Source organism: Anomaloglossus baeobatrachus, chromosome 6 (genome assembly GCF_048569485.1).
Source record: "Anomaloglossus baeobatrachus isolate aAnoBae1 chromosome 6, aAnoBae1.hap1, whole genome shotgun sequence".
NCBI lineage: Eukaryota > Metazoa > Chordata > Amphibia > Anura > Aromobatidae > Anomaloglossus > Anomaloglossus baeobatrachus.
In genome coordinates, this window is record NC_134358.1 from 302,160,319 (window position 1) to 302,232,407 (window position 72,089).

The 72,089-nt window shown below is 47.7% G+C and overlaps 1 protein-coding gene and 1 long non-coding RNA gene across 2 annotated transcripts; one reads left to right on the forward strand and one right to left on the reverse strand.

The window, feature by feature from the left end:
• Positions 1-9,200: 9,200 nt before the first annotated feature.
• On the reverse strand, positions 9,201-35,476 carry LOC142244307 (inactive hydroxysteroid dehydrogenase-like protein 1). The gene is made up of 5 exons (XM_075316512.1): positions 35,375-35,476; positions 32,433-32,657; positions 16,079-16,515; positions 14,938-15,156; positions 9,201-11,428 (listed from the first exon to the last, which is right to left on the reverse strand). Exons 2-5 carry the CDS (start codon positions 32,650-32,652, stop codon positions 11,369-11,371), a joined length of 936 nt encoding a protein of 311 aa, XP_075172627.1. The 5' UTR covers positions 32,653-32,657; positions 35,375-35,476; the 3' UTR covers positions 9,201-11,368.
• Positions 35,477-43,479: 8,003 nt separating this feature from the next.
• On the forward strand, positions 43,480-44,443 carry LOC142244308 (uncharacterized). Its single transcript, XR_012724502.1, has 3 exons — positions 43,480-43,918; positions 43,995-44,258; positions 44,361-44,443. It is a non-coding gene; the product is annotated as an uncharacterized LOC142244308 (long non-coding RNA).
• Positions 44,444-72,089: the final 27,646 nt, after the last annotated feature.

Below are 72,089 nucleotides of genomic sequence, written 5' to 3' on the forward strand. Positions count from 1 at the left end.
AATGCACTCCGTGTACGTTTGGGAAACCGAAACTGGTGTTTCTCCTGCTGAGAGGCCGACTCCTCTATAGGTGGAGGCGGCGGAGATAGATACAACACCTGATTGATGGACGAGATAAGATCATTTACTAAGGCGTCCCCTTCAGGTGTATCAAGATTGAGAGCAACATCAGGGTCCAAGCCCTGAGCTGTGACCTCCGCCTTGTCCTCCAGAGAGTCCTCAAGCTGGGAACCCGAGCAGCGTGAGGAAGTCGGGGAAGATTCCAGGCGAGCCCGCTTAGCTGGTCTGGGACTGTGGTCCGTGGAGGAGTCCTCCACGTGAGACCTAGGGCCCACCCCGGCCGGGGTGTACCCAGAGGGACCTGGAGGTGCCGATCTAACCGGGTCCGGGGCCTGTGTAAGGACCGGTGTGGACTGCAGGGCTTCCAGCAACTTGGCAGACCATTTGTCCATAGACTGAGCCATGGATTGTGAGAGTGACTCTGAGAGCTTGTCAGCAAAAACTGCAAACTCTGTCGCTGCCACCTGGACAGTAGAAACAGGGGGGTCTGCCTGAGCCGAGGGGCCCACTAGTGACCGAGGCTCCGGCTGAGCAAGCGTAACAGGGGTCGAGCATTGCTCACAGTGAGGGTAGGTGGAACCCTCAGGTAACATGGCCCTACAAGAGGTACATGTCGCAAAAAAACCCTGTGCTTTAGTGCCCTTGCTCCTTGTGACCGACATGCTGTTGTGTCCTAGGAGCGTGATCACTGAGGGTATACAGTAAAAAGGGTATACAGCCCGGCCGAACAGAAAGGTATATATATACGTATCTATACCGGCACCCAAGGGGACCAACACTGAGTGACCGGTGCGGCTTACCGACCGCTAAAAAGCGGGGTGTGTGCGCTCCAGATTCCCTGCCTGGTCTCCCAGAGCTGCAGAGCTGTTCTGTGTGATTCTCCACCGGCAGAATGTCCTAAAGATGGCTGCCGGAGCTCTCAGGGGAGGGGTGGGCGGCGTTAGGAAAAGTGCGGGAATCTGGGGTCCCCGCAGTGATCAGTGAGGGGGGAGGAAGCACACAGGATGCCCCGGCCCTCACATCCGACGTCAGGTCGGCTGTCCCGCCCCTATCTCTGATAGACAGGCCCGGGGCCGGGAGTTTGCCACTAGGCCGCGATGAAGCCGGGGACTAAATTTAATACCGCGGCCGACAAGCAGGCGCGGTCGGCGCGGTAGTCCCCGGTCTTCACAATTCAGCAGTCAGTTGCGGCGTCCGGAAACCAGGCGCTCCATACCCAGTCCCCATGGGGACACAGAGTACCTCGTGGATGCAGGGCCCTGTCCCTGAAGATAGATAAGCTCCTGTCCAGCAGATTCCCTCAGGGGCTGCGGAGGGAGCACGGTCCCAGAACCTGGATGACCGCTTTGGATCCCACTTCTACCAGAGCCCTCAGGGATGGAGAAGGAAACACGGCATGAGGCTCCGGCCGTCGTACCCGCAATGGGTACCTCAACCTTAACAACACCGCCGACTTAGTGGGGTGAGAAGGGAGCATGCCGGGGGCCCCGTGGGGGCCCTCTTTTCTTCCAACCGATACAATCAGCAGCTGCTGCTGACTAAAATGGAGATGTGTGAGTGGATGTGTGCCTCCTTCTACACAAAGCATAAAACTGAGGAGCCCGTGAGGCACGGGAGGGTGTATAGGCAGAGGGGAGGGGTTACACTTTTGAGTGTAATACTTTGTGTGGCCTCCGGAGGCAGAAGCTATACACCCAATTGTCTGGGTCTCCCAATGGAGCGACAAAGAAATACCCAAAAGTGACACCATTCTAAAATCTGCACCCATCAAGGTACTCAAAGTCACATCAAAGAAGTTTATTAACCCTTCAGGTTAAAAAAAAAATAAATTAACATTTTACCTAAAAATGTTGCTTTAGCACTAATTTTCTTACTTTTTCAAGAGGTAACACCAAATACTGGACCTTACACTTTGTTAACCACTTTCTTATGAGCACGACAATACCCCACAGGTGGCGAGAAACCTCTGTACGGGGAAATGGGAGGGCTTGGAACGAAAGGAGCAATATTTGAATTTTGGAAAGCAAATTTGGCTGAAACAGATTGCGAGCACCATGTTGGATTTACAGGTCCCCTAAGATACCTAAACAGCAGAAACCCCCCTCAAGTGACCCCATTTTGGAAACTAGACCCCTTAAAGGCTTCTATCTAGGGGTAAAGTGAGCATTTTGGACTAACAGATACTTCACAGAATTTGATAACAGATTGTCATATTGAAAATGTTCATTTTATTAACAGAAATGTTGCTATAGCATCAATTTTCTCATTTTTTCAAGAGGTAGCTCCAAAAATTGTCCCTCACACTTTGTTACCCACTTTCCTATGAGCACGGTGATACCTCACATGTGGCGAGAAACCTCTGTACGGGCAAATGGGAGAGCTTGGAACGAAAGGAGCAATATTTGAATTTTGCAAAGCAAATTTGGCTGAATTTGGAATATATTCTCATATTTGCAGAGCTTTTGGGTTTCAAGAACAACAGAAATACCCCATAAATGTCTTTAAGTTATACCCTGTAATGTATTTGTTTACGGAGGTAGGGAGTAGTTTGACACTATTTTTTTATGCAGTTGATGCAACACACACGTGCCTATTATAGATGGTGCACCATTTGGTCTTCAGGGTAAAACTGATGGAATTCCAGAACCTATTCAAAGCTTACAGAGACATTGTGCTCCCAAACCAGAAAATCCTTCCAGGAATTATTACTCACAAAGGGCGGCATGCCCCTAAAAACACATTTACTGATTATTAAAACTTGGTCTTGCTCACAGTTGTAGCAGGAAGAATAAACTTTACTGGACGGAAGGGCAAAATGTTCAAATGTGGAGGAGTAAGCAGCCTCTATGCGGCAAACCTGAGTGTGTGCCAAAGACGAAAGAACACCAGCAGGGCTAGAATGACAGTTTTATCTTCCAAATAACTGGTCGTACAATGTCTTCTTAGGTCCATCAATCCCAATATGAGGGACAAATGTGCCAAGCGACATGGCAAACCATAACCGGCTCCTGCCCGCCAATGTAGGAACCGCTATGTGCACAAAACGACCAATCCATTAGAGAATTCTGAAAGGAATTGTTCGATGCAGGTGGTTCGGCATGAACCCTGCAGTAAAGCCCATAGTGTATGAATACGGAACAGCCTCATTGTTAGAATATCCTCCAATAAAATTGTTCATTCCCAGAATACCAAGATAAATACAAAGAAAAGTTTTGTGTAGCAAGACCTAGTGGTAATATGAGTCAAACTAAAATAATTGGTAAAAAAAAATGTTTGCGTAATGAAGTCCTGGAAAGTTGTCAAATGATCAGGTTTTTCAAGAACATTATTGGGGTCCACACTCTGGAGTCTAAAGACGTGGGCATGTGGACTGGGATTTGTCTGAATAATTGTTTGGTATGTGATGATAAAGTCCTGGAATTGTGAAATGGGGTAAAATGTGTTTTACTGCTGAAAATTTTTGTACCAGTTCCTGGTTTTCCGCTTCACTAGATCAGGCTGAAGCACCTTGTCAGACAGATCTACATCTCCCACGAACTTATTGTAGTCTGCGACTCAGAGCGGCTTCTGTTTGTCCCTGGTGGCACCCCTGTTTCTGACCATTACAGTGTTGTCCGCAAGTCATGTGGTGAGCAGGATTACGTCCTTGCGGTCTTTCCATTTTATGGCAAGAAGATGGTCACTTGCCAGTGAGAAGGACGCACCCTTCTCCAGACGTCTGGACATCAACTGTGGCGGTAGACCAACTCTGTTTTTTCTGTTTGTTCTACAGGCCCCTGTGTTTGCAGTGTGGAGGGATTTATAAAGGGGGACACTGGTGTAATAATTATCGGTATACATGTGATAGCCTTTCTCAAGGAAGGGGGTCATTAACTCCCAGACAAATTTGCCTGGGATGCCAATTGTCTGGGGGGCAGTTTGGGGGGTTGATTTGGCAGTCCCTCCCCTCATAAATGAGAAAAGGTACGCGTGTACCCAGTTGTACTTTCGCACATTTTATATAGTTTTATACCATATTTGGCACGCTTGGAGGGAATAAATTGGCGGAAAGACAGACAGCCCTTGTAGCTCATTAGGGACTCGTCTATGGAAACATTTTTATCAGGGGTAATAAGAATTTAGGAAGGTTGCTGCGGTGGAGCGGGTCATCGGGAGCATGAGCAGGCTGCAGCAGCGCCTGCCGTGACCACGTGGACCCGCTCATTACATATGCACGCCCATCCTCCCGCCCATCATCTCTCAGCACTGAAGCCGGCGCTGACAGGTGGGCGGCATGATGAGCGGTGGATCCGCGCTTACTAAACAGCTGGCCGCATGATCACCCCTGGCAACTACAGCCTGGAGTGATCATGTGCGGCTGTATTCACTGCCCCCCGTGCATCATCATCAGCACGGGGTGCAGTGAATCAGTACACTCACCGGCCACAATCCCTGCAGTACCGCGATGTCCTCCTGTCTGCCGGCCGTGCTGTATGTGGAGACTAGCGGTGCTCACAGCGATGACGTCATCGCTGTGCGCACGTGTCCACTCCACACAGCCGCGCCGGCACAGACTGGAGAAGATCGCGGTGCTGCAGGGATCGTGGCCGGCTCCACACAGCGCTGCCGGCACAGACGGGAGGAGGAGCAATTCTGCGTGGAGCGAGGAAAGGCGAGTATAAAACGTTTATTTATTTTTTTTTTTTTGTGTGTGCCACAGGATGCAGGACATATAGCCCTACAACCTACAATAGCCCTCAGTCCAGTAGACCACTGTGCAACCAGCTCTGTCCTCACCTATTGTACCATCACCCATTCCCTGTAGACTGTGAGCCCTCGCGGGCAGGGTCCTCTCTCCTCCTATACCAGTCTGTCTTGTACTGTTAATGATTGTTGTACATATACCCTCTCTCACTTGTAAAGCGCCATGGAATAAATGGCGCTATAATAATAAATAATAATAATAATAATAATAATAATATAGCAGGATGGGGGTATATGAGCAGGATGATGGCACAGAGCAGCATGATGGCACAGAGCAGCAGGATGGGGGTATATAGCAGGATGGGGGTATATAGCAGGATGCGGCCATATGCCAGGATGGGTTATATAGCAGACAGGATGCGGCCATATGCCAGGATGGGGTATATAGCAGGATGGCAGTATATAGCAAGATGGGGCTATACCAGGATGAGGGACATATGTATACAAGGCAGGAGGATCATTACCAGGATGGGGTACCTTAGTAGAGAATTTGGGGACATTACCCCCATAATAGTGTCAGCAGCAGATCCCCGCCCCATAACAGTGTGTCATGACCACATTTTTTGCTTAAAATTTTATTTTTCTATTTTCTTTCTCTAAAACCAGGGTGCGTCTTACAGCCCGGTGCGTCTTATAGTCCGAAAAATACGGTACATTTATACCGGGTGTTGCTAAAAAATGGAGGCATTTGAGGGGAAAAGGACGGGTCAGGATACCATAGTGGGCGGGGAAGGGCACTACTTGGGCCTGCCTCTGACCTTTCAGCAGTGACGACCGACTCCTCTACCATGGGCTGTGGGATCCCAAGGAGGAAGCAGAGTCATCACTCTCTGAAAATCGCTCGATTTCAGAGGCAAACTCTGTATCAGAGCTTGAACTGCCAGAGGCAAGAAGCATGTATGCCTGCTCGGCGGTGAATGTTCTCTGCTCCTTTATTTTTCACTGCATAACAAAAAAAAATACTACTAATTTTTTTTTTTTTTTTTTTTTTTTTTTTTTTAAGCCTAACCCTGATCCTACCACAGTGATCAAATGTCAGGACCAATGAAATTGGTTCCTGACGTTGCTAGGTGGAGAAGCAGACGTCGGTGGTTGAGCTGCGCATGCGCCCGCCATTTTACTAGGTGACGAGAAGGAGGGGGGCAGAGGAATGCCGGGGAGACCTAGGTACTGGTGGGGGACAGAGAGGGATCGGGACAAGGACAGTTCTCTCATATTTGACTGTTCAATCACGTGAAATGTGAGAGAAACTATTAAAAAATGGCATTTCATTTTGACGGTACATGATCACCATTATTCGGTGAATAACGATGATTGCTGTACCTGTAACTGAAAAAACCGAACCGGTACCCCCAGTAGCTGAGACCCCGAAAATTTTCCGACTCTGGGGGCTGTTATACCCTTCTTTCCGATCGCTGTTAAAAAGCGGCAGATCGGAAGAAGTAATCTTAATTACCGCGGTTAAAAGGCGTATAGGCGGTCGTTAAGGGGTTAAAGACAGAATTCCAATTTCAACTTTTTGCTGTTCTGACCGCAAAATCAAAGTTTTTGCAGTCTATTTTTTCCATGCTTTTATGATATAACCAATTAAGAAATTATATTTATTCCCTGGGAACAAAAATCATGTTACATAGTGCTATTGGTGGAGTGCACGTGGTACGCATATACGCTTAATATGTAGATTGTGGCGCCTTTGTGACATGAGGAACAGCAACTGTATTGGCGCACTTCCTCACACCGCAATCTGAGTTCGCATGTGCTGAAATTAGCCAGTATTACCCTGTTTCGTTGGAAATTAATCCTACCCAAAAAATAAGCCCTAGTAGAATTTTGGGGGATTTTTGGTGTATGCTTAAAATATAAGCCCTACTCCAAAAATAAGTCCTAGTTACGGTTCCATAAGGAAGTGTCCAAGTACCTAAAAAATAGAGTGGGACGCTTCATCAAAGAAAGTAGACATCCCCAAATGAAAGCAGACGCCCCCTTCCCCCCAAAAGAATAATTGCACTCACCAGACCCCAAACAATTATAACTGGCAAGAGTGGATAGTTGATGGGCTCTCACACAGAGATCTGCATCACTGTCAGGTCCCTTGCTTTTTCAGCTGCATTGCACTGTAGCCCTCACAAACAAATCAGGTACCAGTATCACTCCATGCGAGTGATACTGCTTCTAGTCACCAGGGAGAGCGATTCAGATTTGTATGCGAGAGTCTATTGATTTGCAAACTCTAATTGTTTGGGGTCTGGAAAAGTGCGATTATTTTAGAAGAGAAACTTAGCTGTATATAGAGAATAATAAATTTATCAGGGTAATGTACACATGACTATAGGACTGGTTCTGTACCACCAGAATAGCAGATCAGATAAGAAAATCTGCATCTGACCCAGTAATAGCATGATCACAAAATATTGATGTTCTAGAATGTGATGACATGTTAAATTTGAATAAATGTAGATTATTTATTTTTGTTCAAGAATAAATGTGGAATGTTGTTCATGGAAAAATATAAGACATCCCTTGAAAATAAGCCCTAGTGCATCTTTCAGAGCAAAAAAAAATAATATTAGACCCTGTCTTATTTTCAGGGTAGCACGGTACCTCTTTATCCAATCAGGTATGGGCTGCCTCTGATTAATTTTTCAGTCATACATGTTAGCCTATTAGGGGTTCCTCCATTTATCAATTTATACCTGGCCAGTTAACTTCTCAACCCCTGGAGAAAGCTGACTGTGAAACGCAGACCGATCTGTAACCGTCTTTCTTCCATATCCATTAATGACTTATGTATCGATGCACTTGCACTTTACTTCCCTGTGCTAATACATATTTTTCTATGATAATACTGCCTCTTGCTCCCTGTAATTATATTGCATTGTTACCTTTTTTAAATTCAAATCATATATTTTTGCCGAGACCACCATTCCTTTTTGTTTTCAATAGATTTTAATCATGTCCAATTGTTTTTTTTATTGTTATTGTAAGATAAGAAATATAATATTTTTTTGTTCATATTTAATTTTTGGGGTGCTCTTCTGTCTAGGTAGGTTCAGAAGTTTTATTCTTCCGGTCAGCGATGTAATAGCGAGAACAGATTTATATATCTTAATTATGCTTTGATACATTTGCACACCAAGTACAGCTTTTATTAAAATACTAGAAGGTGACCCGATTCTACGCATCGGGTATTCTAGAATTTACGTATTGTGTAGTTAATGTATGATTTTTGTTATATTATAATATATATATATATATATATATATATATATATATATATATATATATATATTATATATATATATGTTGTTGTGTGTAGTTACCAAGTGTTTGTGTAGGGCGCTGTACATGTTCTGGGTGTGGCGGGGGGTGAGAGCGGTGTTGTTTGTGTGTTGCGTTGTCTGTGTTGCGTTGTTTGTGGAGCGCTGTGTGTCTGTAGCGTTGTGTGTGTGTGTTGCGTGGTTTGTGTGGGTGTGGGGTGTGTGTGTGTGTTTTGGGGAGAGGTATGTCTTGTGCAATGTGTGTGTTGTGCGGTATGTGCGTATATTTGTGTGTGCCGCGGTGTTTGTGTGTTGGGTGTTGTGTGTGTGCGGCGTTGTCTGTGTGTGTGGGTGTCTGTGTAGGGCGGAGTTTGTGGTTCCCAGTGTGTGTGTGGTGTGTTGTGCAGTGCGTGTGTGGCGGTGTGTGTGTGTGTGTGTGTTTTGGGGGGAGGTGTGCACCCCCCCATTATGCTCCATCCCCCATGCTGCGCACCCCCCATCGTGCTCCATCCCCCATGCTGCGCACCCCCCATCGTGCTCCATCCCCCATGCTGCGCACCCCCCATCGCGCTCCATCCCCCATGCTGCGCACCCCCCATCGCGCTCCATCCCCCATGCTGCGCACCTCCTATCGCGCTCCATCCCCCATGCTGCGCACCCCCCATCGTGCTCCATCCCCCATGCTGCGCACCCCCCATCGTGCTCCATCCCCCATGCTGCGCACCCCCCATCGTGCTCCATCCCCCATGCTGCGCACCCCCCATCGTGCTCCATCCCCCATGCTGCGCACCCCCCATCGTGCTCCATCCCCCATGCTGCGCATTCCCCATCGTGCTCCATCCCCCATGCTGCGCATTCCCCATCGTGCTCCATCCCCCATGCTGCGCACCCCCCATCGTGCTACATCCCCCATGCTGCGCACTCCCAAACGTGCCCTATCCCCCCATGCTGCGCACTCCCAAACGTGCTCCATCCCCCATGCTGCGCACTCCCCATCGTGCTCCATCCCCCATGCTGCGCACCCCCCATCGTGCTCCATCCCCCATGCTGCGCACCCCCCATCGTGCTCCATCCCCCATGCTGCGCACTCCCCTTTGTGCTCCATCCCCCATGCTGTGCATCCCCCCCATCATGCTCCACAGTCACACATCAGACAGTATACACGCACACATCTGATCGCATACACTCACACCCCACTTCTGCCTGTGCCCTCCGGTGTGCGGTCCCAGCAGCTGTGCTGCACGCAGTGCTCCTCTGCTTTCTGCCGACACGCACACACCCGATCGCATAAACGCACACACCCGATCGCATACATGCACACACACATTGACGATATTGCACATACACGCTCACACTCACAATATCCGGAGATACCACATGCTTCTGGCCATGTGATCCTCCGGCAGGTCCTGGAAGGTCACTGCACGCACAGTATCGCCGCCGGGAAGCAAGCGATATCACTGGATGTTGTGAGTGTGTGGATGCGATCTGATGTGTGTGTTTGGTGTGTGTGAGAGTGAGTGTGATCTGATGTGTGTGTGTGTGTGTGTCTGTTCATATGTGTGTGCGTGTGTGTGTGTGTGTGTGTGTGTGTGTGTTCCGCCGCTGCAGGACCTTGATGCGCTCACCTGGGAGCCGGTGTACGCTGGTAGCCATGCTACACAATATTACTCGATGTGTACCATGGTTACCAGCGTACCCCGCCACCCGCTCGCACGGGAGCCCACACCAGGGTACGCCGGCAACCCCAGCAATGCGAGGGTATGTGTCGGCTGGGTTGCCGACGTATGCTGATGTGGGCTCCCGGGGGTACAGCACTCACCTGGGAGTCAGGGCTCCGTGTCGGTTCAGTTAGCGTGCGGGGCCAGAGAGAGCGTGCAATGCGTGAGGGGGCCGGGGGCGTGGCCGAGTTGCCAATGCATGCAGGGGGCCGGGGCGAGAGGCCAATCCGTGTGGGGGGCAGAGCCTGGGTGAGCGGCCAATCTGTGCGGGGGGGGCGGAGCCGAGGCGAGCGGCCAATGAGACGCTTGTCGCGGTAACGACAGAATTTTGGCGCCAGACAGACAGAGGCAAATATATATATAGATATGTCATTTCTCAATCATCATTTGCTGAGATCTATAATGATTTTATTTTTCCACTTAAAGCTCTGTAGGGCATTTTTTTTGGAATGAGATGATGTTTTAGTGATACAATTCATACTTTCATACATATTTTTAATAGCCGATTATTCCACTGTTTGTGTGGCAGCGTAATTAAAAAACATCTTTTTTACAGTGTTCACCAGACAGGCTAAACAATGTGACCGTTTTATAGCTCAGGTTGTTTTTTATTCCAGAATACCAATCAAGGATCTTTTTTAATTTTTCTGACATAAAAAGGTCCTTTATAATGGAGAAAAATTAGTCTGTCATTTTTTCTGTGCTTTATTACTTACAAAATGTATTGAGTTTTTATTTTTTACTTAGACCTAATACAGTACTTAAACACTAAACAGAGGGATTGCTTTTCTAGTAGACTGCGAAACTTATTTAATACAGGTTATTAGACCTGTTAGTTTTACATTGACTCACATGGCCTGTCAGACCCTGGTTTTGGTGGCAGGTGGGGTAGGAACAATGGATGAAGAGGGAGGCACAACTGATATAGTATCTGATCATTTCCATTACAGGTGACACCTGCAGCTGGTGGCACCAGCTCAGCTCAAGAGGTGACACACCACTGCACCGTAAATGTATGTCCGCTTTGTCGGAACTCATTGCACCGTACATAAAAGGTGGAGGTGGATATCAGGAAGCGTTTACAGAGTATTCTCATTTCATACCTTTAGGGTATATCCACAGAATATGCTATACCTGTATAGTAAATCCTATAAATGGAACTTGCAACTTTCTGAAAAACAGGGCCCTGACACGCTCCACTATCTTTAACACTAGAAATACTGAGGTAGTCATTTTGACTACTCTGCACCATGTATTTCTATATAGGTGTCACGAGTCCAGTAGTTCTAGTGTTAAAGAGGTGGTTTCCGATCATCCGTATGTGAATTCCGACCATCTCGCCACTGAAAGCAGCACGTGAAAAACAAAATTTCTAGATATAACTGCAGTTCCCAATGGTGGGACCGGCTTCTATACCACAAATGTACGAGATGGGAATATATCCCTTTGAGTCTTAATTTTAGATGTTTACTTAGAAATCCAAAGAATGAGAAGAAAGAAAATAACTTAAGAACTAGCACCATAGTAGAAACAACACAAGGGTGAAATGCATAATCTTGGTCACCACGTCATATCCATTCATTACTGTTAGGCAAATCTTCCTATTGATCTACACATCCAGCCCGGAAACCATCGGCTTGCAAAGAGCTGTATGAAATAGAGAAAAACTGCATTAGCTCAAATAATGTTACTTCGGTGTCATACAGCAGAGTACAGCACAAAGTAGACATCTGAGATAGGACATTTTCTCACAGACACGTCACATGATAACTGGTGGAGACCCATGAGCTGGGAACTCCCAGCATGAAGAGTTCATTAAAAGGTCTCCTGTCCCTGATTTTAGTTTAATTGAGGAGTTGTCAGTCTGAGGAAGTAGACAATGTGGATAGCATTAAACCTATTATAATGGTTATGGTGGTTGTTATTTGATTTTGCACCTTAGTCTGCTCATTTATTTGCACTTAGTTCTCTCTTTGTGAGACTCCCATACTTTCACACCTTGGAGCAATTATACACACACACACGGTTTACTTTCTTTTCTTTTATATATACATGTTTACCTCTTGACCCTGTACACACCACCATGCATTATTTAAATGCTATTTATACAACCAATGTGATGGCTTGAATCAGACAATGTCCTGGGTCTTTTTTTTTTTCTCTCAGATCTATAGAGATAAATAATAGCTAGAAATAGACAGAGCGACAGACATAATACAATTGCACCCTGTGGAGCTTATTGGACAATAAATAAATGGAAAAAAACTACGATTACATAGATCAAAGGCTATGGAGCCTCAGAACGAGGTTCAGAACAAGGCTCCATAGCCTAGGAATGGAACCCATTTTTTTCACCACTTAGATAAAGCAAAAATTATACATGTTTGGTATCTACGAACTTGTACTGACCTGGACAATTAAAAAGCTAGGTTAGTTTTACCATGTAGTGAACATGGTAACTAAAAACATCCAAAAACCAATCATAAAATTGCACTTTTTTTTGCAATTTCACAGCACATGTTTTTTGTTTCCTGGTTTACAGTACATTTCGGGCAGAATGAATGATGTCATTCAAAAGTACAACTCGTCCCGCAAAAAACAAGCTCTCATATGGCAATACTGACAAAAAATTAAAGTTATGTCTCTTGGAATAAGGGGTCTAAAAAAAAAAAATAAAAAAAAATTAAACATTACCAGGTGTTGAAGGTGTTAAACAGGAGGCTTACAGCGAAGGAAAACAGTCACCTCTCTGATCAGTGACTGTGGATGGTGAGGTTGATTGTCTATAGATTATTAAGCTTAAAGACTTCATGAATGGAGCTTATTCAGATATTGAAAAGACGTACGGCTATATTGGTCACTGATATTTTTTTTTTTTTATGACAAATGTAGTTTTGCATATTTTGCAAATATTTGTCATTTGTGCGTCACTGGCAAATCTCTGCCTGTGTCGCACAAAGTCGTTTAACCCCCGTCACACGCACTTACGTGCTGGGCGACGTCGCTGTGGGCGGCGAACATCCACTTCCTAAAGGGGGTGGAACGTTCGGCATCACAGCGACGTCACACAGCGGTCGGCCAATAGAAGCGGAGGGGCAGAGATGAGCGGGACGTAAACATCCCGCCCACTTCCTTCCTTCCGCATAGCCGGCGGGTGCCGCGGGACGCAGGTAAGCGGTGTTCATCGTTCCCGGGGTATCACACAGTGCGATGTGTGTTACCCCAGGTACGATGAACAACCTGCGCAAAGTAAAATAAATGATTTTTTAAAAATAAACGACGAGTACATGATTTCTCACCTATTTGCGATCACTCGTAGGTGTCTCACGGGACGATGTCGCCAACGAAGCCAGATGTGCGTCACGAAAACCGTGACCCCGACGATCTATCGCACGATAGATCGCCTCGTGTGACGCCCACAATAGGGCGGCGTCACACGCTACGATATTTCGGGCGATATGTCGTCTGGGTCACGGATTCCGTGACGCACATCCGACATAGTTTGAGATATCGTAGCGAGCGACAGCTCCGAACGACTGTTAACAAGTAAAAATACTCACCTTATCGTTGGTCGTTGACATGTCGTTCATTTCCATAATGTCGTTCCTCCTTCTGCGCGCTGGTTGTTTGTCGTTCCCGAGGCACGTGTGACACCCTGGGAACGACAAACATAGCTTACCTGCGTCCTGCTGGCAATGCGGAAGGAAGGAGGTGGGCGGAATGTTACGTTCCACTCATCTCCGCTTCTATTGGGCGGCCGCTGTGTGACGCCAAACATCCCTCCCCCTTCAGGAAGAGGATGTTCGCCGCCCACAGCGAGGTCGTTCGGGAAGTAAGTATATGTGACAAGGGTAAACGACATTGTGCGCCACGGGCAACAAATTGCCCGTGACGCACAAATGACGGGGGCGGCTGCGATCGCTCATGCAATCGCACAATAAATCATCGCGTGTAACGCCGCCCTTAGGCCTCAGCTCCCCTTGTGTATGGCTTCCTATGCGAGAGCATCAGATGTGATAGGCCAATGACCCTCGGCTCAGACTCTGCTGCGATCTAGCAATTGATCACAGTTGCAGAGAAGAAGAAGCGGAATCTGTCCCTCTCTTCCCCAGCCTGTCTGTGCGTATATCTCACTGCATTTGGATGATATCGGAGCGCAGTGCAATGTTTCACAGTCACCCATAGACTTGTCTGGGTGTATGTGATTAGCGAATCGCTGCCAAACGAGGTGGCATGAGAAAAAAAATAGATAAACAATGGGGCAGTGTCTAACACGGGTGCAATCTGATGTTTTATCAGATTGCACTCATCTGTGTTAATTGCGAGTGGGAGGAAGGACTAACAGGTGCTCCTTTAGTTGCGTAATAATTCTGCACACAGAGATATTCTATTGAGAAAGATAGAATATTACTTTCTTAAGTATTCAGGTTTATTAACCTCATGGTTTGAATAAACAAAATACAAAATTGCCTAAAATCGTGCAGTGTATTCCTGTGGCTCTGAGAATTGTCTTTTTTTTTTTTTTTTTTAAATCCGCCATATATGTGTTTTCATTTAGAGTTAAATATTTACCAGGGGGCGTGGTTCAGGCTTCTGTGGGCGTGTCTTTATAAGCACCGCCCCTTCAGTGAAGGCCATAAAGAGTAGCACTAAACAGTCTTACATCCCTTGAACTGTATGGCAGAATTTAAGAAAACAAAAACAATACTCAGAGAAACAATGGGGATAAAAGAAGAGAAAAAAAAATAGTCAGTCACTTTTTACTTGGTGACAGGTCCCCTTTAAGTAATTAGAGCCCTTCCCTTTAATAAATAATTTTCTGATGACACATTCCCCTATTTGGGAGGATCAGTCTCAGAAATACTGATGACATGCGTCTTCTAAAGCACCATTACATTATGTAGCACTTTACTGCACATGTGCCAAAGATAGTTACATACATTTGGCTTTCTATAGTAATTATTTTCATTTCCAAAGTAACAGCGCCACATTCTACTGTTTCCCCTCTCTACGCCTGGGTTTTTAGTATATGTTTATAAAAGATCTTTGTTTTTTAAACCAATTTTCAGAAAAGTAAAATAACACTTCTTACATTACTGTAACTGTAAGCAAAATAGTATGTTCTGGTATACTAGCTATGTATAATCATACCCTACCTGTAATGAGTGAGCCCAATATCCCGTGGTCCTGGTGGAGAACCCCAATGTTCTCACAGCATGGCGAGCATAAACTTCAGGAGATGGAGCAAACATTGGTAAGAGTCCGTAAGAAGATGCATGTCTGCCTCCCACACAAAAAGGAGTTAAGCACTGCACAAATATCCCACTGGACGAGACCTCAGAAGCCAGCTGTCGGCTGAAGGTGTCCAAATAAGCCTGGATGGAGGAAAGCACAACATTTAGACAAAGAGGATTCAATATCAAACACGACACCACCGTCATGAAACAGTTGTGTGCACCAGGATACAATAAAACAATGGTTAGGGGCTAGTACAATCTGACGAGGTCTAGTGTATATTGCCCTATGTGGCTCATCCACCTGACACTTGTCGCGGAGAAGAACTGCTGCACATTGAGCAGGGCAGACTACAAGTAGGTTGTTTGTAGTCTGTTACCATGGAGATATGTAAACACAGCAGTCACAAAAGGTATTCATTTTTATGTTAGATGCATTAAGAGGAAAAACAGCTTACATAGCAAATTTTCTGCATATGACCAACCACTGCCTTTTGCCTGCGGGCAGAGAAGGTTCTAAGTCTGCACTGAGAAAGGACGTTGCTACTTTACCACTCACAGATCAGATCTCTGGCTGTCAGAGGGGGTGGATTTCACTAAAACTAGTTATAGCACACTATGGGTGCCCTAGTTACAGTGAATAAAAAAAATCACCACTGATTTCACCAAACAGTCCCCTTAAAAAAAACAAAAAAAAAAACCTACTGAAAAATAAAGTTTTTACAAAATTCACATTTATGTAGATCAAACATTTACGGGCACAGCGATACCAAATATGCTTTTTTAATCAAAATAAATTTAAATTTTTAAAGACTTTTATATTTTTTTTAAATTTGTTTTGTTTTTTTAGTGCTCTCAGGGGAAATGAACCTTCTCTTGCTGATCACTTCTTCTATTTACTACTGTATTGCAGTCCGTGGTTAAAATTATGTTTCTTTATGAAGCCCGGCCACAGGCGCAGGGCTTCACATGAGGGCTAATATGGCAGGTACAAGACAGTCAGCAGGCGCTAAAGTGACGGCCGGTATGCTGTAGTGATGCTTGTGTATTGGACAATACTAACCTTAGAGGCATCTGTCTGGGAGTCCCTTTTCCCACCAGATGCCGATATCACATTGACGATGGCTCCTCGCTTCCTCTGTTCCATTCCCGGAAGCACCATGTGAGCCATCATTACAGCCGCAGCTATGTTGACATGAATGATCTCCCAAACTTTATCTTCGGGAACTTCAACAACCCTTTCTGGATACTCGCTGAAAACTCCAGTATTATTCACTAAAATACCAACATCCAAATTCCTCAACATTTCCCTGATGGAAGGATACACCCCATGACCCAAGCTGAAATCGACATCAATAAAGTTGGTATTAACACCGTAAGTTCCACGGAGGGCCTCGGAAATGCTGTGTAACTGCGATCTCTTGCTGCAGATCAGTAGGATGTTCATGCCACACTTTGCCAGCTCTTCTGCATATGCTTTACCAATGCTATTGGTGGCACCTAGAAGAAAAATACAAAGAAAACTATTTAGCAAACCCCCCCTGCTTAAAAAACCTGTATCCTCCTCACATTTCTTTCTCTACAGTGAGATTTCTGGTGGCTAGAATCAGGTAGGGACAAAAAAAAATCAAAAATCAATACTATTTAAGGAATCCTTTATTACAAGGTGACTGCTTGTGGGCGACTTATGAGTATCTATACAAATTGCCTCATCAGAAAGGAAAAAGAATGGAACTGAAGAACCACTACCTGGCATCAGCAATCCTAAAAGTCAGTAAACCTTTCTACATGACTTAGGATAAAAACCAAACCAAACTCTCTATTTGTAGTTACATGTTTGGGGAGTTGCAGATCCTCAGTGCAAAGCAAGAGATCAAATTTGGCTGGAGCAGAGGCTTCTGACTAGGGTCTAAGGGGTAAGGAAAGTGACATAACTAATGTAAGTGTAAGGCTATGTGCGCACGCTGCGTTTTTTTGATGCTGCGTTTTCGTGCCGCAAAAACGCACAAAAATGCACTGAAGCAAAAAAAAATGCAAAAAAAGCGCATGCGTTTTTACCGCGTTTTTGTTCACTGCATTTTTACGTGAACAATGCCATTAAAGAAGATTGTTGGAAAAAGAAAAAAAAAAAAAAAAAGTCTGATGTCATTTCCTTCTTCAATACGTTCTTCATTCTCCACTAGTGTATGCAGAAGAGCAGACAGCAGCTGCAGAACTACAAGGCTCAGCATGCTCCATCCAGGACTGTATGCTGGAGGGAGAGGCAGGGGGAGAACTACAAGGCTCAGCATACTCCATCCACTAGTGTATGCAGGAGAGCAGACAGCTGCTGCAGAACTACAAGGCTCAGCATGCTCCATCCAGGACTGTATGCTGGAGGGAGAGGCAGGGCGAGCAGAACTACAAGGCTCTGCATACTCCATCCACTAGTGTATGCAGGAGAGCAGACAGCAGCTGCAGAACTACAAGGCTCCGCATGCTCCATCCAGGACTGTATGCAGGAGTTTTTTGGCCAAGAAAAAAAAAAAAAAAAAAAAGACATGAGCTTTGCCATATTTTTGTATCCCAGCCAGGTACAGCAGGCAGGTACGGCTGCCCCCAACCCCCAGCTACCTATTTGTACTTGGCTGGTAACCAAAGATATAGGGAAGCCCTTTTTTTTTTTTTTAAATTATTACATGAATTTCATTAAATAATTAAAAAAAAAAAAAAAAAAATGATCGGGGCTTCGACCAATTTTTGTGTCCAGCCAGGTACAACTAGGCAGCTGGGGATTGGAATCTGCAGCGCAGGGTGCCCAAGCTTTCTGGGCACCCCTGCTCTGAATTGCAGTCTGCAGCAGTTCCAGAAAATGGCGCTTTCATAGAAGTGCCATCTTCTGGCGCTGTATCAAAGTCTTCCAGTTGCCCTGGTGCCGGGTAGCTCGCTGGGTAATAATGGGGTTAGGGCTAGCTATGTATTATCAACTGGCCCCATACCCGAAATTCATGGTGTCACACCAATATTGGACATGGCCACCATGAATTTCTAGTAAAGATTAAAAAAAAAAAAAAATTTTATTAGAAATAAAACACAACATTATGTAATTTGTGTAGTTATTCTTATTGACTAAAGGTTTTTCCCCTTTCTGTGATTTTTTATTGGGGAATTTATTTTATGTGTTGTATAATTTTGCTGTTAAATAAAAATGAACCGGATTTAAAAAAAATAAAATAAATAAAAACACAACACAATTAGTGACTCCATCTTTATTGAACTAAAGAACCCCCCGCCCTCCACCGTAGTCCTGGGTCAAGGGTCCCGCGATGTCCAATCCGGATCCAGTATCATCTGATCGGTTTGCTGGAAAAAAGGCAAAGCGATCAGATGTTGTGTCAGGTTCAAGGACGTGAATCACATGACACATCAGCTGATTGTATAAACGGCTTTTATACAATCAACTGATGCATCAATAGAAAGAAGAAAAAAAACCCCATACTTCTGTGCAGACTCCTGTTCGATCGTTGCAGGACCCGGCGGTAATCAGCTGATGCGGTCACCTGACAACATCAGCTGATCGTTTAAGCCGGCCGGGCGGTAAAAAGCCAGCCTCACCGCTGGACTTATACTGTCAGTTGATGCCGTCAGGTGACCGCATCAGCTGATCACCGGCAGGTCCTGCAGCCATCGGATGTGTCCCGGGAGTCTGCAGAAAGGAGAGTATGATTTTTTTTTTCTACTGTTCACTTGATTTTGCAGCTGCTTCCACCTCCAGGGGTGGCGGTACCGGGAGGATTCACGCTTCTGTGTTTACCAACACAAGGACTCCTCTTCCTGTACACTTCAGTATAGTACCCACCCCTTGCGTTTATAGCTGCGTTTTTAGTCATGGAAACGCAGCTATATTTGCAATTTGCGTTTTTGAACATCTCATTGAACTCGATGGGTGAAAAACGCAGGAATAATTGACTTGCACCACAAAAACGCAGCTAAAAAAAAAACGCTGTGTGCAGACAGCAAAAATGAAAACTCAGTCTTTGCTGGTGAAGCAAAGTCATGCAGTATTCTGAACAAAAACGTACCCAAAAAACACGCAAAAACGCGGTAAAACGCTGCGTTTTTGTCAGCTAAAAACGACCCAAAAACACAATAATGCACCCGCGGCAAAAACACGCTAAAACGCACCGGTAAAAAACGAATGCGTTTTTACCACATTTTCGTGCGTTTTTGGCTGCGTTTTGGATCTCTGCGTTTTTCCAATGCATTGCATGGAGGGAAAACGCAGAAAAAAAAGCAGGAAAATTGACATGTCCATATTTTTTTTTAAGCTCAAAAACGCAGCTTAAAAAAAAAAGTTGTGTGCGGACAGCAAAAATGAAAACTCAGACTTTGTTGGGCAAGCAAAGTCATGCAGTTTTGAGCCCAAAAACACACAAAAACGCACCCGAAAAATGAGCAAAAACGCCGTGAAAAACGCACTGTGCGCACATAGCCTAAGGAGACTTATAGGCCATGCAATGCTTTTCTTGGAAATTAAATATGCACATTTTTTTTATTCAGAGATCTGTTTTAATCCCATTTCATTGATTTTTGCCTTGTGTTGTGAATTCCCTATGTTGGACTAGTATTCACACAAACATCTGTAGTGTAGGGGAAAAAAAAGTATTAGACTGCAATATAGGAGCCATGCTAAGACTAGGCGATTAAAATGATGAAAATGACTATGTAAGTCAGGGGTCTCAAACTCGGCTGGGTGTATGGGCCGCACAGAGGAAAAAAATAATTTGGGGGGCCGCATTCTTTGCAGGACATTTTTATTGATACAATATAATTTTTTATTTTTTATTTTTTTTTTTACACACCTTTGGATCACTGATTTTGAACATTTTTTCACTAGTTTATTATAGCAAACGTGCACATTCTTTGTTTAATTTTTTTTTACACATTTTATTCCTTTCTTGTAACTAAAGGGTGCTTTACACACTGCGACATCGCTACCGATATATCGTCGGGGACACGTCGTTAGTGACGCACATCCGGCGCCGGTAGCGACATTGCGTGCGACATGAAGGAGCGACGATCAACGATCGAAATTCGTTCAAAGACGGTGATCGTAACACGTCGCTCCTTTCCTTAATATCGCTGCTGCCACAGATACGATGTTATTCGTCGCTACTGTGGCACCACACATCGCTATGTGAGACACCGCAGGAGCGACGAACATCTCCTTACCTGCGTTCACCGGCAATGCAGAAGGAAGAAGGTGGGCGGGATGTTACGTCCCGCTCATCTCCGCCCCTCCGCTTCTATTGGGCGGCCGCTTAGTGACGCCACAGTGACGTCGCTATGACTCCGAACGCACCTCCCCCTTGAGGGAGGGATTGTTCGGCAGTCACAGCGACGTCGCTGACAAGGTATGTCTGTGACAGTGCCATAGCGATAATGTTCGCTATGGCAGCGATCACCACATATTGTTACAACGACGGGGGCGTGTGCTATCGCTAGCGATGTCGCAGCGTGTAAAGTACCCTTAAGTCTAACAATTAGCACTATATAGAAATTTTGACCAACATATTTTAGTAATGTTCCCCATCTTGTTGTAACGTGCCCATCCTTGTCCCCTTGTAGTAATGTGCCCCATCCTAGTCCCCATCCTACAGTAATGTGCTCATCCTTGTACCCATCCTAATGTAATGTTCCCCATTCTTGTCCCCATCTTGTAGTAATGTGCCTCAACCTTGTCCCCATGTTATAGTAATGTGCCCATCCTTATCCCTATCCTATAGTAATGTCCCGAGCCTTGTCCCCATCTTATCGTAATGTCGCCATCCTGTACTAATGTGTTCATCCTGCTTCCCATCCTATAGTAATGTCCCCAATCTATAGTAATGTATCCATCCTTGTCCCCCATCCTTTAGTAATGTTCCCCATCCTTGTCCCCTTGTAGCAGTGTCCCCATCCTATAGTACTGTCCCATCCTATAGTAATATCCCAATTCTATAGTAATGTGCCCACCTTGTCCCCATTTTATAGTAATAATGTCCCCATCCATAAGTATTGTACCCATCCTTGTAATGTCCCCATCCTATAGTAATGTCCCAATCCTATAGTAATGTCCCCAGCCTTATCCCCATCCCATAGTAATGTGCACACTTTGTCCCCATCCTGTAGTAATGGGGGGGGGGTGGGCAGCGGCGGCAGAAAGGAGGTAGTGGCTGTAACTTACCGATCACTCTCCTCCGCTTCCACAGACCTCGGAGTGAAGGTGAGGGAGCGGTCTCTGGCCCCAGATCCACGGTGATTGGAGAGATCGGTCACAAGGCCGGACTCTCCAATCAGAGCTGGGGGCGGGTGAAACACGTCACCCAGCTCTAGCTGCACTGATCTTGGCTGTATTTCAATGTTTCAGCCATTTTCAATGGCTGAAACATTACAGTGGCTGTGATTGGCTGACTAACGCCGCTCAGCTAATCACAGCCTCCGTAGGTCCAGGGCGGAGACACCACCCCTCCTGAGGTCAGGCAGAAGTCCCCTCCTCCCCGAATCTAAGGTACTCGCAAAGCGATCGCAGCCACCGGGGCCGCAATTTCGCCATGATGTAATGGATACCCATGGGTATCATGGGTTCTTAAGTACCAGGGAGCCATGACGTACCCAGTACGTCATAGGTCACTAAGGGGTTAAGCCATCCTTCACATATACACACACAAAATAAAACCATTCTTCTCACCTGTCCCGCGTTCCCTCCGCTGCCTCACCTCTGCTTCATGTGGCCCCAAGGCCTGTGCCCCCGGTGGCTATCGCTGAGGGGCAGGGGCCACAGCCCCTCAGCGATTTATGTCAGATGATTGTATTGCCGGCGCAAGAGCGCAGCGCCGGCAATACATTCATTTGACATAAAGCGCAGACAGTGGCTGCAGCCCCTGCACCTGCCGCGATAGTGAACAGGGGCACGGGCATGGGGGCCGCACAAAGCCGCCTGAGGGGCCGCATGCGGCCCGCGTGTTTGAGACCCCTGATGTAAGTATATATTATTAAAATATTATACAGGATAAATCATGTAATGCACAGTAAGTGAAATAAGTATTGAACGCTTCACTAATTTTCTAAGCAAATATATTTCTAACGGTGCATGAATTATTCACCAGGCGTCGGTAACAACCCATCCAATCCAAATAAGGGAAATGTGCACCAATAGCACCAACAACCCAGTATGATGGAGAAAAATAAGGCATGCATGTTAAAAAAAAAAAATGCAGAACACTATTCAGAAAATTACAATCCAGGTACAAATAGTTAAAAACATATAAAAACAATCACATAACTCATGACATAAATAAGGCATAATAAAACAATACTCCCTAGCAGCCAAAGAAGAATGATAAGAATATAAACAAATGTGTATAGCAATATGGGTATAGCCACAAGAATATCAGTTCATTAAGGATATAATGAATCACTGTAATAGAAGGGTCAGTACATATAGTCTAGGTGAAAAATAAATTCTGATAAATGAATGAATGAAAAAACATGCATGCGAGTGTAAATTAATGAGATTAGACATGGCCTGTGAGGATAATGGTCAGAATTAAGTCAAGATGTCCTAGAGAGGATTCACATAGCTCACCTTAAAGAGTTAAAGATGGATGTCCGCAAGTGCCCATTGATGGCGCGCGGACCACAGTGGAACGCACCGCCAGAGGGACATATATCTATATAAAGCATGCGTCTCACCGTGGGCTGTGCCACCGAATGTAATAAAGGCGGATGCAAGGTACTTTCAATAAAAGCACCAACCCATCCACTGCACACAGGCGAATAAATCAAACCATAGGGGTCTATAACTTGTGTGTTATAACAAGAAATTACACAAAGAAAAAAGTATTGTCCCCGCTTACTGAAGCTTATTTCATACTTTTTACAAATGCTTTTGCCTCCTGTATGGAGAAACTAGTGACATGCTTTGCTCAAGTGTGATTTTGGCCCACTCTTCTACACAAACACCTTTCAATTCCTGAGGGTCTTAGCTTTAGTTCCTTCCATACATTTTCTATTGGATTCAGATCAAGTGTTTGGCTGGGCCATTCTAGCAGCTTTATTTTCTCTTTCTCTGAAATCAATTGAGAGTTTTCTTGGCTGTGTGCTTGGGCTCATTCTCTTGCTGAAATGTCAACCCTCACATTCATCACCTTTCATCTTCATCATCCTAGTAAATGGCATCAGATTTTTATCAAGAATGTCTCGGTACATGTCTATTCATCCTTCCTTCAATCAGTTTGCCACTGCCATAAGTTGAAAAACAGCCACACACCATGATGTTCTCATCTCCAAACTTTACTGTTGGGATTATTTGCCTTTTGGCCTCCAAATTTGGTGTGTACTATGGCATTCAAAGAGTTCAATTTTAGCCTCATTTGACCAGACTGTAATCTCCCACTATTTCGCAGGCTTGACTAAATATTGTTGAGCAAACGTTAAAGGGAACCGGTCACCACTTTTTTGGACTATAAGCTGCGGCCACCACCACCGGGCTCTTATATACAGCATTCTAACATGCTGTATATAAGAGCCCAGGCCGCTGTGACAAGATTAAAAAACACTTTATAATACTTAACTAACGGTCGCGCTGCGGTGGATGAGGGCCTAATGGGCGTCTCCGTTGTCCAGTGCTGGAGCCTTCCAGCAAACCGATCAGATGAAATTGGATCCGGATTGGACGGCGCGGGACCCTGACCCAGGATTACTGCGGAGGGGGGTTTATTTCAATAAAGATGGAGTCACTAATTGTGTTGTGTTTTATTTCTAATAAAAATATTTTTCTGTGTGTTGTGTTTTTTTTTTATCATTACTAGAAATTCATGGTGGCCATGTCTAATATTAGCGTGACACCATGAATTTCGGGCTTAGGGCCAGCTGATAATATACAGCTAGCCCTAACTCCATTATTACCTAGCTAGCCACCCGTCACCAGGGCAGCTGGAAGAGTTGGATACAGCGCCAGAAGATGGCGCTTCTATGAAAGCGCCATTTTCTGGGGTGGCTGCGGACTGCAATTCGCAGTGGGGGTGCCCAGAAATCTTGGGCACCCTGCACTGTGGATTCCAATCCCCAGCTGCCTAGTTGTACCCGGCTGGACTCAAAAATTAGGCGAAGCCCACGTCATTTTTTTTTTTTTTTTAATTATTTCATGAAATAATTAAAAAAAAAGGGCTTCTCTATATTTTTGGTTCCCAGCCGGGTACAAATAGGTAGCTGGGGGTTGGGGGCAGCCCGTACCTGCCTGCTGTACCCGGCTAGCATACAAAAATATGGCGAAGCCCATGTCATTTTTTTTTCTTTTTGGGCAAAAAACTGCATACAGTCCTGGATGGAGGATGCTGAGCCTTGTAGTTCTGCAGCTGCTGTCTGCTCTCCTGCATACACTAGTGAATGGAGGATGCTGAGCCTTGTAGTTCTGCAGCTGCTGTCTGCTCTCCTGCATACACTAGTTCTGCAGCTGTCTGCTCTCCTGCATACAATGAACATTTTGAAGAAGGAAATGACATCAGACCTTTTTTTTTTTTCATCAACAATCTTTAATGGCATTGGGCACTGATTAAAAACGCAGTGAGCAAAAACGCAGCAAAAAACGCACCAAATCGCGGCAAAAACGCATGCGTTTTTGCCGCGTTTTTTAGCCGCGGGTGCGTTTTTTGAGACAAAAACGCACATAAAAACGCAGCGTGAAAAAAACGCCTAGTGTGCACATACCCTTATAAAGTATTTTTTATGTTGTCACAGCAGCCTGGGCTCTTATATACAACATGTTAGAATGCTGTATATAAGAGCCCGGTGGTGGTTGCCGCAGTTTATAGTCCAAAAAAGTGGTGACAGGTTCCCTTTAAATGCGATTGAACATGCTTTTTGTTCAGCAATGGAGTCTAGTGTGGGGAGCATGCATACAGGCCATCGAGGTTAAGTGTGTTACTTATTGTTTGCTTTTAAACAATTGTAGGTCTTTCCGTAGCTCTCCACAGGTAGTCCTTGGACAACTCTTCTGATAATTATTTTTACTCTGTCTTAAATCTTGCGAAGGGCACTTGTTTGTGGCCGGTTTATGGTGAAATTATGTTTTTTTCCACTTCCAGGTTATGGCACCAACAGAGCTCACAATAAGGATGCAAAGGTTTTGACACAGCTCTGTAGTTTTACCCATCATGGCATGTTTCTTCTGTCGCACCTTGGCAATGAGACACCTTTTTATAGGCCATCAATTAAACCAGCTATTATTTTCCACTAAGTGACAGGATTACTTTCTATTTACTGATAAATTTCAGCTGATGTCATGACTTTCCATGGCTTTTTGCACATTTCTTCAGGTGTTCAATACTTTTTCCCTATTTCATTTCTTATTATGACAAATCACTAAATATTTGGACATCTATAGTTTGATTTGTTTGCCTGCGTGGATTGAATGAGTTGTGACAGACATCTGGTGAGAAATTCATGCCAATAATACCTTTAGAAAACTGGTGATGTGTTCAATACTTATTTCACCCCCTGCATATACAGGTCTCAGCTTTTTCAGTAGTACTGCTCTGCTCTCTATTTACATGACAACAGTTTTCTGGTTTAGTTTGTATTACTTTTCCCAAACCTTCTATGTTACCTTAATAGTGTGCCCATTCATTGAAGGGAACTTGTTACTATAGTTGATATTATTAAACTATTAACATGCTGGTATAGCATTGGTGAACTATATTCTAACCATGCCCCTTGTCAAAATCTCAGTGTTACCAAATACGTAAGAATTACGGTCAAAGAGGGTGTGACCACAACTCGGCCCATGTGGGAGGGGGTACGATGCCAGCCCCTATTTCAGCAGGATGTGCATCTTAGGCTGGTTTCACACTACGTCTTTTTAACATGCGTCCTGAACGTTTTTTTTGCTGCAAAAGCGGATCCTGCTTTTACAGCAAAAAACGCATGCAAACGCATGTCTTATTTTGCAGGATCCTGTCACTGGATGTTTAGGGGCGGGCATTGGAGTCATGTGATCGGGAGTGAGGGGAACTAAACGTGCCAGACTGGGAGCCGGCATCTGACAGCTGCGAGGCTGTAACCAAGGTAAACATCGGGTATTTACTTTGGTTACAAGCTTCTGCAGCTGCTAGGAGCCGGCTGCCTGCACACGTTACCAACGTAAACATCGGGTAACTAAGATAAGTGGTTACCCGATATTTACCTTGGTTACAAGTGTCCGCAGCTCTCAGGTGGGAGAGAGAGACAGGAGAGGGAGGGGGAGAGACAGAGAGAGAGGGAGGAGAGGGAGGGGGAGAGAGAGAGGTAGGAGAGAGATAGAATGATCACGGAGGCTGGCTTCTGGGCATGCTCAGTAGAGCAAGCAGGATCCTGCCTATCAGCACGCCAGCGTTCACCTGCGTTTGCATGCTGTTTAGTCAGGATCCAGCGATTTGCAGTATTTGGACGCAGCTCAAAAACGCTACAAGTAGCGTTTTTGAAAGATGTTAAAAAACTGCAAGTCGCTGGATCCTCACTATAACGCACGCAAACGCATGTGAACGCATGTTAACGCGAGTCCATTGCAAATGCATTGAAATGAAAACGCATTTGCACTGGATCCGTTTCTGCGTTAAAAAAACGTTATGGACGGATGTTAAATAAACGTAGTGTGAAACCAGCCTTAGGACACGCATTCAGTTAAAAATCATTGTGGCGCCGAGACATGCCAAGTCCCTGCACTATATTACATACTGCAGTCCAATCAGAGGTCGGCAGCTGACCTCAGCATGCCAATCACAGGTGCATAGCAGTGACATTGTAAGTCACCCATAGCTGGCAAGCTGATGTCAGCTGGTAAAGTCTGTAGCAACTACAGAAAAGGATGATTAGCATTGTGGGAGCGGGAAGAGGTGAGAAGAGTGTTTTTATTTTTTATGCATGTGTTTATGCAAGTGTATAACTAGAAAGGGCCCAGGATGGGGGACATATATATTAGGACAGGGCTCAAGATGGGAGACATACATATACAGTTAGGTCCAGAAATATTTGGACAGTGACATAAGTTTTGTTATTTTAGCTGTTTACAAAAACATGTTCAGAAATACAATTATATATATAATATGGGCTGAAAGTGCACACTCCCAGCTGCAATATGAGAGTTTTCACATCCAAATCGGAGAAAGGGTTTAGGAATCATAGCTCTGTAATGCATAGCCTCCTCTTTTTCAAGGGACCAAAAGTAATTGGACAAGGGGCTCTAAGGGCTGCAATTAACTCTGAAGGCGTCTCCCTCGTTAACCTGTAATCAATGAAGTAGTTAAAAGGTCTGGGGTTAAATACAGGTGTGTGGTTTTGCATTTGAAAGCTGTTGCTGTGACCAGACAACATGCGGTCTAAGGAACTCTCAATTGAGGTGAAGCAGAACATCCTGAGGCTGAAAAAAAAGAAAAAATCCATCAGAGAGATAGCAGACATGCTTGGAGTAGCAAAATCAACAGTTGGGTACATTCTGAGAAAAAAGGAATTGACTGGTGAGCTTGGGAACTCAAAAAGGCCTGGGCGTCCACGGATGACAACAGTGGTGGATGATCACCGCATACTTTCTTTGGTGAAGAAGAACCCGTTCACAACATCAACTGAAGTCCAGAACACTCTCAGTGAAGTAGGTGTATCTGTCTCTAAGTCAACAGTAAAGAGAAGACTCCATGAAAGTAAATACAAAGGGTTCACATCTAGATGCAAACCATTCATCAATTCCAAAAATAGACAGGCCAGAGTTAAATTTGCTGAAAAACACCTCATGAAGCCAGCTCAGTTCTGGAGAAGTATTCTATGGACAGATGAGACAAAGATCAACCTGTACCAGAATGATGGGAAGAAAAAAGTTTGGAGAAGAAAGGGAACGGCACATGATCCAAGGCACACCACATCCTCTGTAAAACATGGTGGAGGCAACGTGATGGCATGGGCATGCATGGCTTTCAATGGCACTGTGTCACTTGTGTTTATTGATGACATAACAGCAGACAAGAGTAGCCGGATGAATTCTGAAGTGTACCGGGATATACTTTCAGCCCAGATTCAGCCAAATGCCGCAAAGTTGATCGGACGGCGCTTCATAGTACAGATGGACAATGACCCCAAGCATACAGCCAAAGCTACCCAGGAGTTCATGAGTGCAAAAAAGTGGAACATTCTGCAATGGCCAAGTCAATCACCAGATCTTAACCCAATTGAGCATGCATTTCACTTGCTCAAATCCAGACTTAAGACGGAAAGACCCACAAACAAGCAAGACCTGAAGGCTGCGGCTGTAAAGGCCTGGCAAAGCATTAAGAAGGAGGAAACCCAGCGTTTGGTGATGTCCATGGGTTCCAGACTTAAGGCAGTGATTGCCTCCATAGGATTCGCAGCAAAATATTGAAAAAAAAAATATTTTGTTTGGGTTTGGTTTATTTGTCCAATTACTTTTGACCTCCTAAAATGTGGAGTGTTTGTAAAGAAATGTGTACAATTCCTACAATTTCTATCAGATATTTTTGTTCAAACCTTCAAATTAAACGTTACAATCAGCACTTGAATTCTGTTGTAGAGATTTCATTTCAAATCCAATGTGGTGGCATGCAGAGCCCAACTCGTGAAAATTGTGTCACTGTCCAAATATTTCTGGACCTAACTGTATATATATGGGGCACAGGATCGGGGACATATGTACCAGAAAGGTGGACATTTATACCTGGAAGGGGCCCAGGATGGGGGTATCAATACAAGATGGGGGACATTACTACAAGTGATGAGCGAATACTAAATACTCAGGTTATTTGCACCGAATAGCTAGTACTATTCCATGAAGAAAAAACACAAAAGCCAGCTCAACTCAAAATGGCATGTATTATACGTAAGATGTGCACTGCACTAACAATTCCAACTTGCACTGTTTTAAAATTTGAGATTTTTGGCAAAAGAAATTGCTATTTATTGAGCTACCCCGCCACGTCACGGCAAATCTCTTTGGGGCAGTCCTACGCTAAAATATTTTTATTTGAAATGTACCGTACGGCCTCACATATGAAAAAGTAGAACTGTTTATAACAGCACTTACCTGGTGCTTTTCAATCCCGTACCCATGACTGAGTCATGGCTGTGGGCGGGACAGGCCCAGGCAAATGCTGCATGAATTAAATAGCTTGCGGACAGGGTTTGATGGCTGAATGTGAACAGCCACCAATTGCCAAAATCAAGACAGGTGGTGGGGTAGCTCAAGAAATTGCAATTTTTTGCCAAAAATCTTACATTTTAAAATAGTACAGTGCACATCTTATAATACATGCCATGTTTGAGTTGCGCTGGCTTTTTTGTTTTTTCTAGTACTATTCCAGTATTCATCACAAATAAATCTAATGCAAGGCATTGGGGAACTCGAGCATTTTCCTGGGAAATCTTAAAAAAAAATGCATTGATTTGCATTAGGTTTGTTATTTGTGACAAATACAGGAATAGTACTAGGTTTTCAGTACGATTAACCTGAATATTTAGTATTTACTCATCACTAATTACTACATTATGGATGGGTAACAAATATATTTTTATAGGTTTAAGGGTACGCTCACACGAGCGTATAACTCGCATGAGTATCGGACCGCATCACCCGGCGCGCCTAGCTTCTCTGCTGACAGGAGCGGCTCAGCTGCATGTATTTCTATGCGGCTGACATGCTCCTGTCCGGAGAGTGTGCGGCCGCACCGAGTGATGCGGTCCGATACTCATGCGAGTTATACGCTCGTGTGAGCGTACCCTTAGAATGCTACAAGGGTCTATACATTTGACTAACATGAGTGTGGGGGTGTGGGGAGGTGGCCAGATCTAAATCTTGTTCTAGGGACCAAACGACTCTAGTTATGTTATTGAGTGTTCCTATTAGGAAGACAGAGAACTTATAGAGCACCTCTCTCGAATCTGGGGGGGTGACCTTTTTTTATGTAAATAACTTATATTTAGTAAATTTACTAATGTCATAAGTAACCCTAATCCCTCTGAGAAGTCCAGGCTTTTCTAACAAAAACCATCCAGGCATGGAGAACTTGACCCCATATACCTTGATAGGCCGCTGGCGCAGTGGGAGATCGAGCTCTTAGGCTGCTTTCACACATCAGTTTTTTGCCATCAGGCACAATCCAGCAAAAACATGAAAAAACAGATCCGGCGGCTCCGTTTTTTCCCTCATAGACTTATATTAGCGCCAGATTGTGCCGGCTGGCCTTGCTTTTCATCCGTTTTTTGCCGGATCCGGCAAAATTTACTTGTCCGGCAGCCGGATGAAACGTTGAAGTGTAAGTTTGTGAGTACGACAAAAAAAAAACGATTGCGCCGGATCCGGCGCCGTATGGCGTGTTTTACAATGGAAGCCTATGGACGCCAAATCCGGTGTAATGCGGCAAAAAATGAATCCGGCCGCCAGATCAGTTTTTTTGAACTGAGCATGCTCAGTATCACACCAGATCTGTCAAAAAACTGAAGGAACCGATGGAAAAAAACTGATGCAACTGATCCGTTTTTTCACCGGATCCGTCGCATCAGTTTTTTCGCCAGATCGTGCCTGATGCCAAAAAAACTGATGTGTGAAAGCAGCCTTAGGCCAGTTTCACACATCCTTCTTTTTGCCGGTTTCGCGGATCCGGCACGCTCCCGTACAGTGAATACAGTACAATGACAGCGCAACAAGCGCCGGTCACGTGCTGTCATGTGACCGGCGCATGTGACCCGGAAGTTACAGCGCTGTCATTGTACTGTATTCACTGTACGGGAGCGTGCCGGATCCGCGAAACCGGCAAAAAGAAGGATGTGTGAAACTGGCCTTACCCTCCGCACTATCACAGTGCTGCTGCATAATTTATCTAAGCTAATACAGAAGGGTGACAGCTCTAATGATGTTACCATCTGGTAGCAGCTTAGTATTGAGAACTGGGTTAGTGGAAAGATTGAGGTCTTGCTCTTTCACTCCCACAACCGGAAAGCTCTGGCTCTACCTTCACTAGAAAGTCGGCCTCGGAGGGCATAGGAGTCACTGATAAGTGATGTTATCGTCAAAAGTACTCGAATTTAGTAAAATCACCAGTCTGGGGCTTATTAAATTAAAAGGGCAAACCCAGATGGAGAAAAGTACTCTTTAAAGAGAATATGTGATGAATTATTTTTTCCCCTACAATTGATTAAATGTAAATTCCGGGATTAGATGCATGGCTCTGCGGACCATGTCACCCATAATGGGATGAGATGCATGGCTCTGCTCATTCAGTGTAACACCTCATTCAGATGTCTGTAATGCAGGGACGTCTGAATGAGGCTTTACTGTAGCGCCTGCACACACAGACATCTGAAGAACTTTGCAGACACAGAAGTAAAGCCTCATTCAGACGTCTCTTCATTAGACATGTGAACAAGGCTTACACTGGCTGAGCATAGCAGTCAGTATTCAGAGCACAGATGATTACACTGCTTGTCCTCTGAACACAGTGGCGACTGTGGCGGTGAGTACAAGTTGGCAGCCTGACCGTGTACTACCAATACCAGGCTACCAACCTGTGCTCACCACTGAAAGAAGTTACTGCTGCAGCGCTACTCTCATCATTCAGAGCAGCCCTGCGACAGAAACTTCTTCCAGGGGAATAACAGCTTTGTAACCTAGAAATAGTAGTAGAATACCAGGCTCCGATCTGGACACACCGCTGCAGCCTTGCAGATCCTGTCACCGCTGCTGCCGGTCATGTATGCATTGCCTCCACCCCTTCACCGCTCATGTCATTATGATAGCTGTCCACCGGTCACCTCAGGACACAGTGAGTGGTGGTGGGCAAATTATAGTTCAGAGCACCTTTCTGGACTACAATAAAATGGCGCCCATTCCTCCCACAACTGAAAACTGGACAGCCCAAGGGGCATTCCAAAATCACGGATGAGGCTAACGTACCATAGTATAGGAGATAGGGTCACACACTGACTGCAGTCTTCTGTGACCAGGGGCTGCCGTATTTGTGGTGTGCAAGTGTCGTGCACAGATACCTACATACCAGCAAATAAAATGAATAAGCAATTACATATTAAAACAGTACCGTACATGCCATTTTGTATTAAAAATAAGTAACGTACATAAAAGAGTACTAACACGAAAATACATTTAGTGACCCACTGCCTTCAAGGTTCCCACATTAAACTAAAGTTGGCTGAACCTGTAGACATCAGCACGACCTACAGTTCATGTGTACGGCCCCCTACACAAGTCAAACACGTACATGTTACACCCCGTACCAGTGCCATCAGTGTTCTCAATCTGTGTGCCATCCATGTATCATTCGTGCTCTTCCAGTATGGCTAAAGAATAAAGATATTACAAGCCTTCTCCGCAGCTCACAGGTTACACAGCTCAGCGTCCTACTTACCAGTCACCACCGCCCATTCTCCATACCGCTGGACAAGGTCCTTCTTACGGAGCAGACATGGGGTAATGTGGAGTTGGATCAGACTGTAACAATCATACAAGATGCCCAGACCCCTCCTAGCCGTGTACAGGGCGCCCACCACAGCCAAAAACTCCAAGTGGTTGTGACAAGATCTCGCCACCTCTCTGTATAACAGATGGAAGCTGTCCACTGCCGCCATGGAGCCTGCAATCAAATCCGGGGAAAATCTGTTACAGTTTCTAAACCATGTTACACAATATATCTGCCTGTCAGATCAGAGCCCAACAATTGTCAAAAAAATGACTATAGTGCAGAGATTCGCAATTAATGGCTTTTCTATATAACCGGCATAGCAGCCTTGGCCCATGCTTTGGACTGCATGTATCTGCCAATAGGAGACAGGATTTCTTGCTCTCTGTCTCCTACGTTCCCACAGGGGCCAGCACTTTCATTTTACAAGGCATCCTGCAGGTATGTGCAGCCCACAGCATGGGCCAAGACTGCTCTGCGCTGCTATCTACAGACACAATCTGCTGATCAGGGAACATCAAAATCCATTATTGAACACACTCCTGCGCTAATTGGAGGGACACGGTAACAAGGATGTGCGATAAATGACAAATCCACAGAATATGATTGTTGGGGTCCCAAAGTCCCGTGTGTACAAAGAAGTGAGCATCTGCAACGACTGTGCCACTCATTGCTAATAGGTGTGGTGACCACATAAACACCAGGTCAGAAACCTGGATGAAACCTTCGGGAACTCTTTACCTTTAAAATGGTTTAAACATATGGGCCGAATTCAGCTTTTGCTTTCCTTTTTTTCGTCTTTTAGTATTAGGTTCTGTTTTTTTGCACCAAATCTGCATGTGATTCAAGAATTTGCAGCAAATTCAAAGATCGGCATTTTTCCTGTCTTCAACTGTTTTTGTGACTTTTTGGCTTTGACAAAAAATTATTGATACAGTCATGTGCGGAGTGCATGTATTTCTAATGCATTTCGGCAGGGGAAACACACTAATACTAGATATGTGTATTTATGTGCGAATTTTCTGCATCTAATGCAAGTCTATGGGAAAAATCTGCATAAAACTCAGCGTATCAGGAGGAGAAACTGAAATATTGCAGATGTGAAACCCACTTCGCAGGTCAGATTACACAGAGTAAAAAAGCAGCGCAGTGAGCGGAGGTTTCTATAAATCCCATCCACTGGGCTGCGATTTCAAAGCAGTGAAAACAAACAGCATCAAAAAGTCACTAAAACCTCATCATAGGAACAGTCTCGGAGGCTACGGCCGGGTCAGACGGGGCATCTCATGGTATAGATATGGACCACAATGCCCGGTCTGACAGTGGCCTTATGTTCGGGTTGGGAGAACTGCGGTCATTCAGGCCATTGCGGTTCATATACACACAGCAAATAGGAAAGGCACAGAGAGTAGATTTGTGCCCAGAGCTGCATCATTCCAACATATTTGAATGAATATATATATATATATATATATATATATATATATATATATATATATATATTGAATAAATTTGTTTCAGATCTGTGGCAAATACGCAGCAGATGTCACAGCAGAATTGCCTTGTGTGGCGGTGACTGGCCACAACCAGTGATTGGCAGATCTAGTATTCCCAATCATTTCTGCTATGTTGGGACCAGAAGACACAGATTGGCAGGAATCACATTTCTTTCTGATGTCGGATCTTATTGATGAGTGGGGCAACCGCTGGGCACTCCACTGATTGGCAACCATTGGGAAATGCACTGAACGGTGACTGCTGGGACCTGCTCTGATCATTTACATCCGGGTCCTGCACCAATCGTCCACAGCTGGGTCCGGCCCTGAACGGTGACTGCTGGGACCTGCTCTGATCATTTACATCCGGGTCCTGCACCAATCGTCCACAGCTGGGTCTGGCCCTGAACGGTGACCACTGGGACCTGGACTGATTGGCAATTGCTGGGCCCTGCACTGATAGGCGGGCAGGGGCACTGTGATCCCCATTAGACGAGCTGTAGCGCACATGGGGACCTCCTCTCTGCTCATTCCCTGCGGGGCTGCTGCACGCTCTTTCGGCCCCTCCTCATCACAAGTCCCAGGGGCCGGAGCCCACCGATCAGAGCGTTATCACCTGCACAGGAGATAGCTAATCACTGGACACCCCTTAAGGGTATGTGCGCACGTTGCTTTTTTGCTGCTTTTTCTTCTGCGCTGTTTAATGCCAAAATGGATGTGTTCTTCTATTCAAGCAAAGTCTATGGGAATTTGGGTTTCTTGTTCACACTATGTTGTTCAAAATGCTGCCTTTTTGTGGCAGAACTTTGGTCAAAAACTCAGCTTTGCAGTGCAAAACCCAAATGGCAAAAACAATTGACATGTTGCTTCTTTGAAAAGCTGAGTTTTTGACCAAAGTTCTGCCACAAAAAGGCAGCATTTTGAACAACATAGTGTGAACAAGAAACCCAAATTCCCATAGACTTTGCTTGAATAGAAGAACACATCCATTTTGGCATTAAACAGCGCAGAAGAAAAAGCAGCAAAAAAGCAGGTAAAAAGCAACGTGCGCACATACCCTTAAGCATAAAACCGTGGAACCTGCTGGCTCCCTGTGCTGCAGTTTCCGGAGCTGCCATTAATGTCTATGGGGAGAATGGGGACAGTGTGGCACGTGGCTCTCAGCTCTGCGCATTCTCCCCATCGGACACAATAACGGTCGGTTACTATGGAAACGTCCCTCTCTTTTTGAGTTTTAATCTCACTGCACATCACTCTTGTCATTTTCTCTGCGAAACCAGAGAGTAATTGCCCATAGCAACCAATAAAGCCCCGGCCCTTGTTTCCCGCAGGTCAGACCCTCCCTCTGATGACTGCGATTATATCCTGGACGGACGGGCTATACAGACACGTGACCTGCACTGTTTATAGCCCCTCTGCCCTCGGTCCCAGGCCCTCCTCGGTCACGTGATACAACGAAAGAAAGCAGGCGTCTCTACTGATAGGCTGATACGCGTCACGTGGTGTGCGTCTCCATGGCTGCAGGTCCTGGCAGCTCAATAATACACTGACGTCTTGGACTAGCGGCAAATGATCGAAAGGCTAGAATTGGCATTGCTTACTGCGCATGCGCCACCACCACCACCTCCTCCCCCCACACGCCTCCTCTCTTGTGGATGTGGATCCGCCCGCCTACTCGTGGCCGCGAGCTTCGTGCAGGCTGCGGCGGAGTAACCACGGTGATTGCAATTTACACAAGGTACAAGGTTAACCCTTTCACTGCCTACCTCAACACCTTGTTTTCTCAGTGAACTGTAAGGAGGTAATGAAAGGGTTACCCTCCCTGTCTAGTACAGATGGCTTTTACCACCACAGAACAGTGATAAGGAGCTGTTTAGTGATAGGAGGACGCAGGAAGGATGAGTGGTTACCGGACATGTGCACAGGGCTGGCCTGAGGGCGCTTTCACACTTGCGTTCAGCGCAATCCGCCGCTATGGAGAATAGCGCAGTCCGTCAACGCACTGCGCTATTCTCAATAGACTTGTATTGACGATGCACCGTAACACAAGTGTCTGCGTTGCATCTGCTGGATGACACTGAGTCGTTATTTTGACGCAGCGTCGGACGGAGGGAACGCTGCATGTAGCATTTTTTGGGTTGTTAGAATAATGCACTTTGACGGATTCCGTTAGAATCCGCCAAGGTGTGTAATGATTGTCTATGAGGGCGGATTCCGCCGCAATGCACTAAGCGGCGGAATCCGCTGACGGATTCCATCACGTTCTACCGCGCATGCTCAGCATGTCCAGCAGAACGATCTAAATCGTTTAACCCCTTCACGACCATGGACGGATCTTTCCGTCATGGATCGTGTCCCGGTAAGCCCCGCCCCCTGCCGTGGGCAGGCGGCGTGGATCGGCACACATCAGCTGTTTTCAACAGCTGACATGTGTGCCTACATGTTCCGAGTGGAATCGCATTCCACCCGGAACATTAACCCCTTAGATCTCGCTGCCAAAGTCTGGCAGCGAGATCTATATGCGCGCGGCCATGTTTTCTACTTACCGCCGCCCCCTCCGGACGTCACGTGAGTGATCACGTGACGTTCGGTGGTTGCCATCGTAGCACAGGGTCATGTGATGACGCCTGGTGCTATGAAGTTTCACTTTCGTTCTTCCTCGGCACGGAGCAGAGGTAAAAAGAAAGTGACTATTTCTGCTGTTTACAGCGGTATAGCTGTGATCAGCAGATAGCGATCAGCAATCGGATTGCTGATCGCTATAGCCCCCTAGGGGGACTAGTAAAATAAAATAAAAAAAGTAAAGGTCCCACGACGCTTTCAGCTCTGCTACATGAAGCTGACAGGAGCGGCAGTAGAACACCGCCGCTCTCTGTGAGCTCCACGCAGCAACTGAAGTGAATCGCGCTGTCAGCGGGGACGTCACTCAGGTAGTGCCGGGGTGTGTGTGGTGATGATGGGTGCAGTAGTGCCGTGGTGTGTGCGGTGAAGATGGGGGCTGTAGTGCCTGCGTGCGTGCGGTGATGATGGGTTTGGTAGAGCCGGTGTGTGCAGTGATGATGGGCGCTCTCTCTCTCTCAAAGAAAACTTAACGCAAAGCGTTATTTCACAGGAATCCGTTGGCTTTATTATCACACTATTTACAACGCATCCGTCACATGCGTCACACAACGCATTGTGACGGATGCCACACAACGTAAGTTGTAAAGCGCCCTTAGCCTGAATGGTGCCCTGTGCAAACTGTCCTTTGGTGCCCCCACCCTACAAATTTTTTTACCCAGTTTCCAAGGAAACAAATCAGGACAGGAGACCATTTAGAAGAAAATTGATCTCTTCAAATGTACAATAAACTCCTCCAGATTTGTGCTAAAGAATCTGCATCTCAAATCCACATTAGGCTATTTTCACACTTGCGTTGTGCGGCATCCATTGCAATCCGCCACCTTGAGGAATTACGGTAACCGTTGCAGGAAGCCGATTATTCCTCATAGGCTTCTATTAAGGGCGGATTGCAAAGGATGGTCTTGCATTGCATCCGCCCCGCAGCGCATCAGTTGTTTTGTCGGTGACCGTCAGTGATCGTCGGGCGGAAGGAACGCTGAATGTAGCGTTTTCTGTTGCTGTAAAAAAACGCACTCCGCAGGATTCCGTCAGAATTCCGTCATCATAATGAATGTCTATGCTGCTGGATTCCGTCACGTTCTACTAAGCGTGCTCAGCATGTCCAGCAGAACGTTCTAAATAGTTTAAAATCACTCCTGGTCTCTCTCTCTCTGTCGGTCGGTCTCTCTCTGTCGGTCGGTCTGTTGGTCGGTCTCGCTCTCTCTCGGTCTCTATCTCTCTCTGTCGGTCTCTCCCTCTCACTCCCTTTCTCATACTCACCGATCACAGGCGCGACGCAGCATGGCTGTCACACTGCTCTGGCGGCTTCTCCTCTTTTGACAATGCCGGTCGCTCATTATTCCATCTCGTATTCCGTGCGTCCCCCGCCCATTGGTTGCAGTCAGACATGCCCCCATGCTGAGTGACAACTGTCTCACTGCGACCAATCACAGCCGCCCGTGGGCGGATCTATGTAGTTCAGTAAAATAAATTTTAAAAAAACGCTGTGCGGTCCCCTCCAATTTTGATACCAGCCAAGATAAAGCCACACAGCTGAAGGCTGGAATTCTCAGGATGGGGAGCCCCACATTATGGGGAGGCCCCAGCCTAATAATATCAGCCAGCAGCCGTCCGGAATTGCCGCATCCATTAGATGCGACAGTCATGGGACTCTACCCGGCTCATCCCGAATTGCCCTGGTGCGATGGCAATCGGGGTAATAAGGAGTTAATGGCAGCCCATAGCTGCCACTAAGTCCTAGTTTAGTCATGGCAGGCGTCTATGAGACACCCCCAATGATTAACCTGTAAGTGAAAGTAAATAAACACATACACCCGAAAAAATCCTTTATTTGGAATAAAAGACATTAAAACACCCTCTTTCACCACTTTATTAATCCCCAAATACCCCTCCAGGTCGTAATCCACACGAGGTCCCACAACGCTTTCAGCTCTGCTACATCGGAAGTTGACAGAAGCAGCAGTAGAATACCGCCGCTCGCTGTGAACTCCACAGAGCAACTGAAGTGAGTTGTGCTGTCAGCGGGGACGTCACTGAGGTAGTGCCTGCGTGTGTACGATGACGATGGGTGTAGTAGTGCCGGGGTGTGTGCGGTGATGATGGGTGCTGTAGTGCCTGCGTGTGTTTGGTGATGATGGGAGCGGTAGTGTCGGTGTGTGCGATGATGATGGGTGCGGTAATGCCCGTGTGTGCGGTGATGATGGGGCGGTAGTGCCGGTGTGTGTGTGCGGTGATGATGGGTGCTGTAGTGCCGGGGTGTGTGCGGTGATGATGGGGGCTGTAGTGCCTGCGTGTGTGCGGTGATGATGGGGGCTGTAGTGCCAGGGTGTGTGCGGTGATGATGGGGGCTGTAGTGCCTGCGTGTGTGCGGTGATGATGGGGGCTGTAGTGCCAGGGTGTGTGCGGTGATGATGGGGGCTGTAGTGCCTACGTGTGTGCGGTGATGATGGGGGCTGTAGTGCCAGGGTGTGTGCGGTGATTATGGGGTCTCTCTCTCGACTAAAGAAAACTAACGTAACGCGTTATTTCACAGGAATCCGTTGCCTTTATGATCACATATTTACAACGCATCCGTCACATGCGTCACACAATGCATTTTGATGGATGCCAAATGATGCAAGTGTGAAAGTACCCTTAATGTCACCAAGTCGGGCCTCATTCTTATAGGGGTCTTATGATTTCAACCAGTTATGCCAGGGGTGTAAAACTAGGCTTGGTGTATGGGCCGCACATAAAAAAACATCCACGCATTCCCTGAACGGACACGGTCACGGAGCCACGACTACCAGGTGAGTACTGTACCCCTGGGAGCCCACATCAGCGTACGCCGCCAACCCAGCCGACACATACCCTCGCATTGCTGGGGCTGGCCAGCGTATGCTGGTGTGGGCTCCCGTGCGAGCGGGGGACGAGATGCGCTGGTAACCATGGTAGCATAGTTACCAGCGCATCAAGGTCCTGCAGCGGCGGAAAATACACACACGCACACACATAACAGCACACACACACACGCATACACACACACATCAGATCACACTCACTCTCACACACACATCACATCGCATCCACATACTCACAACATCCTGGGATATCGCTTGCTTCTCGGCGGCGATACTGTGCTGTGAGCTTCCAGGACCTGCCGGAGGATCACATGGCCAGAAGCATGTGGTATCTCCGGATGTTGTGAGTATGAGCGCGTATGTGCAATATCGTCAATGTGTGTGTGCGTGAGTGTATGCGATCGGGTGTGTGTGAGTGTATGCGATCGGGTGTGTGTGAGTGTATGCAATCGGGTGTGTGTGGGTGTGTGTGTGTGTATGCGATCGGATCTGTGAGTGTCGGCAGAGGGGCACGGCGTGCTGGAGGAGGCTGGGAGGAGAGAGGCTGATCCTGGGGAAGGCTGGGATGGGGAGGCTGAGAGAAGAGAGGCTGATGCTGGGGGAGGCTGAGGCTGGGGTAGGCTGGGAGGAGAGAGGCTGATGCTGGGGACCGAAAAGGCATCAGCTGGGGACAGAAAAGGCTGATGCTGGGAGGAGAGAGGCTGATGCTGGGGGAGGCTGATGCTGGGATGAGAGAGGCTGATGCTGGGGACAGAGAGGCTGATGCTGGGATGAGAGAGGCTGATGCTGGGATGAGAGAGGCTGATGCTGGGGACAGAGAGGCTGATGCTGGGGACAGAGAGGCTGATGCTGGGGACAGAGAGGCTGATGCTGGGGACAGAGAGGCTGATGCTGGGGACATAGAGGCTGATGCTGGGATGAGAGAGGCTGATGCTGCGGGTAGAGAGGCTGATGCTGCGGGTAGAGAGGCTGATGCTGCGGGTAGAGAGGCTGATGCTGGGAGGAGAGAGGCTGATGCTGCGGGCAGAGAGGCTGATGCTGGTGCAGCATGGGGGATGGAGCACGATGGGGGGTGCGCAGCATGGGGGATGGACCACGTTTGGGAGTGCGCAGCATGGCGGATGGAGCACGTTGGGAGTGCGCAGCATGGCGGATGGAGCACGTTTGGGAGTGCTCAGCATGGCGGATGGACCACGTTTGGGAGTGCGCAGCATGGCGGATGGAGCACGTTTGGGAGTGCGCAGCATGGCGGATGGAGCACGTTTGGGAGTGCGCAGCATGGCGGATGGACCACGTTTGGGAGTGCGCAGCATGGCGGATGGAGCACATTTGGGAGTGCGCAGCATGGCGGATGGAGCACGTTTGGGAGTGCGCAGCATGGCGGATGGAGCACGTTTGGGAGTGCGCAGCATGGGGGATGCAGCACGATGGGGAGTGCGGAGTATGGCGGATGGAGCACGTTTGGGAGTGCGCAGCATGGCGGATGGACCACGTTTGGGAGTGCGCAGCATGGCGGATGGAGCACGTTTGGGAGTGCGCAGCATGGGAGATGGAGCACGATGGGGGGTGCGCAGCATGGGAGATGGAGCACGATGGGGAATGCGCTGCATGGTGGAGGGAGCACAATGGGGAGTGCGGAGTATGGCGGATGGAGCACGTTTGGGAGTGCGCAGCATGGCGGATGGAGCACGTTTGGGAGTGTGCAGCATGGCGGATGGAGCACGTTTGGGAGTGCGCAGCATTGGGGATGGAGTACGATGGGGAGTGCGCTGCATGGGGGATGGAGCACGATGGGGAGTGCGCTGCATGGGGGATGGAGCACGATGGGGAGTGCGCTGCATGGGGGATGGAGCACGATGGGAAGTGCACACCTCCCCCCAACACACACACACACGCGCGCACTGCACAACACACCACACACACACTGGGAACCACAAACAACTGCCCTACACAGACACCCACACACACAGACAACGCTGCACACACAAATATACGCACATACCGCACAACACACACATTGCACAAAACATACCTCCCCCCAAAACACACCACACACACACAAACCGCGCAACACACACACAACGCTACAGACACACAGCGCTCCACAAACAACGCAACACACATACAACACCGCTCTCACCCCCCGTCACACCCAGACAACACCCAGAACATGTACAGCACCCTACACAAACACTTGGTAACTACACACAACAACATCTATATCTATATCTATATATATAACAAAAATCATACATGAACTACACAATACGTAAATTCTAGAATACCCGATGCGTAGAATTGGGCCACCTTCTAGTATGTAATATAAAGCATTTTTAATGGTAAAAATTTTTTTTATCTCTTTCTTGTGCCCAGTAGTAATGTTCCCATCCTTGTGCCTAGTAGTAATGTATCCATCCTTGTGCCCAGTAATAATGTGTCCATCCTTGTGCCTTATAGTAATGTGCCCATCTTTGTGCCCAGTAGTAATGTGCCCAGTAGCATTGTGTCTATCCTTGTAGCATTGTGCCCATCCTTGTAGCATTGTGCCCATCATGCAGCATTGTGCCCATCCTTGTAACATTGTGCCCATCCTTGTAACATTGTGCCCATCCCTGTAGCATTGTGCCCGTCCTTGTAGCATTGTGCCCAAGTAATAATGTCTCCAGTCCTGATCCTAGTTCCCTATTATGCCGTTCAAGACATACACACAAAAAAAATTCTTCTCAACTTCCTCCGTTCCCTGTTTTCTCTTAACTGCTTGTTGTGGTCTGCAAACCCGTAGACCCCGTGATGATCGCATTACTATGCAGGGGGCCAGTGCCAGCAGGGCTTTACTACACTTGATTCATTTGCGGTGCAGCGCGTGCTAGGAGCTCTCTGCACTCTACCATTCACAGGCAAGCAGGTGACTTCATACAGCGATGTTACCTGCTTGACATCGGCATCAGTGGCGTAACTAGAGTTCGATGGGCCCCGGTGCAAAATTAGGACCGGGACCTCCCCCTTGGGGTACAGGATGATTACGCTGACACTTGGCTCTTTCCCTCAGCACCAGCTTTCCCATGCTCCGATATCCCTTTTTCCCTTAGTACCCAGTTTTCCATGTTCTGGTATTCATCTTGTCCTCAGCACCAGGTTTCCAATGCTCTGCTATACAACTTTCCCTCAGCACCCAGCTTGCCCTTGGTATCAGAGCATGGGAAAGCTGGGTGATGAGGGAAAGATGTATAGCAAAACATGGGAAAGTTGAATGCTAAGAGAAAGATATATAGCAGAGCATGGGTGGGTGACTAAGAATTCAGCATCAACTGGGCGCTGAGGACAAGATAGATATCAGAATACATGAAATCTGGGTTCTGAGGGATATCAGAGCATGGGAAAGCTGGGTGCTGAGGGAAAAATGTATAGCAAAGCATGTGAAAGCTGGGTGCTGAGGTAAAAATGTATAGCAAAGCATGGGAAAGCTGGGTGCTGAGGGAAAGAGCCTCTTTCCCTCAGCACCCAGCTTTCCCATCCCATGCTTGTATCTTTGTCCCCCATCCTAGTATATAGCCTTATCCATCTTTTTTTTTTCTGTACATTATATTTGTGCTATAAATAACATTATAGATTGCACATATCACTACCACCCAGATTCCACTGCCTCTAAACTCATAGTACCCCCACAGACTGACTGTTACAGGCTGACTGATGTTTAGCACCCTCCTAGGGTCCCCTGCATTTTAACCCACCATTAACCCTTTTGCTGTGCCCCATTAAGCTACTGCGCATTCATTTTTATCCTCTATGTAAGACCTGTCAGCTTAGGCTAGTTTCACACTTGCGTTGTTTTGACGCAAACGGAATCCGTCACTAATGTAGTACAGTTCATTTATTTACATTTGAAGCGCGTTACTATGGCGCGTGTGTGTGTGTCATGCAGTACCCGCTTGTGTCCACACGATGTCGTGCTTCCACTGTAAATAAATGAACTGTACTGTATTTGTAACGGAGCCCGAATCCGTTAAAATAGCGCAAATATGAAACGGCCCTTACTACGGTAGTACAGGCCGACTGGTGCCCAGCAACTTCCTCAGACACCCTGTGTGTAACTCTCTACCAGCCCCTTATTAACCCCTAAACTACTCCATACCAAAGCTGACCTTCAGATCAATGTTGGTTCTGTTACCTCTGGCTGCTCTCTCTGTGGCCACCATATATTTTCTGCAAAAGTGATTGTAATAATATTGGAGCTAAACATACCCCAGCGGATTTGCTCCAGCTTCATTTCAAGCCATCACCACTTGCTGACACTATTCAGGTAAACATTTCCAAGGTAATACTCCACATAGCACCCTAAATTTAATACAATTTTTATATTTTAATATTTTATTGTTTATCTAACAGGTGCAATTAACCCAGCAAATTCACAATATCTGGTAATACCCGGATAAGATTCCACCAGCTTCCTAATTTCAGGAATAAGAATCCATCAACGGTATAAAAGGTTTGGGGGTTTTTCTCTCTCCCCCCTATAGATGTACATTGGGGATACAAATGTATTTACTTTTTAGCCGCTCAGTTGCTGCTGGCATTTTTGGATCTTCACAAACAGCACCTCAACTTTGAGACGACCTCTATGTACATTTGCCAACTATCAATAGGTATCGGAGGTTTGTCACGTATGTAGCTTAGCTCACTATAAATATTTCCTAAAGCCCTTATTCATTGATTAACCGCCGATATTTTCCAGGTTCGCTCTGTTGTACATTGGACATTGGCCTTGTGCTCTACTCATTCTATTCACCACTTCACTGCCCCACTTCTGCGGAACACAGGTAATCTCTATTTGTACTGAATGCGACAACACTAGGTTTACCCCATTGGGCCTATATTCTAATATACACATTCTCCCCCTTTTTTTTCCTTTCATTCCTCAGGTCCTATATTGATCCAATCATCATCATTCAGGATACCTGGGTCCCATCAGGATTTCCTGACCTTTTTAACCCTTTTTACCCCATTTTATTTATATGAAATAAACATTTATTTCAAATTTTAAACAACTTTACATTTGTCTACCTTGATGTTAGAATTGATCCCCAGTATATCAATTTGCATAAATTCATCTACCTAGTGTATTCAACTAACCCCTGCCAGTTAGCACGGTAGCTATACCTTTTTACATTATAGATTTATCCATGTTGCATCTAAAAATGGTAGTTGTTTTTTAACCCCTTCAGCCCCCGGGCACTTTCCGTTTTTGCGTTTTTGTATTTTGCTCCTTTTCTTCCGAGAGCCATAACTTTTTTATTATTCCGTCAATCTTGCCATATGAGGGCTTGTTTTTTGCGGGACGAGTTGTACTTTTAAATGAAATCATAAGTTTTACCATATAGTGTACTGGAAAACGGCAAAAAAATTCCAAGTGCGGAAAAATTTCAAAAAAAGTGGGATCGTACAATAGTTTTTCGGATGTTTTATTCACGGTGTTCACTATATGATAAAACTGATGTATCTATGTGATGCCTCAGGTCGGTGCGAGTTTGTAGACACCAAACATGTATAGGTTTACTTGTATCTAAGGGGTTAAAAACAATTCACAAGTTTGTCCAATAAAAGTGGCGCACGTTTTGCGCCATTTTCCGAAACACGTAGCGTTCTTATTTTTTTGGATCTATGGCTCAGTGATGGATTATTTTTTGCGTCTCGAGCTGACGTTTATATTGGTACCATTTTTGCGCAGATGCTACGTTTTGATCGCCTGTTATTGCATTTTGCGTAAAACTTGCGGCGACCAAAAAACGTAATTTTGGCGTTTGGAATTTTTTTGCCACTACGCCGTTTACCAATCAGATTAATTGATTTTATATTTTGATAGATCGGGCATTTCTGAACGCGGCGATACCAAATATGTGTATATTTATTTATTTTTTAACCCTTTAATTTTCAATGGGGGGAAAGGGGGGTGATTTGAACTTTTAGGTTTTTGGTTTTTTTTTATTTTTTAAAACTTTTTTTTACTTTTTTTTTTTATTTTACTAGTCCCCCTAGGGGGCTATAGCAATCAGCAATCCGATCGCTGATTGCTATCACAGCAATACAGCTGTAAACAGCAGATTCAGTCACTTTAGTTTTCCCTCTGCTCTCAGCCGAGGGAAAACGAAAGTGAAACATCCATAGCAGCAGGCGTCATCACATGACCCTGTGCTACGATGGCAACCACCGATAGTCACGTGATAACACACGTGACGTCCGGTGGGGGCGGCGGTAAGTAACAAACATGGTCGCGCGCATTTAAATCTTGCTGCCAGACTTTGGCAGCAAGATTTAAGGGGTTAATGGCCGCGGGTGGAAGCGATTCCACCCGCGGCTAGCAGGCACACATGTCAGCTGTTGAAAACAGCTGATATGTGTGCCGATCCACGCCGCCTGCCCGCGGCAGGGGGCGGGGCTTAACGGGACACGATCCTGGACGGATAGATCCGTCCAAGGTCGTGAAGGGGTTAAATGGTACACGAGTTTTGGTATTTTTAAGAGGGTTTTTTGGCCTTTTTAGTATTAATTCAGCTTTTTTAGTATCTGAATTTTAAAAATGCCACACGTGTACACATTCACACAAATGCAGCCATGTACACTAGATTTCTCTTTATATACTGTATATGGGAGCATTTTGTACACACTGTATATACAAAGAAATAAGAAAGTTGTATGTCTGACACCAAACCATGAAGATGAGGAGACCCAGCCACCATCACAGGACAGCGGTGAGGCATATCATCAGTTACAGGGCTGTGGGGGAGGGGTCAGGAGAGTGCAGCTGTTTGGGAGGGGGCCTGAGATTGCAGCTGTGGGGGAGGGGGCTGGAGATTGCAGCTGTGGAGGAGGTGGACAGGATAGTGCAGCTGTGGGGGAGGGGGGCAGAAGAGTGCAGCTGTGAGAGGCAAATAAGAAGATAGAAGAGGGCAGTGGGGCTTGAGTCACAATTCAGGGCACTCTAGTACTCACTTCAGGTCGCATTGTGTTCCTCTGGAGCCTCCTGCTACTGCCGACTACAGAGCAATGGCAGTGCAGGAGAGGGGCATACAAACTCCTCAGAAATCTCTCATATTTCTGCAGCACTCCCTGCACAGGCCTGACTCTCCACAGCAGCTCCAAGTCAGTGGGCGGAGCTTACTTTTGGTAGGTGGGGCTTACTCCTGTGAGGCTCCGGAGCAGTGAGTGTAGGTAGGGGATGGCTGTGCTCAGCATTTTCCCACTCTTCTGATGGATGGTACATGCAGCATATGTGCTGTATTCTGGAGGAGAGATTGTCAGGGGCGCAGTGGGGGATCCATCGCCCAGCAGATGCTCAAAGCCAGCGGCCGGGGGATCACTATGACCATAATCCCGCCCACCTCTCAGCATCGGCTTCAGTGGAAAGAGGTGGGCGGGATTATGGGTGTGGAGAGCAGGGAATAAGCAATTGCTTAAGTAGCTGGGACATGTGTGAGCTCCAAAACGGCTGCTGCCTTCTGTGACTCCTGAATGGCAACCCCTGTGACTGCGATTGTTCCGGTCCTGATTGGTATAGTGCAGAGAGCTCCTAGCGCTGTGCCGGAAATGCATCAACTGTAGTAAAGCCATGCCGGCGCCGGCCCCCTGCATAGTAACGCGATCGTCACGGGGTCTGTGGGCACTCGGGCCGCAACAAACAGCCTCAGGGGCCAAATGCGGCCAGCGGACTGCGTGTTTGAGACCTGATTTATGCTGTATCCCTGGATATTACATTATGGGTGGTACATGCGGATCTCACCAATGGGGCCCACATGTATCTGGAGAATAGGCACTGCCTCTCTTCGTGGAGAGATCGTATAAATCCCTGTACACTTGGATGGGAGTTCTGCATCTCTGGACTGAGAGCAGCGCACGTTGTGGCGTCATTGGTGAGATCAGCATCTACTATACAAATCTTGTGGATAAAAGTACCAGATGATACCAGACAAGGTACTGTGAGGCAAATCCCGGGATATGAAGATGAATTATGACTCCAGTCATAATCCCTCATCACTCCCTGGCAGTGCCCCCTCCCTTCTTGTTCTCAGTGTTCCACTTACACCTCCATGGCCATGTCCTGTGATATGGAGATGAGGTGGTGTGGGAACAATGGACACAGGATGACTCCCTGCCGTCACCCTGTAGTAGGAGCTGCTAGCTAGTTAGCAAGGCTATGGAAATAGCCAGACAGAACGACTCCAGTAAAAAATGGTTCATATCTCGCAAGCCATATTTCCGATAAATATGGCAACCATAAAAATGGTGTCTCCGCATGCGGACGATGCCGGCACACCCTTTTTATGGGAGCAGGACATTGGGAAATGCCCCAGGCGTGATATCAGCCAATGGGGAACTGGCAGACAGGTCATGAGTCCCCTCGTTCTGTAGCTAAATTCATAGCTGTCACAATGAGAGCATTGGCGTCCGCCTACGACGCTCCCAGGCAAAGTTATGGCCCATATTCCATGTTGGGATATTGTCCATAACTCAAGCCAGGGGTGGAGCAGTGCTCCCTGTGAGGTCACTAAGGTAGGAGGGGACCTGGATCTGCCCAGGTTGATAACCCTACTTCGGCCATTTTCCAGGGTTCTTTTCGCTGGGGGCACGTGTAGGAAACATCTGTGGGAAGGATCCTAGAAACCTGGCCTACAGCGCCCCCCTGTGGCCAGACGCAACAAGGTAACTGCTGGAACTGTGTATGCCTGTTTGTAACCCATGCTTTGATTGTAACTGTACTCTGACATATGTATATTCTGTAGATTCCCTATTGTATATATTGTAGTTTCTAGTGTGCTTTAGGCTGATTAAATTATATAATTAATCTTGGGCTGTTCTGTTATCTCGATCTTGAATCCCACGTCTGTGTGTTCGGCTAATAGTTACCGTAAATCGGTTGGTGGCAGCGAATTGTGCCAAGGATTGTTGTGGGGAGGCCAGTGAGATTCGGGGAGATTTTATATATTCCGCCCGCGGAGGTCGGGGGAATATATACCTTACTCTCACCGGGGACCCTTCAATAATCGGCATAAGTAGTATAGCGGCCTCCTTGCTTATTGTCGGGCAATTCCATAATTGGCCTGACTATAAGAGGGGCGCTAGAGAGCGCGTCACGTGCTCTGTCTGTCGGTCGGGAGGTATAAAGGAGGGGTGACCCCCACTTGTTACCCCCCGATTGTGACGTACTGGTAGCCAGCGCGGGGGATTTCTGAGTGACCCCCCCGGTGGTTTGTGACATATTGGTGGCATAGCGGTGGGATCGAGATAATAGTGTGTGTGAGTGTGAGACCCATACTCCCAGACACTAAAGACTGCCTGCAGCAGCTGTGGCTGCTGGGGTCTTCAGACTAGCTCAACACTAGAGTGTCAGAGTGCAGATACTGTAAGGTGTGTGGAGGCATCAGGTGTCAGTTCTGTGTCAGTGACCAAAAGTCTGCAAGAATGGCTGATGGCACCAGGAGCAGAGCTATGCAACTGGCCAATGCTAAGGCAGGAGCCGAAGAGAGGGAGGACGGTGCTGTGGACAGCAATGAGGAGGTTGCCCACGAGTCCTCCAGGAGCTCGACGCCAGAAAACCGTTCTGCCGAGGACATTGCGCAACCTGGCACTGCTGGACAAGATGAGGAGGAGCTCACCCAAGGTTCCTCAACGAGCCAGATGCCAGCCCTCCGCTCTGAAAGGGACAGTGAATCGCCTAGCTCTGCAGCGTGCCGCAGATCACCACGTGCCATTCCACCGAGCCTGGGAGGCTCGGATAGCCTTCTTCAAATGGCTATGGCCCTTCTCCAGGCTGGAGACCAGAAGGGCTACAAGGAACTCCTGGCAGAGCGCAGGGCAGAGCGGCAGGCAGCGCGTGACGCTGAGGCTGCGGAGCGGCACGCAGAGCGTGAGGCTGCGGAGCGAGAGCGGCAGGCAGCGCGTGAAGAGCGAGAGCGACAGGCAGACCGTGACTACCAGCTGCAGCTAGCTCAGCTCCGGCCCTCATCAGCCACATGTGACCTTCGAGACACCAAACTTCCAAAGGTCCGTGTTGAGGACTTCCCAGTTCTGGAGAAGGATGGAGACTTGGACTCTTTCTTGACTGCTTTTGAACGGACTTGCCTGCAGCACCATCTGGACAAGGACCAGTGGGCCAAATACCTGACCCCCCGTTTAAGGGGTAAGGCCCTGGATATCCTTGGGGACTTGCCTGCTGAGGCAGATCAGGGCTACGACACCATCAAGCGGGCCCTGATCCAACAGTACAACCTCACTCCGGAGTCCTACCGCAAGAAGTTCCGGACCCTGCAGAAGGGACCAAAGGACTCCTGGGCTGACCACCGGCGGGCACTTGCCCGAGCTGCCGACCACTGGACCCAAGGCCTGCAGCTTTCCACCGGACCAGAGATCCTGGACTTGGTCATCACGGAGCAACTCTTGTGGAACTGCCCTGAGGATCTCCGCCAGTTCATCCGAGACCAGAAGCCAAAGGGGTCCACGGCTACAGCTGCCCTGGCCGATGACTACACCAACAATCGGGCTCCTGAAGCCAGGAGAGCAGCCACCAGCAGCACCTGGAGAGGGGGTAAGATGAATTCTGCGACTGCCCCACCTGCCCCTAGACTGCAGGGGGTGTCCCCCTCAACTCCCCTCTCCAGGCCCGTGGCGGAACCAAGACGGTGCCACCAGTGCAACCTACCTGGACACTTCAAGGCCATGTGCCCTCAGCGTCCCAAGGCCCCGGCTCCGTCCCCGTCCCAAGGGCCGCCCAAGGTGTATTGTGTGGGTGGGGGTGGTGGTAGGTCCCTGGACAGCTTCCAACCTGTCACCGTCGGCCGATCTGTGACCATAGGACTGCGAGACAGCGCCTCGGAGGTGACTCTGGTGCGGCCTGAGATGGTGTCCCCCCCAAGACTTGATCCCTGGAAAAACCCTCGCTGTCTCCGGGATTGGAGGCACTGACCCGGCGCTGCCTGTTGCTGACATTTATGTGGACTGGGGCGCAGGGCGAGGGGTGAGGGAGGTGGGGGTAACTGATCGGATCCCTGAAAACGTGCTACTTGGGACAGATTTGGGGCAGATAACCTCCCAGTTTGGGCCCCCACCAAGGGCTGAACCTTCAGCCAGTACGGACATGACTCCTGACAATGTTAATGTGTTATCTATGAATGATGTGAGAGAGGGGGGAGTGAACTCTGATATTTCTGCTTGCACAGACACCATAGACACACACACAGCTGCAGCTGTGACAGGGGAGGGGGTCAGAGAAAGGTGTGACAATGCCTCTACAAGTAATCAGCCTGTGAGCTGGGATCTGTTGCCCTCTGCAGGGATAAGCAGAGAGCAGGGTGCTGCAGGGGGAGGACCAGTGTGTGGGGTGGGGGCTACCACAGCAAATGTGGGGTCCCCAGAGATTTCACAGCGGGGTTCTGTTGCTGCAGGAGGGGAACAGGCAGGTGAGATTGGGGCCGGTCCAGGAGCGGAAGTGCTCCCAGGTAAGATCTCGGTGCATGGTTCCCCCACAACCGGGGTGTCAGGAAGCCAGGTAGGTCTGCCTGAACCGGCGACTTGGTCAGGAACGGAGGAGGAGCAGGCACGACCCACGGTCGCAGCGGCTGTGGCCGCTGTCACCCGCAGTGGGAGTGCTGGAAGCCAAGGGGCCTCCCGGAGGTCCGATAGCTCTTCCCCTTCTGACCAAGTGGCAGCCGAGTCAGGTGGAGGCCAGGGCACAGGTCCCGGGGTACTGACTGAAGATGTGACAGTCTCGTCGATTCTGGCCACATCTAGTCAGGGGTTTCAGGCAGCGTTAGAAGCTGACGACAGCCTGAAAGCTCTTAAGGAGCAGGCGGCACAGCCTCCCTCGGACTCGGACCCGGAGCGAGTGGTCTGGGACCAAGGACGGCTGTACCGGGCCACGGTCCAGCAGGGTTCACCGGAGGCGTGGCCCAGGGACCGACAGTTGGTGGTACCCTATCCGTTCCGGACGGAGTTGTTGCGGATCGCACATGAGATTCCGATGGCCGGACACCTAGGGATCGCTAAGACCAAGGCCAGGTTAAACCAGCATTTCTACTGGCCAAAAATGGGGGCCGATGTGGCTGCCTACTGCCGTTCGTGTGAAACCTGTCAGAGAGTGGGGAAGGCGGGGCCACGCCCCAAAGCCCCACTGGTATCTCTGCCCATCATCGATGAGCCTTTCAGGAGGGTGGCTGTGGATCTGGTCGGCCCGCTGGCCATCCCCAGCAGCTCCGGGAAACGCTTCCTACTGACGGTAGTGGACTATGCCACCCGGTACCCAGAAGCAGTGGCCTTGTCGTCCATTCGGGCTGACAAGGTGGCCACCGCATTGCTGGAGATTTTCTCCCGAGTGGGTTTTCCCCAGGAAATGCTCACTGACCGGGGGACCCAATTCATGTCCCAGCTGATGGAGGCCCTCTGTAAGCAAGTCCAGGTGCGACATCTGGTGGCCAGCCCGTACCATCCACAGACTAATGGCCTGTGCGAGCGGTTCAATGGCACCTTAAAGCAGATGCTTAAGATGTTGGTCGACTCCCATGGGCGTGACTGGGAGCGGTATCTCCCACACCTGTTATTTGCTTACCGGGAGGTTCCACAGGCCTCAACAGGATTCTCACCGTTTGAGCTCCTGTACGGGCGACGTGTGCGGGGCCCCCTGGCTCTGGTGAAAGAGGCTTGGGAAGGGGATTTGGCCACCCCTGGAGGGTCGGTTATCGAGTGTGTCATGCGCTTCCGGGACAAAATGCAGGCCTTGACGCAACTGGTACACGACAATATGGCTCAAGCCCAGGCCGATCAGAAGCGTTGGTACGACCAGAACGCTTGTGAGAGGACCTACCAAGTGGGTCAAAAGGTGTGGGTACTGGTCCCCGTACCACAGGACAAGCTTCAGGCAGCCTGGGAAGGCCCATACCTCGTGTACCAGCAGCTCAACCCTGTAACGTACCTGGTCACCCTGGACCCTGCCCGTGGAAGGCGGAAGCCCTTCCATGTGAACATGATGAAGGCACATCAGGAGCGGGAGGCATGTGCGCTCCCCGTGTGCAACCTGCCCGAGGAGGGAGAAGCGGAAACCCTCTTGGATATGCTAGCCCAGGTTAGGGCAGGCGGATCCATTGAGGATGTGGAGGTTGGCCACCAGCTCTTGGAGGACCAACGGTCCCAGCTGTGGGCCACCCTACACCCCTTCCGGGGGTTGTTTACCAACCAGCCCGGAAGGACTGACTTGGCTGTCCATCACGTGGACACTGGGGATCATCCCCCGATCCGGCGTTCAGCATATCGGGTCTCCCTGGAGGTGCAGCAACACATGCGCCAGGAGATTGACGAGATGCTGAAGCTGGGGGTGATCCAGGCATCCAACAGCGCTTGGGCCTCGCCTGTAGTCCTCGTCCCTAAGAAGGACCGAACCACTCGGTTCTGCGTGGACTACAGGGGGCTCAATGCGGTCACGGTCGCCGATGCGTACCCAATGCCACGCATCGATGACCTGCTCGATCAGTTGGCCGGGGCTCAGTACCTGACCATCATGGATCTGAGCCGGGGATATTGGCAGATCCCCCTGACTCGCAAGGCCAGGGAACGCTCTGCCTTTATTACCCCATTTGGACTGTACGAGTCCACGGTGATGCCATTCGGGATGAGGAATGCCCCTGCCACTTTCCAGCGGATGGTCAACACCCTGCTCAAGGGACTTGAAGGGTACGCGGCCGCGTACCTGGATGACATTGCCGTCTTCAGTCCCACCTGGGAGGACCACCTAGAGCATCTAGCACAGGTGCTCAGGCGGATCCACCGGGCAGGTTTGACCATCAAGCCGGGAAAGTGTCAGCTGGCCATGAGCGAGGTCCAGTACCTCGGTCACCGGGTAGGTGGGAGAACACTGAAGCCCGAGCCTGAGAAAGTGGAGGCCATCGCATCCTGGCCCACCCCCAGGACCAAGAAGCAGGTGATGTCCTTCTTGGGGACCGCTGGGTACTATAGGAGGTTTGTTCCATGCTATAGTAGCCTGGCAAAGCCCTTGACGGACCTCACCAAGAAGAAGCTGCCCTCTGCAGTCGATTGGACAATGGACTGCGAGACAGCCTTCCGGGCCCTAAAGGACGCCCTGTCCAGCCCGCCCGTGCTACAGGCAGCCGACTTCACGCGGCCGTTTGTAGTACAGACCGACGCCAGTGACTTCGGCCTCGGTGCGGTGCTCAGCCAGGTGGACTCTGCGAGCCAAGAGCACCCAGTCTTGTACCTGAGCAGGAAGCTGTTACCAAGGGAAGTTGCCTATTCCACGATGGAGAAGGAGTGCCTGGCCATAGTGTGGGCCCTGCAGCGTCTGCAACCCTATCTATACGGGCGCCACTTCATCGTGGAGACGGACCACAATCCCCTCAGCTGGTTGCACACCGTCTCTGGGACGAATGGGCGATTGTTGCAATGGAGCCTTGCGCTCCAGCAATACAACTTCACCATTCGCCACAAAAGGGGCCGTGACCACGGTAACGCAGACGGGCTGTCCCGACAAGGAGAGGTCGCGGACGGGCGCACGGGGGAACACCGGAGTGTGCTGCCCCCTAGCGCCCTCAAAAGGGGGGAGGTGTGAGGCAAATCCCGGGATATGAAGATGAATTATGACTCCAGTCATAATCCCTCATCACTCCCTGGCAGTGCCCCCTCCCTTCTTGTTCTCAGTGTTCCACTTACACCTCCATGGCCATGTCCTGTGATATGGAGATGAGGTGGTGTGGGAACAATGGACACAGGATGACTCCCTGCCGTCACCCTGTAGTAGGAGCTGCTAGCTAGTTAGCAAGGCTATGGAAATAGCCAGACAGAACGACTCCAGTAAAAAATGGTTCATATCTCGCAAGCCATATTTCCGATAAATATGGCAACCATAAAAATGGTGTCTCCGCATGCGGACGATGCCGGCACACCCTTTTTATGGGAGCAGGACATTGGGAAATGCCCCAGGCGTGATATCAGCCAATGGGGAACTGGCAGACAGGTCATGAGTCCCCTCGTTCTGTAGCTAAATTCATAGCTGTCACAATGAGAGCATTGGCGTCCGCCTACGACGCTCCCAGGCAAAGTTATGGCCCATATTCCATGTTGGGATATTGTCCATAACTCAAGCCAGGGGTGGAGCAGTGCTCCCTGTGAGGTCACTAAGGTAGGAGGGGACCTGGATCTGCCCAGGTTGATAACCCTACTTCGGCCATTTTCCAGGGTTCTTTTCGCTGGGGGCACGTGTAGGAAACATCTGTGGGAAGGATCCTAGAAACCTGGCCTACAGCGCCCCCCTGTGGCCAGACGCAACAAGGTAACTGCTGGAACTGTGTATGCCTGTTTGTAACCCATGCTTTGATTGTAACTGTACTCTGACATATGTATATTCTGTAGATTCCCTATTGTATATATTGTAGTTTCTAGTGTGCTTTAGGCTGATTAAATTATATAATTAATCTTGGGCTGTTCTGTTATCTCGATCTTGAATCCCACGTCTGTGTGTTCGGCTAATAGTTACCGTAAATCGGTTGGTGGCAGCGAATTGTGCCAAGGATTGTTGTGGGGAGGCCAGTGAGATTCGGGGAGATTTTATATATTCCGCCCGCGGAGGTCGGGGGAATATATACCTTACTCTCACCGGGGACCCTTCAATAATCGGCATAAGTAGTATAGCGGCCTCCTTGCTTATTGTCGGGCAATTCCATAATTGGCCTGACTATAAGAGGGGCGCTAGAGAGCGCGTCACGTGCTCTGTCTGTCGGTCGGGAGGTATAAAGGAGGGGTGACCCCCACTTGTTACCCCCCGATTGTGACGTACTGGTAGCCAGCGCGGGGGATTTCTGAGTGACCCCCCCGGTGGTTTGTGACAGGTACCATGGACCCGGCGGCCGATGCTGCGTGTACTCCAGACTAAAAAGTCCAAAATACAGATATTAAAGGGGAATGTAAGAAATTAGAAAAAAATCTCTGCTTTCTAAATAATAAAGAGTCCTCAGGTTATATGTGTTGCTGCCTCTCAGCTCTACTGACCTGAACACACTAAGGTGCAGTACCACATACACACAAGGATGTGGGGCGCTGTGTATGTATCGCTGCTTCTCAGCTCCAATGACCTGAACAGATTGAGCTGCAGTACCACATACACACCATAAGGGAGGGGCACTGTGTATGGAAGAACTATGGCATTTACACTGAAATCCCTTTATTAATCAGTCTGGGCTCACAACAGCTGGCAATGCTGAAAATAATTTTGTTGGAAAATTTGTAAGATAAATCCACGCCGAATCATGTGATATTTTGCAGAATATTCTGCTTCTCCCAACTCTGCTGCCCGAGACTGACCAGTGTCTCCCCTGCGTTTGACATGCTGCACATTGACCAGCCGGATCTCCAAAGTGTGTAATATACGCTGTCAGGATTTAATTTGCCAATTTAGGCTAGTTTCACACTTGCGTTGAACGGGATCCGTAGCATTGCGTTGTGTGACGCATGCAACGGATGCGTTGCATATAGTGGCACAACGCATGCTACAGATCGTACAAAATAACGCAGTCCGTTGTAGTTTTTTTTCCTTGACTTTACACATCTGAGCATGCGCAGTTGTGTAAAGTCAGCTGCGTTAACGGAATCCGTCAAATGACGCATTCTAACGGAATCCGCCACCATAGGCGTCCATTATAAAAACAACGGACGCCTAACGGATTCCTGCAGATTGCGTTTTTTTGACACTCCGCCAAGCGCAGAAAAACGTTACATGCTGCTTTCAATCCGCTAGACGCAGCGTCAAAATAACGCCGCTGCGTCGTCTAGCGGATGCAACGCAGACACTTGCGTTACAGTGCATCGTCCATACAACTCTATGGAGAATAGCGCGGTCTGTTAACAGACTGCGCTATTCTCCATAGTGACGGAATGCGCTGAACGCAAGTGTGAAACTAGCCTTAAGTGGTTGTGTGATCGCTCACAAGGGATTTGCAGACTCGGGGTCATCTACAGAATGACATCTCCTCCTGCTTCTCTCATTGTTATAATTTTCAATTTGAGAGAAACAGGAGGAGATGTCATTCGGCAGATGACCACACATTGTAAATCGCATGTGAACAATCAGATGACAACAACTCGAATCAGCAAGTGAAATCCTAACAGAGCGCATATTACACACCTTTAGGATATGGCAGGTCAATATTCAGAATTACATTACACACTATACGTGACGGGTACAGGGCATATGTAGGGTGTATAATAAATATATATGTATCTATTACCCCCTACACATGCTCTGCACCCACTCTGGCCACATCTGCAGGACCCACTGGCATCACGTCACAGGCTCTGTCTGATGTCATTACACCTATCTGGGACCCACAGCTGCAGAGCAAGGGTGAAACAGGGAGCCAGTGGCCATCCGCTCCTCAATGGTGTTCAACCATGCATCCAAGGAAATAGCAATGGCCACCATCACTCACAGGCCCAGTCGTTTTGCCACCACATAAATTTTACCATATACATGACACACACATAGATACTATATAAAAGATAAATGGATGCAAGGTCGGACTGGGGTGTCTGGAGTCCACAGGAGTTAAATCTAGAGGCCACACCACAACTATATGCAAATACCTGCAGGAGCCCCCACAAAGCCTCCTATGCACAGCAGGAGCCCCCACACATCCTCCTATTCACAGTAGGATCCCACATACAGCCTCCTATGCACAGCAGGGGCCCCCACACAGCATCCTATACACAGCAGGAGCCCCCACACAGCATCCCATGCACAGCAGGCAACCCCACACAGCCTCCTATGCACAGCAGGCAACTCCACACAGTCTCTTATGCACAACAGGCAACCCCACACCTGCTCCTTTACATAGCAGTGGCCTCCACATAGCCTCCTATATACAGCAGGAGCCCCACATAGCCTCTTATGTACAACAGGAGCCCCCCACAGATCCCATAGATATAAAAAAGGCTGTGGCCTCCACAGTGCCTTCTATATACAGCAGGTCCCCCATATTGCCTCCTATATACAGCAAGGGCCCCCATATAGCCTCTTATATATAACAGGAGCCCCACATCTCCCTTATAGACATTTAAAAAAATATTATACTCTCCTAATCCTAATTCCCAGCACCACAGCCTCCATCTCCTCTTTTATGGCGGCCTCCAGAGGAAGCGCAATGCAATGATGTCACTGCACTGCCCTCGTGGGCATACGGTCTCCTAAGCCACAGGCCTGTAGCAATCTGAGGCTTAGGAAATGGGAGGTGATAGAGCATAAAGCTCTTGTTCCGTGCTGTGTCACAGGATTGAACTGTATCAGGGCAAAGTGACGCCGACACAGTTCAGTACGGTGGTTGCAAAAGATTCCGGGCTTTGGGCAAGAAGTTCTCGGCTGGAGCCCCGAATCTTTGATGCCAACGGGTGCCCCTGCCAGCGGGTGCCCTCTATGTGCAGTTGGAGAGCCCGCTGGGGCATGCACTGGCTGGATATGTGAAAACCAGGTAGTCACAGATAGGCCCCTGCATAACACCATCCTCCACTTAGGAAACACACAGCCGACCTAAAACCCTAGTTACCCCCCCTTAGGGAAAGATAGACACACCAGTGGGCGTGACCAGGCGGTTGGGACACGCCCACCCAGGGGTCTAGACAGCCCAGGGCGGGAAAACAAGGAGTTCTAGAGAGACGAGTTGGTAGTTCAGTTTGGAGAGGAGTGTGGACTGGAGCTAAGTGTAGCTCCAGCAGGTGAAGTTCAAGTTGAACGGTGCCAGGGTTGGAGCCCTGGTGCCTTGGCTAGGAGGCAGACGGTGGCCTCCGTCAGCAGGAGACGGGAAGACGGCTCGGCAGAACCGAGGTGGACCGGGACAGGGTTGTAGCCCGCCGGTACCAACACGAGGAACCGACCCGGAAACCGTAGCACAAAGGGGGTACTCGGACACTGAAGCCAGAACCGGAAACAAGCGGACTGGTTAATTCACCGATTGAGGCCAGGACTAGAGGTCCTGTCCCACCCAAAGTCCCTCATAGAAGACAACAGCCCACCGATAGGGATAAGAGGTCACCGCCAGGGCCTATATATCCCACAGGCCAGCGTCTGCGGGCACGGCTCCTCAGGCCACATCCAGCCGGGACCGGACTCCTGAGTTTCAGACTACACAAAACAGTGCAGAGGAAAAGGATAGAGACCACCAGCCGGATGGGAAACCCGAATGCAACCGGCCGCGGCACCGGCCACCAGCACCTTGGTTTACCACAGACTTGTGTGGTTTATTAACTGTGAGTAAACAAACACTCCCTGCGGTCGCTATACCCTGCACCAGAGCTACTGGGTCCCAGGGCAACCATCCCTACCCACGGAGGGGTTAACATCCAACTGCAATTACATCTTCCCCGGGTGCCCCATCACAGCAGCGGTGGTGTCCCAACTCATGACACACTGTGGATGGCGTCACAAACTTAATACGGCCTAGCCCGTACATCTACGTCCCCCCTTTTTAGTCGGCGTGTCCGCGAGACCCCCGGGTCCAGAGACCCTCGAGCCACCACCGCAGAAGGCCCGGACCCGAGCAGCGCCGGCTGTTGACCCGGAGGCGGCACAGATAGATGATAGATAGACAAATAGATATCAGACAGCCAGATCGATAGATAATAGAGTGATAGATAGATAGATAGATAGATAGATAGATAGAGGAATAGACATATATATGATAGATAGACAGATAAATAGACAATAGACAGATAGATAGATGGATAGGCAGACAGATGGAAAAAAAAAAGATGAAAAGTTTTATCAATGTGGACGGGGGGGAGGATAAGGGCACAAGATGGGTGAATGGGGGCACAGCTTTGCAAGAGAAAGTGGAGGGAGTACTTTATACGGATGGGCATTGTGTGTCTGGAAGGGGGGGATTTTGTACTGGAGCAGTGTGGGGAGAAATATTTTGGAGAGGAACTGTGTGTGTGTGAAGCAGGGATATTATGGAGAGGGGCAGCCGTGTGTGGGGGGAAATATGATGGAGAGGGGCAGCCTGGGGGGGAATATGATGGAGAGAGGCAGCCTGTGGGGGAATATGATGGATAGGGGCAGCCAGGGAGGAAAATATAATAGAAAGAGGCAGCGTGGGGCAGAATATGATGGAGAGGGGCAGCGTGGGGGGAAATATGGTGGAGAGGGGCAGCGTGGGGGAATATGATGAAGGGGGGCAGCCTGTGGGGGAATATGATGGAGAGGGGCAGCATGGGGGGAATATGATTGAGAGGGGCAGCCTGTGGGGGAATATGATACAGAGGTTCAGTTTGTGGAGGGGATATTTTGTGAAGGAAGCACTGCAATTATTTTTTCAGGAGTGCAGAATAAGAGACATTTATGGGGCAGTATAATGATAGTTTTATTCTTAATAGCGCCATGTTGGGAAGTGCTGTGAAAGGAGGAGAAGAGGAACATCTGGACACACGAGCTCTGTGCGTGACATCTCATCATGGCGTCTTTACTACATGGAGACACAAGGCACGGGAACAACTATGATTTGAGATGACATCACCTATAAGGTACCTCCATGTAAATAATTTTGATACTGCCTGAATCTCATCAGTACTGTGGTTCCTGTATGCTCCACAGTCTGATGATGCCTGATAACAACTCCCAAATCCCAGCATCTCCTTATCATTTTTCAGGACAACCTGGGAGTTGTAGGTTTGTACAATACAATTATACATGGGGCTAAGCTTGGTTATTTATTCATGTACTGATGGTAATTCTGGCTCTGTATTCATGTGCGGACAGTGGTTCTGGCGCTACATTTATGTGCCGATGGTGGTTCTGGCATTGGATTCATGTGCTGACCATGGTTCTGGCCTTGCATTCATGTGCTAACGGTGGTTGTGGCGTTGCATTCATGTGCTGACCTTGGTTCTAGCTTTGTATTCATGTGCTGACCCTGGTTCTGGCTTTGTATTCATGTGCTGAGGGTGGTTCTGGCTGTACATTCATGTGCTGACGGTGGTTCTGGCTGTGCATTCATGTACTGACCTTGGTTCTGGCTTTGCATTCATGTGCTAACGGTGGTTGCGGTGTTACATTCATGTGCTGACCTTGGTTCTAGCTTTATATTCATGTGCTGACCTTGGTTCTGGCTTGGTATTCATGTGCTGACCCTGGTTCTGGCTGTGCATTCATGTGCTGAGGGTGGTTCTGACTGTGCATTCATGTGCTGACCTTGATTCTAGTGCTGCATTCATATGCGGATGGTTCTTGCGCTGCATTTATGTACTGATGGTGGTTCCTGAGCTGCACTTATATAATGACAGTGGATCTCATATTATACACATTTATCAATCCAAAACAATCTTCATGGCTAAAGCCCGCTTTACGGGGTCACGTTGTGACGCACATCCTGCATCGTAAGGTATGTTGTAGCGTGTGACAGTGACGTGCAATTGCGATTGAACGAAAAACCGTTCATCGCATGCACGTCGTTCATTCCTGACGAATTGAACGTCAGATTGTTCATCGCACTCGGGGTAGCGCACATCGCAGTGTGTGACACCCCGGGAACGATGAACAGATCTCACCTGCCTCCTGCGGCTCCCGGCCCACAATGCGGAAGGAAGGAGGTGGGCGGGATGTTTACATCCCGCTCAGCTCCGCCCCTCCGCTTCTATTGACCGGCTGCCGCGTGACGTCGATATGACGCCAAACGTCCCTCCCACTCCAGGAAGTGGACGTTCGCCGCCCACATCGAGGTCGTATGGTAGGTAAGTATGTGTAACGGGGGTTAATCGTATGTGCGGCACGTTCAACAAATTGAACGTGCTGCACATACGATGGGGCCATTGCAAATCGCATACGATATCGTATGCGAAAATGCAACGTGTAAAGCAGGCTTTAGTTAAAATGTAAAAATCTTCAAAACTTTGTTTTGAGATTGTGAGGAGAATTTGGCGATATTCTTATCCAAAAACAGTGTAAATTAGTGTATGTTCATATTTATTTTTGAGCAGAAACTGATCATAATCTCACCAAATCCTCATTAAATCCTTACAAACTTTATTCCAGGGATACATTAATGTACTCATGGTGGTTCTAGTGATGTATTCATGTAAGTACCCCTAACATGATACTAACTGCTCACATCCACTTTAGGGTATGTGCGCACGTTGCTTTTTACCTGCTTTTTACCTGCTTTTTTGCTGCTTTTTCTTCTGCGCTGTTTAATGCCAAAATGGATGTGTTCTTCTATTCAAGCAAAGTCTATGGGAATTTGGGTTTCTTGTTCACACTATGTTGTTCAAAATGCTGCCTTTTTGTGGCAGAACTTTGGTCAAAAACTCAGCTTTTCAAAGAAGCAACATGTCAATTGTTTTTGCCATTTGGGTTTGCACTGCAAAGCTGAGTTTTTGACCAAAGTTCTGCCACAAAAAGGCAGCATTTTGAACAACAATAGTGTGAACAAGAAACCCAAATTCCCATAGACTTTGCTTGAATAGAAGAACACATCCATTTTGGCATTAAACAGCGCAGAAGAAAAAGCAGCAAAAAAGCAGGTAAAAAGCAACGTGCGCACATACCCTTATGTCTGATGCTTCCTTTTTGTTATAAAAATTAGAAACTGCTGTTGTGTCTGCTGTCTATAATTGATTGGTTGCAACACCATCATTGTGACGTGACATCAGCGTTGCAGACAATAGCAGGCCTGGGGAGAGAGAATAAAGCAGTTTGTTTTCAAACAAACAATCCAGGGAATGGTTTTCCAAAACCGGAAAACCACTTTAAGGCCCTGTGTGCACACTGTGTTTTTACCCGCGCTTTTGCTGCAGAACTTTCTTGAGAAAATAGTTGTAACCTTTCTGCAGACATTCCCCAGCAAATCCTATGGAAAAAAAAAATAACTGTGTGCACACTGCTTTTTTTCTCAAGAACATTCCTTCTGCAGAATTTCTTGAGAAAAAGAATGTGCATGTCACTTCATTTCTGCAGGTACCTGCGTTATTTGCCATAGATAATGGTAAAAAAACACATGGACCAACCTGCGGAAAAAACGCATCAAAAACGCGGTAAAAACGCGTGCGTTTTTGGTGCGTTATTGTTGCGCTTTTTTAATGCAAGTGCGCTAATCTTTCAGACTCAAGAAATTTCTTGAGAAAACTCCTTTTTCTAGTGCGCACAGGGCCTTAGGGTATGTGCAAAAAGAAACGTGTTCCAGCTCACCGCTCTGGTGTGTAAGTCTGAGGAGTAGACCAGCTGATCCTGCACGGAAATCCCAGGCACAAGGGGATAATAGCAGATACAAAGTAACGAAAATCCAGCGGATCACAGGCAGATGAATTAAAAACTTTCCTTTATTTTCATCACTTTAAAAATGGATAGACAGCATCCACAAGGCACAGTTCATCCAAATGGGATACTGTGCCTTGTGGATGCTGTCTATCCATTTTTTTTTCTTCAACTTTTTATTTTTGAGAAGATTTTTGAACATCTTTTACAACCAAAAGTAAGACAAATACACAGGTATCAGAAATAATTCACAGGTATGCAGTCAAATACAATGCAATGGGGGCATATCAGTAGAAAAATGGAAGGTAAACAGTTTGTTATTCCATATACGAGTAAGAGAAGATAGGGGTCAGAGCCCATCCTGGAGGTCTCAATAGCAAATTCCAAATCTCGTTAATATATAATGCAAAAACATTCAATACAATAGAAACCTTCTTTACCCTAAATCTGATATAAATTCGCAAAAGTGTCCCACAGAGACCAAGTTGTTATAAACCCATCCATTCTGTTATGAAGCTTGGCCGTCAATCTCTCCATACTTCTGACATCTGTTACTCGAGCCTACAGATCTGAAACAGACGGAGGCGCCACCCTTTTCCAGAACAAAGCCACCAAGCACTTGGCAGCTGTGAGAATATGAAGCAACAGTTTTATCTCTGGCTTACTTAGGAACGATGGGAGGGCATTCAATAGGTAGACCACCGGGTCCCTGCTTATATTTTTACCAACCAATCTGCCTATCAGGGTTTCCACCTCCCCCCAGAAACCCTCTATGACTGGGCATGTCCAAAATATATGATATAAGGATGCCCCGCCGAGCCCACATATCCAACACACATCTGGGCAAGCACGGTTAAACCTATGCAGTAGCTCCGGGGTATGGTACCATGTCATAAGAACTTTAACTTGGTTTTCTTTATAGAGAGTACTAATTGAGGACCTGAATGTCCTCGCCCATATGACCGACCAGAGCGCCTCCGACAGCGGTCTCCCCACCCAGCCCTCCCACCTCCTCATATATGTGTGCTTCATTGTGTCCGAGGGATTCCCCGCCGCCAGTATTGCATAAATGGCTGAGATTAGTCCCCTGGTCGAGGACCGACCTGAGCAGAGAGTCTCAAATGCCGAAGGGCGGTTTACCTCCCCCTGTCCCATAACATCTGCATAGAAGTGCGATATCTGCTGGTACGAGAAATATAGGTGAAAGGGTAGCTTATATTTGTGTCGAAAGTCCGAAAATGGCCTGAGTTTTAATGTGGTTGGATTAACTATATCCCGAAAGCAATAGAGACCTGCCTCTGCCCACCGCCCGACCACTTCCGGGTTCATACCTGAAGTTAGATGTGGGGTGAACAGGAAGGGGGTCAACAGGGAAGACTGTGATGCCAACTGGAACTTCATCCTACACTGTCGCCACAGGTCTCTAGTGAATGCCATTGGGCCCAAGAGGTCTCTAGAGGGGGTATCGACAGGTCGGCCCCAGATTAGAGAGCCTGGATGAAAAGGAGCCATCCAAAGCTTCTCTATTTCTGTCCATTTATTGAAGGCTGGTAGAGTCGTCCAGGAGGCCAGGCAACGTAGGTGTGAAGCATAATAATAGAGTGTGATATTCGGGCAGGACAAGCCTCCCTTAGAGCGTGGTGTACATAGGACCGAATCTGGGATTCGATGTCGCCCCGAGTGCCAAATATAACGCATGAGCAATGATTGAACCTTTTTTAGCACTCCTAGGGGTATTCGTACTGGGAGAGTTTCGAACAAATACAGGAATTTAGGAATGATTGACATTTTAATTGTGGCAATTTTACCTAAAAAGGAGATCTGTAGGGACGACCATTTCTTTAGACTATTTTCAACTTCTCGTATCAAGGGTGGGAAATTTGCCTGATATATTGTCTTGTAATTAGGAGTTATCTTGACTCCGAGATATCGCAGAGAGTCCGTGCGCCAAGAGAACTTAAAATTTTGTTTAAGGGACTGTAATTTAGCCTCCGGAATGTTAAGAGGTAAGGCCTCAGTTTTGTCCGAATTAAGTTTATATCCCGAAAGCTTAGCGTATTGGGCTATTACCTTGTGGAGGTTTGGTAGGGAGATCATAGGGTTGGTCAGAGACAGCAGGACATCATCCGCAAATAAGGCTATTTTGAAGGATTTCTCTCGTACTTTGATCCCCATAATATCTGGATTATGTCTGATATGCGCCGCCAGTGGTTCAATGCTAAGAACGTAAAGCAGGGGGGACAACGGGCATCCCTGCCTAGTACCGTTTCTGATAGGAAGGGGCCCCGAATGCGCATTGGGGAGGCGGATTGTCGCTGCAGGAGAAGAATACAATCCCCTGAGTGCCGATACAAATGGCCCCGACAGGCCGAAATGGCCCAAAACAGAGAACATGAAGGACCAGTCCAGCCTGTCGAAAGCCTTCTCTGCATCTAGCCCCACAAGCAATGCTTCAGTTCCCCCCTTATTCACCACGTCCACCAAGTTCAAAATCCTTCGAGTGTTGTCTCCCGCCTGGCGATAACGGACAAAGCCAACCTGATCCTTATGGATCAGATGTGGGAGCCAATTGTTTAGACGGTCAGCCAATAGTTTAGTGAAAATCTTAAGATCCGAATTTAGAAGGCTAATAGGACGGTAACTCGCACATTCCAAAGGATCTTTTCCTATTTTGGGAATAACAGTTATGTATGAGTGTAGGAATGTGTTTGGCATGGCGTCACCTTCCATGAAAAGGTTAAAAAGGTGCGTTAGATGGGTGGACAGCTCCCCCTCAAAGGTCTTGTAATATAGATAGGTAAACCCGTCAGGACCCGGGGCTTTATGGCCTGGCAAGTCCTGTATGATTTGATGAATTTCCTCTGGCTCCACCCTCCGAATAAGGTCCTCCAATGCCTCCCGGGACAGTTTTGGGAGGTGACAGTCAGTCAAATAGTCATTTAGTATTTTTGTCCTATTCGGATGCGTCATTGGTAATCGTGGGGGGATAGAATACAGCGACGTATAGTATGTGTGGAAAAGTTGAGCTATTTTCGTGGGGTCATAGTGAGGGGTGCCTGCAGTATCCTTTATTGCGCTTGGGGCACTAGTTATCGCTTGATCTCTAAGCTTTCTAGCTAGCATCGTATGGGGCTTATTACCGTATTCATAGTATTTCTGGCGGGAGTAACGCAAGAGTCTTTCTATGTTTCCATGTGAGATCTCTTTTAGTTTAGTTCTCAAGTCTATCACTTTTTTCAGGCGAGTTTTAGTGGGGTGGGATTGAAGCTGCTTCTCCGCTGTGCGGAGGTCTCTTTCGCACTGACGGTACTGCTGTTGTGAATCTTTTTTGAGTTTAGAAGACAGGGCTATACATTCCCCTCTAACTACTGCCTTGTGGGCCTCCCATATTAATGGGAAAGATGGGAGGGACTGAGAATTCTCTGAAAAGTAATTCTGTATAACTTTACGAAGGGATTCTCGGGAGGTGATGTTAGTAAGGATTCGTTCAGTCTCCAGTGTGTGCGTTTCAGGAGAGGGGTTGTCAGATTAAGAGATATCAACACAGGGGCGTGGTCCGACCATGTGATACTGCCAATTTGTGCATGTTGGAGTGCTCTAAGTGTAAGGACATTGCCCAGAAAGTAATCTATTCGACTATGCGATTTATGGGGATGTGAGAAGAAGGTATATTGTCTCGCCGTCGGGTTATCGATTCTCCAAAGATCAAATAATTGATGTTTGCGGATCAATTTGCGGAACCCAGTGGATAGATGTGGTGATCTATGTGAGCCTGCCGAATGTGAAGGTGCAAGCATTCTATCAGCCTTGTCTGAGAATACCGTATTAAAGTCTCCTCCTATGATGTGGATGATCCTACGATCCTTCGGGAGGCGTGACAACGTTGAAGAAATAAATCTAAGCTGATTAGAGTTTGGTGCATACATGTTACACAAAATTAATGGTATTCCATTTAGAGTACCTTGGACGATCAAAAAACGACCTGAGGGATCTGCTTCCCACTTACTCACTTGGAGTGGGCATGTGCGAGAGATCAGTATTGCCACCCCTGCCTTCTTCCTAGTGGTCGTGGCTGAGAAGGATTGGGGAAACCAATGGCGGGCAAAGTTAAAGGAACTTTTCTCTGTGAAGTGCGTCTCCTGCAGAAACACCACCTCCGCCTTTGATTTTCGCATTTCTTGGAGGACCAGCCTCCTCTTTACATCAGAATTCAGCCCCTTAACATTAAGGCTCATTAACCTAGCCATTCCCAAATCTCAGTGTACGCTAATGTAGAGGCTGGTGCCCGGTACCTCGACTTGGCGTGTGTAAAAACTGCGTTCCTTGAACCCCACTGCAATTGGTGAGACGCATACCTGTAAGTAGAAGATAGACATAGAAAAACAGAAAAAAACATAACTAAATTCGACATAAAAAATAGAAACTTTTCAGTTATGAGATAGGTGTATGGTAAACAACACCACTCGTCCACCATCCCAGTATCAGAGACGACTTGCATTCACTTTAAATAAAAACTAATACACTAAGTAGTACCTGCACTGTAAATCAACGTGCGACTATACTAGTCGAACTCTGTTAGTGGGTGAGTGGCGAAACTCCACAGAACAGTCCCTCGGGTCCCCGCCCTCCCCCAGGATTCCGGAATGGGGAAAAAAAAAAGAAAGAGCCCGTCAAGTCCAATGGAAGACTATCTGCAGCCCCAAATGTGCAGGAGGGCACCGTCAAGTAGGGCCCTTTTCTCTTGAATTCCCAGGCCGCCGTTTGCGGGGTGAGGTCGTTGGTTGCCACGTTAGAGGAAGCAGCGGCATCAGTTGAGGCAGAGTCCAATCTGGCAACTCTGGAACAGGAAGATCAAAAACCCGGCAAAAAGGCTCCAGGTCTGCAGGGGCCCGGAGGGTGGCCGACGCCTCTCCACGCCGTGCAGTGAGGCTAAACGGAAACCCCCATCTATAAAGAACCTTATGAGCCTGCAGGGATGACAGTAGGGGGCGAAGAGCCCTCCGTTGTTGTAATGTTATCCACGATAGGTCTTGAAAAAGCTGGATCTTGGTGCCCTGATACATCACTTGTTTTGGCGGTCGGGCTTTGAGCATTATTTCTTCTTTAAGTTGAAAGTCAATGATGTGACATATAATGTCTCTTGGGTTCCCCTTTAGATTTTTGGGGCGGAGAGCTCTATGCGCTCTGTCCATGGGTATTGGGTTGTCCGGGGGCCTTTGGAGGAGCGAGTTAAATATAGTTTGCAAGATTGCGGTGACGTCTTCCTTTGATTGGGCCTCAGGCACACCTCTGACCCGGATGTTGTGTCGCCTGCCTCTGTTATCCAGATCCTCAACATGGCGCTGCAACTCTCTTATGACGTCAGTTTGAGAGGTTGTTTGGGATTGGAGGCGGCGGATGGCTACTCTAGCCTCACTATGCTCATTCTCCAGTTGGTTTATTCATTTGGAGATGGAGAGAACGTCTTTTCGGACTGCTATTTCAGATTTGCAGGCGTCCTTGACTTCTGAGATGAGTGTTTGGAAGTCTGTCTTGGTGGGGACTTGTTTGATAAATTCCCACCATTCTGGTGGGGGGGAACCCAATTGTGTGGTCTTTGAACTGGCCTGCATAATGCCTGGGGGTCTTTTTTTGTCATTTTCCAGAGTAGATATGCCATGGGGTGGCTCAGGGTCTCCCCTCCATCGAGCCGCGGGGTCTGGGTTCCGGGGCCCTATGTCCCTGGGTGGTTTATGGGCTCTTTGAGGTCTGGGTGTAAGGGCCTCACTTAACAATGGTGGAGGACCCGATGGGGAGGACATGTTATTTGTTGTTGTATTTACTGTGTCCCCTGAGAGCCGTGGGGTTCCAGCAAACTGTGAGCCCGACCCCTCATGCCCCAAGTTTTCCCCCAGAGCCTCCCCTTCATTCCTTTCCTCTTCCCTTATTTCCTCAGGGCCATCACTCCTCAGCTCCGTATCTTCGTATGCCCAGTCTGCCTGCTCCAACCCCCTCTGCATGCCATCTGCGCGGGCAGCCGGGCTCCAGCCACCGCCACACTCCAACAGGTCTATGGGGGGAGGGGTGGTATGATCACCTCCATCTCCTCTGCATCACCGGTGCTCGTGTCAGGGGGGAACACATACTCCTCACCTGGGCCGGGATTCCGGAGGTCCGCCGCGTCACTTGCCTGGCGATGCTCCGGCTCGCGCTGCTGTTCTGGTGAGTTGCTGCTGCCGCACGCCGCCTCCGTCACCTCCGCCGCCATCTTGCCCACGAGGAAAGGCCCACTCCTGCCGAGATCCACCGGCTCCCGAACTCTTCCTTCTCCTCTGCCCGCGGCGCGGGTAGGTAATCCCCGCTCCGTTTCTCCTGCACAATCCTCCATCGCGGCTGCTCCGGGGGGATTGCATTGTGGCGCTCTTGCTGCCTGTGGCGTCTCTTGTTCCTGCTCCCCTGGCGTCTCCTTTGTAAGATAGGAGTCCAGGGTGAGCAGTGCTGGGGTCCCTGGATCCTTGGTAGCCTTTGGGGGTCTTTTCTTCCCCATTCCTGCTTATGCAGAGCTTATTTTAAGGGCTTTCAGGTATCCCGGGCGGAGGAGCTCAGCCCTTACACGTCTTGCTCCATGGAGTCCCAGACACGCCCCCATCTATCCATTTTTAAAGCGATGAAAATAAAGGAAAGTTTTTAATTCATCTGCCTGTGATCCGCTGGATTTTCGTTACTTTGTATCTTAGGGTATGTGCACACAAGGTATTTAAACTCAAGCAGAACCACCAAGTTTATGAAGCAGAATATGCTGAAAACCATGGTGATATTTTCCTGACCCATCTCCTGTGTAGTTTTACAGTAGTTTCCTAAGCATTTTTTCTGTTTGTTTGACCATCTTTGTTTTGTTTTATTTTTTTTTTCTAATGTTTTCTCATTGTTTTTGTCACATTTTTTACTGTGCAAGAAAAAGCAATGGTAAAACCCAACAAAAAAGATGTCCGGGCATTTTTTGAGCCTTCCCATTTATCTGCATTGTAGAGTATAGAGCGTCTTCCGAGTGGCAAACATCAGAAGAATGGAGCGGTCACTCCTTATAACTGCTTGTTGGTTTTAGAAACCTGAAGTTGGTAAAAGATGCTGAAAATCCTGAACCTGTGCACAGCGAGTAGATGCATATGGTCATTCCAGTATTTTTCATAGTAGTTTCCATGGTGGGATCTGCCCCCAAAAATGTCATTGCACATTCCCTAAGTGGTATGTGTCCAAAATTATAACCAGTGAAAACTACAACTTCCTTCCAGTCTCCCTTCCCAAAAAAAGCAAATTTATTAGTCTCAGAAATTGGTGGAACAAATCTGATTTTGTATCCCTGCCCATCAGCAATATGAAGAGGCCACAGCATTATGTGGAGAGCAGCATCCTCTTCATTATCTGTGAGACCCAGCTCTGTAGGGAAAATAGCAGCAAATAGAGCAATAAATAGGACTGAATATTGGACACAGCCTTGACTGTATGTTATATGGTCGTGTTACACAGGGCCGACTCAAGGTTTTTGTGGGCCCTGGGCGAAAGAGTCTCAGTGGGCCCCATCCAGACACAGACATGCACAGATACATACACATTCAGGCACACGTACATACACATACTTATTTAAAGAGAAATTCACAAAAACACATAAATAGACATAAATCTATACACAGTCATATACACTGACATACATAGATACACATCATACATGCGCGCACACACACACACACACACACATATTATTTTTATATATTTATCCTGTATATATATATATATATATATTTCTAATATTGGGAAGCCGGCAACAGCCTCATTCACCTCTCGGCTTGTCTAACAGACATGGCCGCACATAGAGCACACTAACACTGCTGTATATACATCACAAGAGAGGCTGGGGACATACACATTACTGAGGGGAATACATATTACTGAGGAAAGGGGTATACAGCAATGGGGGGCATACAGCTCTAGAGGAGGGCAGTGACTCTGAGGTGGGGGGACAAACAGCTGTGAGGTGGGGGGTGACATGCACCTCTGGGGGTATACAGCTCTGGGGTGGGGGAGGACATACAGCTCTGGGGGGTATACAGCACTGGGGTGGGGGGACATACAGCTCTGAGGGGGTATACAGCACCTGGGTGGAGGGAACATAAAGCTCTGAGGGGGTATACAGCACCTGGGTGGAGGGGACATACAACTCTGGGGGTATAGTAGTATGCAGCACCCATATTGTGTTATGAAGCCCCCATTGTCCTCCATATAGTATTATGTAGCCCCCATATGCACTATGCAGCCCCCATATAACATTAAGGAGCCCCCATATAGCACAATGCAGACCCATATAGCATTAGGCACCTTCATGTAGTATACAGCCCGCATATAGCACAATGCAGACCCAGATAGCATTATGCATCCTCATGTAGTATACAGCCCACATATAGCACAATGCAGACACATATAGTATAGCATTAGGCACCTTCATGTAGTATACAGCCCACATATAGCACAATACAGACCCAGATAGCATTAGGCACCCTCATGTAGTATACAGCCCCTATATACCACAGTGGAGAGCCAGATAGCATTAGGCACCCTCATGTAGTATATTGCCCCTATATACCACAGTGCAGAGCCAGATAGCATTAAGCACCCTCATGTAGTGCAAAGCCCCTATATAGTACACTGCAGAGTCAGATAGCATTAGGCACCCTCATGTAGTATACAGCCCCTAAATACCACAGTGCAGAGCCAGATAGCATTAGGCATCCTCATGTAGTACACAGCACCTATATAGCACAGTGCAGAGCCAGATAGCATTAGGTATCCTCATGTAGTACACAGCCCTATATAGTACAGTGCAGACCCAGGCAGCACAGTGCAGAGCCAGATAGCATTAGGCACCCTCATGTAGTACACAGCTTGTATATAGCACAGCCTGTATTTAGCACACTGCAGAGCCAGATAGCAGTAGGCACCTTCATGTAGTATACAGCTTGTATATATCACAGCCTGTATATAGCACAGTGCAGAGCTAGATAGCAATAGGTACTCTCATGCAGCATACAGCTTGTATATAGCACAGCCTGTATATAGCACACTGCAGAGCCAGATAGCAGTAGGCACCCTCATGTAGTATACAGCTTGTATATAGCACAGCCTGTATATAGCACACTGCAAAGCCAGATAGCAGTAGGCACCCTCATGTAGTATACAGCTTGTATATAGCACAGCCTGTATATAGCACAGTGCAGAGCCAGATAGCAGTAGGCACCCTCATGTAGTATACAGCTTGTATATAGCACAGCCTGTATATAGCACACTGCAAAGCCAGATAGCAGTAGGCACCCTCATGTAGTATACAGCTTGTATA

Bases quoted from the DNA above. Each gene is read 5' to 3' on its own strand.
- LOC142244307 (XM_075316512.1), bottom strand. From the start codon at position 32,652: ATGGCGGCAGTGGACAGCTTCCATCTGTTATACAGAGAGGTGGCGAGA. The intron at 16,516-32,432 runs GTAAGTAGGACG...TTTTTCTTCTAG, and splicing joins AGAATGGGCGGTGGTGACTG to GTGCCACCAATAGCATTGGT. The intron at 15,157-16,078 runs GTTAGTATTGTC...TCCTCCATCCAG, and splicing joins CCCAGACAGATGCCTCTAAG to GCTTATTTGGACACCTTCAG.